The following is a 65,615-nucleotide window of genomic DNA, read 5'->3' on the forward strand; positions in this document are numbered from 1 at the left end:
TCCGGTTGGTCGCTGTTTGCAAGACAAAGTGGACTGCAGCCAGGAGATGTTTGTGTTTTTGAATTGATAAACAAAAATGATTTAGTTTTTAAAGTTCATGTTTTCAAAAGGGACAGTTAATGTTTCTGTTTTGGTAATGTTGTTTACACTTGAACTTATAAGTAACACTTTCCTTTCTTTCAAATGGGTGAACTTCTTATATTTTTATTATCAAATTTTAGAAACATTGAAATTGTTATTTTTGTTGGAAAATTCAATAAAATGTTGAGGGTGGAAATGGATCATCAAACTCTTAACCTCTCTTATCACTTGTAAAATAGAAAATAATATGATTAGTGTGTGATTAGTTTTGGTCTGTATATTCAATATTAGTAACAAGTTTATTTTTTACATAATGGTGTAGTTATCACAACAAATTATCTTCATACATTTGAATATGGTGGTTATCCTTACACAACTTTAAATTGATACTTCCTCTTATCTCAATTATAAATAAAAATAAATTTAAAAAATTGATGTATTTGATCTTAATTTTAAATCAAATATATCAATCTTTATTCATCAATATTTCTTTATTAACTATCATTGTTTTTAAGTAATTAATAACTCCATTGTTACCACTATTTATTAGAAAATGTATAATGGTAATTGGCCAATTGGTCTAAAAATGACGTGCTTAGAGAAAAATACCTTATAATGCAATTTTCCATGTACTTTACAATAAGTATAGATATCTATTTGTAATTATCAAATATGACATCTACCCATGTAAGGCTATGGTTTCTATACTGGTCAACAGTTTATAAACAAAAGTATTCAACCGAGCTATGTTTGGAATAGTGGTATGAGGTGGATTGAAATGATATAAGTTTTTGCCCCATTATTTGGAATGTTAAAAAAAGAATAGAATAAAATGGAGTCCAATATAAATGGCATTTCATCGTATTCTATCACTTATTTACATTTTGCTTTCCTTCAATTTAGAAGGAAATGAAATTTCCTTTAAGATATTTATTCTGATCTAAAATATTTAAATAATAGAGTGGATATTCATTTCATTTCGCTCAATTCTATTCCGCTCATTTTAAAATATCTAAACATAGCCTTATCTATATAGAAAGCCTAAAGAGCCTCATTTCAAAAAAAAAATTAAAAAAATCTAGGCCTTCACTTCTTTATCATTCATCGAATGCGTACTTTAGAAATATTTTTGTTTGAAATTATCAAGTCTTTTTTTATTTTCTCATTTTATTTAAATAAGTGATTTTTGCGTGAATTTAATTTTTTAAAATATTTTATTTATAATTTCATGTGAGCATGACATTGTGTTGTTCATTGTCTTAGTAACATTGCTTGTTTTCTCATTTTAGTGCGATATTCTCAAAATTAAATGAACTGACACCATTATTAGCATCATTTTAACTTGTAAAAAAATTATTAAACTTATGGTTAATTTCAACACATTAGTGTTAGAGAATAAATTTAAAGACTCAGTAATCTCAACAAAAAATTATTAGTTTATATGTCTTATTATTGTGTGTAAAATAGTATCAAAGAATATAGAACTTGACTAAGTTTAGTCATTTTACTTTTTTATCTTCGTAATTGTGTCTTGTTTTGTTATTAATGAATTACTACTTTTGTAAATTATATATATATATATATATGACAAAGATTAATCAACAGATCTCAAATTAATTAAAATTATTTATTATGCAGATCAACAATAATGGTTGAATAGTTATATTAACAACAGAAAAAATAACAAGAAATTATGAATAAATCGTTAGAGATCAAGTTAGAGAAGTATATGGTCACAGTTTTAGTGTAATTTTTATTACACCGATAATAGTTCTATTTGAATTCTTTGGCCATTCATGTGATTATTTTTTTTTTTTCTTTCTAAATTAACCATTTGGTGATCATGCAAAGAATTTAAATTCAAGAAATACATATAGCATGAAAAGGTTGAATGATTGAAATATTAAAATTAAGTTTGGTCATGCAATAATGTATAGTCTCAATTATTCGATTCACCAATTAATTGTAGTACGATCGCTAACAACTAATTGATTAAGAACATGCAAATGGTGGTCGATCCTAATATGTGATAGATCAATACAAAAATTTAACTAAACATAAAAAGTAATTAAAATAAAACTAGAATAAATAACTAAGACATTGTAAAAGGTAATTCAATTATAAGATTCATTAATGACTCTAAAAGAGAGTTGATTATTATTGTAAAGAAAATTAAATCAATAATAATGATATTCATCACATTAAAGAGAAGAATAAAAACTCATAAAAAGAATAATTTTTACTCAAATATTTAAGATACTTTTTTCCAACTTCAAACCTTCAAAATCTCTTTTTATTTTCTCTTCTTTCTAGTCTTGTGCGGCCTCCTTCCCCTCTTTTTGATTTTTTATTGCTGAATTGTTGCACTCATCCTATCTCCCCTGCCCTTCTAAAACTCTCTCTCTCTCTTGTCTGAACAACCAATGCTTTTAATTTAGACCAACTCAAATCTCCCTTCTTCACGTGACATTTGTTTTAATAATTTAACTAATTTACTTTTTTATTCTCAACAACTCATATTTATCTAATATAAAATACAGTAATATATAATATATATTATAGTATATTTAAATACATACTTCAATATATTATTTCTTAAATTCTTTTCATCTACTCTACATAATACAGAATAAATTAATTTAGAAATTTATATAATGTCATATAATTGCTTTAAAAATAATTGCTAAAAATTACACTAAATTGGAGTTTGTCAAGGGTACTGGTACCCAACAAAATTCCATGGATCTACTTTAATGAGTGGAGATGATGAAACACAGCATAAAAGGATATAAAGGGCTTGTTTATTACAATTTTTATAGAAATACTTTTTATTGTATTCTAATTTTTGTTATCACTTTTTCAAAAATAATTTTAAAAATAAAATTTCAAATAAAGAATTTGATTAAATTTATCATAAAAAACTATTTTAAATATTTCATTATTTACTATAACTTATTTTAAAAATTATATTATCTTTATTGAAAAAATTGTCTCATCAACTCTTTTATATATATATTTTACTTTACTACTCCGTTAATTAAGAATGAACGAGTAATATTTGTCCCCAATCTTAAATTTTTATTTGATCACTTTTTAAACTTTAAATGTTCTTGATATAAACCAACATAACAATTTATATATTAAATAAGACCATGTCTATTTTAAACGAGATTGGGTTGGTGAAAGACAATTAAAACAAAATTGATGATTATTTAATATTTATAATTTATGGAGAATTTTCTTTTTAAAGTAACAGATTTAATATTTTTTAATATATTTTAGTGTACTCAAATTCAAAACATTGCTCTACCATAAATTTTGCCATGAATATTTTATTTATAAAAGGTTCATTTCCAACATAATATAGCAACCAGGGGTGAGGAAGGAAAAACTTAATCCCAACACTAAACCATCTTTAAATTATGATTATATTAATTCTTTAACCTCTAATTCATTGCTAGATCTAAAAAAATATAATGTTTTACGGATTAGATGAGATAGAAAACATATATATATATTTTTTTATTGTTGGATAAGATTGAGTCCTATTCACCCCTACCATTTATTGTTATATTAAGTAATTTAATAAACAGATTTCATATAAGATCGAGTATCTTGATAATTTTCGTAAAAAATATAAACCATACACAATAAGTAGCAACTAAAAAGGATGAGTAATTAAATGGATATGAAATTGATAAAATTATATCTTATGTAGGCATAATACTTAAATATTTTATTTTTATTTTTTAACATTATTTATCTTTTAAAACGGTTACAAAATTATTATTTTTCTTTTTATAATATTGTTTACAAATCTACTTAGAATTATTATTAATAATTAAATTTTAATGTTGATGAAAGATAAAAAAGATAAATAATAAGATAGACGACGAGGATAAATATTGATATATTTTTTCTTTGAAATTATAGGAATCCTAACAAATAAAATTATTATTTTTTTATTAAAAAGTTATTAATAATAACCATAGATGGACTTGTCATTTAATATCTTTAAAAGATAAATGTGTAAAATATTAAAAGATAAATGAGTTAAAGTAAATAATAAGTTTTAAAAGATAAATAAATTTTTTTATCAAAATAAAACATAAATATAAATAATAACTAATAAAATATAAATATAACTAACTAACTAGATAAATTGACTTTTAATATTTCCTAAAATAAAGATAATAAAAAGATCAATTTTATGGTTGATATTCTATATTAGAGGATGAATGTATTATCCAATTGAGTAAACCATAAATAGAGATAATCGAAAGTTAGTAGGGCTAGGATGTATATAGAATTAGATCACTCAATCCTACCCAATTCAATTTTTAGACTATCACTATGAGCAATTTAATTTTTTAGTTATATATTATTTATTTAAATGTTATATTTTTTTATAGTTTTGCACAGTAAATGTATAAACTAAAAAATTGTATTTATGATAAATTTAGTTTAATTTTTTTGGATATTTTAAATACCAAATTTTTGAATTAAATACTATTCATTTGAGTTAAATATTATTTATGATTTTGATGTGACATACTATATGTGCATTTTTTTAATGTTATATGGTGTATTTTATGAGATAAATTATTTTTCTGAGTTCAATTGTGATTGTTGGGTTACTATTGTCGAAATGTATGTTTGAGTTTAGTATGTGACTGTGACATTTTGTTGTTATATAAATTAATGTGATCAAATGATATGCATCCAGTAAATTGCACTCTTTTTTACCAATTTTTTTAATTATTAAAATTGCACTCTTTTTTATTAGGTTCAACTATATAAGAGTCAAATCTTTAAGATAATTTTCAAACAAAAATACATTAATATTTGTAGACCTACGTCAATAATTTTTTTAAAAAAATTAGCCACCCCAATATTTTGGATTTTTTTAAATATATCCCTCATTTTTTTAAAACATACCAAATTTCCCCACTATGAAAAAATAATATCAGATTTTCCTACTTTTGCACTACTAGATGATCGCACTCCCGATCTGCGACATCGTGAAGACTTTTTTTTCTTCAATAGAAGGTCGCATCCCCATGATGCGACCATGTACTAGGGGTACAAATCTATTTTTTTTTCTCATTTTTACAATTATAAAATTGTTTATTTAATAAAATAAAAATAATTATAATTTTTTAAAAATAAAATATTATTAATAAAGAAAAACAAAAATGATAAAATTATATTAATAATAATAATAGTAATAATAATAAAGTAAATTGTATCAATAAAATAAAATTAATTAAATTGAACAAACAAAATACATTACATTAAAGAAAAAAATACATCAAATTCAAATTATTATTACTATTATTATTATTATTATTATTATTATTATTATTATAATTATTATCTTTAATAATTTTTATTTATCAGATCGAGAAAAAAAAAAGGAATTAGTTGTTATAATATAACACATCGTTTGTTTTATCACATCTATTTAACCATTTATTTTCTTCTTAATTTAATGTATTTTATTTTATTTTAATAATAGTATTTTGATTTTTTAATTAATAGTATTAAATTACAAAAAAATACATCAAACATTAAGTAAATGTGACCAAACAAAGAACGTGTTCATAATATATTACCGATAAAATAACAACTTATTTTCTTAACATCTCCCTCTTATTCTTACCCCGATCTAATAAACAAAAAAAAATCAAATAATAATAATAAAATATTATTCATGTAATTAAAAAATTAAAAATATAAAATTTTAATAATAAAATCAAATAAAATATTAAAGTTAACGCGTTTAGGTAGATGTGCGAAAATAAATAACATATGTTATATTATTTTGACAACTCAATCATATTTTGTAGTTAAATTAACACTTAATATTATTTTGTTAACAATTGAGTTATTGATTATTTAATAAATTAAAAACAATTAAAATATTTAAAAAAATCAAAATACTATTAATAAAATAAAATAAAACATATTATTTTGAAGAAAAAAACGGTTAAATAGATGTGGTAATACAAACTTATGTTATAATAACTTTCTCCTAATTTTTGTTTCTGGATGTAATAAATAAAAATTAATAAAAATAATAATAATAAAATTGGAATTTGATGTATTTTTTTCTCTCAATTTGTGGTATTTTTTTTTCAATTTGTGGTATTTTTTTCTTTAATTTAATGTATTTTGTTTGTTCAATTTAATTAAATTTATTTTATTAATATAATTTACTTTATTATAATTATTATTACTATTACTATTACTATTATTATTAATATGATTTTATTTAATTAATTAATAATATTTTGTTTTTTAAAATATTATAATTATTTTTTTTATTAAATAAATAATTTTGTAATTGTAAAAAATGAGAAGAAAAAAAATTGTAAGCTTAGTACATGGTCGCATCTTGGGGATGGGACCTTCTATTGAAATTAAAAAAGAAAAAAGTCTTAGATATCGTAGGGCCGGGAGTGTGATCGTGCAAAAAAGTAGGACAATTTGATATTATTTTTTTATAGTGTGACAATTTGGTATGTTTTAAAAAATAAGGGATATACTTAAAAAAAAAATCTCAATATTTTACTTTAAGATCCGCCAATTTACTAAAATTGTACGTGGATTGTGTGTAATGATGAAAAAGTAATGTATTTGAAAATTGTTGAATTTACTATTAGTTTTAGCTATATATTTGAAACTGGTTGAATTTATTTATTTGTTTGAAGATTGTTTGATTTATTTTTTGTGTAAGAAGTTGTTGGTTTTTAAAGAATTGAATTATATGGTTGAAATTTTATAGTTTTTGAGACATTCAAGTATTAAATATATTTTTATTAAATAAAAAATATATTACTATTTATGTATAACCCGTCAATCCAACCCAACTCAACCCAAACTCTTGATCAAACCGGTCCGGATTAAATAAAAAAAATACAAATTTAAAATTCAACTCGTTCTAAAGATAATCGATCCGTTTAGATGTTTGATGCATCCCAACTCGATTACGCTCGTGTTTAGTGAAAAACATACAAAAAGCAATGGCCAAATAATAAAGTTATTTCATTCGTCTTAGAAACAAACGTAAGTAGAACAGAAAGATTAAAAAAAAAAAAAAAACTAGATTTGAGTGTTAGATAATGTTATTATATATTAGTAGTTAGGGTATTTTAGATATTTATGTTCTTTTATATATATATATATACTCATTGTAACCCTATTAACAAAAGTTTGGTTCATTCTATGTTTATGAAATCTCTCTTCTTCCTCTTTTCATTGTTAACATGGTATCAAAGAGCTTTGTTGATTTTGGGATCTACTACAAAGAACAGAGAGATTATTTTGGTAGGAAAGGCAACCACCAAAAGAGAAAAGAGAAGAGTAACCCTGTTCCCGATTTTGTTAAATTAGTCTTACAAAAACATCGATTTCACATTCGTTAACCGTTGGATCAGACTGATTTTTGGACAGCAGATTCGTAATATTCAGGTCTTCGTCTTCAACGGCCGGATCGACGAAACGACGTTTGTAGGGTGAGAAATCGGACTCGCACAACACCAGATTATCCCTAATTTATTTTATCTCAGTGATTGTGTTTTTCGTATTTTCCTGTCATTATTTGTTATGGCTGGTGCTAAGGATGATCCTCTTCAAGCACATTGGAAAACACATTATCCGAAATTAAGGAGAGCACATAAGAAGAATTTTAGGGGGTTATCGTCTAATGTTGTTGCTTCTGCTCCTTCTCCCATTGGCTCTAGTCTGGTTTTGTATACTCATCTGAGACTGATTCCCAAATATCTGATATTGCAGAACAACTTCAAAAAAAAAAACTGCTTGTTTGTTGTGATCAGTATTAAGGAGTTGATTTTGGTTTGGTTCACATGCTTTCAATTGTTGTGGTTCTTTGCTGATTTGGTTGGTAATTTAATTGTTCGTCTCTCCTATCTCTTTGGTTGCTTTCTGTTGTGTTTTCGCTCTCTCTGTTGCTTCTTCTGTTTGATTGCTCCTCTCTCTAGTGATTTGCTTTGTTGCTTCTCTCCATATTGATTGTTCTATTTGTTTGCTCTTATCTCATGTGGTTCATCTATTTGGTTGCTTCTCTCTTTGTTTAGTTTGGTTTGGTGTAGTTTAGTTTGGTTTGATATGATTTAGTTTTGTTTGGTTCTATTTGGTTTGGTTTGTTTTGATTTGGTTTTGTGGTGCTACTTCTTTGGTTGTTCCTATCTGTTGATTTTGATATGGTTGTTGCTCCTTTTTTTGATTGCTCCTTTTTCGGTTTCATTTTTTGTTGGTTTGGTTCTTCTCTTGATTGTGACTATTTGATATGATTTCTTGTTGGTTTGGTTTCTCTCTTTATTGTGATTGTTTGGTATAGCTAATGATCCTCTCTTTGGCTTCTGCTTCTTCTTTCGTTGCTTCTCTCTTTGTTGGTTCTTCTCTTTGATTGTTGCTTCTTCTTTGGTGACATCCCTCTTGTCCCCCCGGCTGTCCAACCACCTCCTGCGATTGTTGATCCTCCTCGTTACCCGTCTCGTCAACTTTGTCTAAGCCCTCTTCCAATAAAGAGGCTATTCTTGATCCTCTTTGGCAGCAGGCTAAGGCAGAAGAACTATCTGCATTGCCCAAAACCAATACTTGGGAATTAATACCTCTTCCTCCTGGAAAACGTGCTATTGGGTCTCGTTGGGTATACAAGACCAAAACTCGTCATCATCTTCAGCATGGAACCATTACTCTACCGTTTGTCTCTTCTTCTTTACAGATTGTTGATTTGTTCACAAAGATGCATTCCATTAAATGTTTTCGTTTTTTAGTTGACAAACTCTCGATGCTCCATGTTAATGCATCGTGAGTTTGAGGGAAGATGTTAGATAATGTTATTATATATTAGTAGTAACGGTATTTTAGACATTTATGTTCTTTTATATATATACTCATTATAACCCTATTAACAAAAGTTTGGTTCATTCTATGATATGAAACCCTATAGTAGTTGTCTCTCTTCTTCCTCTTTTCATTGTTAACAACGAAAACGATAAAGTTACAAAGAAAAACAACTTAGGTTAATATCTGCTTTTGTATTATGAAAATAATGAAGTCTCTCACTTGATTAATTATTAATTATCATATGAATGCAAATTGACACTCTCGCTGAGAAGTTTTGTTAATTTTGTCACATGTTCATTCTTTTATATTCCAAAAATGATATTTATGCAACATTTTATGATTATGATGAATTTAGTTTAATTTTTTTATAATATGTGACATAATATGTGAATGTGACATAATATATGTGCATATTTTATGTATACGAACTAATGTGACCAAATGATATGTATCATATAAATTACCACATATATATCCTCATTAGATTGATATATATATATATATATATATATATATATATACACGAACTAAAAATCATTTTATTATTTTTTAATTATTAAAATTATATTTTTTTATTATATTCAATTTTTAGGATTAGAGTAAAATCTTTAAGACGACCTTGAACCAAATAAATCAATTTTTGTAAATCAGATTATAATTTAGATGTCTATTATTAAAAAAATCAGAGGAAATAATTTATAAAAAAATTACAAAAACAACTACTATATTTATAAAATAAATTAAAATTTTCAACATAAATTCTAATTAATTTTTAATTATTAAAAATGTCAATCAAAATTTGATTTACTACACTTCTTCAATTTATTTTTGTAAATTTACGACTTAAAATTTCTTATATACAATACAATATTATACTTTTTATTTATCTATTAAAATTTATGTGTAACGATGAAAATAATGTATTTGAAGATCATTGAATTTACTGTTGGCTTTACTTATGTATTTGAAGCTTATTGAATTTATTTATTTAAAGTTTGTTGAATTTATTTATTTTGTATGAGAGATTGTTGGCTTTTTTAAAGAATTGAATAATGTGATTGTAATTTTATAATTTTTGAGACATTCTACCATTAAATATATTTTCTTTTAATTAAATTGTTATTGTTGTTACTTATGTTTCTCTCTTAAAATAAAAAATAAGTTACTATTTATGTATAATCCGCAACCCAACTTGTTTTTGATCAGATCGAATCAGTTCGAATTAAATTAAAAAAATACGAATTTAAAACTCAACTCATCCAAAGATAAGATTCGGATATCAGATTTGATCAAAATCGGCCCAACCAAATCCACTTACACCTATAAAGCTGCTCATGAAAAGATATAAAAAGGCAACTAATTGCCAAATAAAAAAATTATTTCACTTTTCTTAGTAACAAGCATAATAGAAATACGAACAGAAGAGGAAAAACAAAACAAGAGCTGCGACAGCGATAAAGTAAACAACGAAGGAACAACTTGAAGAAGGAACAACGTGAGGTTAGTACTTGCTTTTGTCATATGTTTCATCTTTTCTTGCATACACATGTTCTATCATTTCTCCTTCTCATTCTATTATTATTACTACTACTATTATTTTTAGTTATTATTATTTTAGCATGTATAAAAGTGCACCATCACAATTTCACTCACACCGACCTAAAAGTTGAGATAGTAACAATTAAATCTATTCAAAACTAGTTCACGTTGCAAAGCCGATGGAGTATCCATAGTTTCTTGCACATAAGTGATTTCGATAACAAATTACGATTCCTCATATTATGTAATGTTCTGTTTGTAAAATTCTTTTTTTCTTTTTTTCCGGGATTCTCGTTGATTTGTTTTCTTTCGAGGTTCTCGTGGTTTGTTTATTTATTATTATTTTTAATGGATAAAAGTTTGGATAATTTAAGTCTAGAGACTTACCAGATCCGCATTAATTAATTAAAAAAATGTTTATTATTATCAGAAAAAATTGAGAAGAAACAGAATCCTACGTGGGATTATCTATCTCTTCTAAGTTCTAGCTAATAATCACACAGGTTATTTTTCATATTATGTTATTTTTCAAAATTTAATGGGACAAAAATTCTATTTTCATATTATTTTTCTCTCTAATTTTCGTAGTAAATAGCATAGCACGTCTCATTAGGAAAATATCACGCCGACTTAAAGGAAAGCACTGATATTTTACTCCAATGAAATCAACCCATCATAAACTCATGTACTTATACCCAATGTGACCCAATAATCATTTTTAAATGAGATTACTATTTGCACCTCCTTTTTCTTATAATTTTTTTTCCAAATTATGCTTCTCATATCTTGGAAGGGCTGGCCCAAAGACAAACCACTAAAAACATACTTGATTTAAGAAAGAAAGAAAACACCTTTAAACTAAATAGTTTAAGATATTACTGTCAATTATATTTTACAAAATTACTTATAGTTATAGTTATATTACTGTAAAGTATAAAGTTTGACTTCTTTTGTTCAAGATTAATTCAAATCAAGAATATGTCACTACTTTTTCAATTTAAAGGAAATACATTAAAACAAACACAAAAAAAGGAAATAAATTAAAAGAATTTTATTGTATATTTTAAAAATCATAAATAATATCTATATCATGCCTTATTTTAAAAATTAATTTTATTTATTCTTTAGGATCCAAAATTTTAATGTTATTATTTCACATTTAAATAGTCTCAATATTTTTTTACCAAGAAAATAATATTTTTAAAATTCATTTTAAATCTTTCAATTTTTGTGGGCCATCCTAATCTTAAGATACCTCAACCTTTTTTTTTTTTACAAATTTCCTTATTATCAATGTAATATTTAAATCAAAATAATTGATACATCACTTTTTAAAAATTTGAGAAAAGAAAGTGGTACCAATAACTTAGAGTATATTTTGATTTTTTTTATTTGAGTTACATTAAAATTATATTGACAAATTTAATTTTATCTTAAAAGTATTTTTGAGCAAAAGTATCATTCATAAAGTTTTTACATTTTTATTTTATTTTTCGTTTGTATGATTTGTTGTCAATTTATTTTTACACATACAATTTAAAAAAATATATATTACATATATATTTAAAAATACATTTAATTATACAATTTAAATAAATTTTACTTTATAAAATAAAGTTTTTTTTAAAATATCCAAATTTAATTTATATTTGAGAAAACTCATTTATAAATAAAAATAACATTTACAAAATAATATTTTTTATAAAATACATTTTTACAAACGATAATCCAACACATACTAACTATCTTACAACTTAGCACAACACTTAAATATTACTACTCGTCAAGAATATATTGATTAAGTTTTTTTTTTCTTAATAAAAAATATTGCTATACGATTGAACAGTAACTAACCATTTGAAATGCTTCTGTTCTACGTTTATTACTTTGTAGTTTCTACTTAATTTATCACTTCAAGCCTTCATTTAAAATTCTTATAATTAATAATTCTATTTTAAAATTCAACAATCTTCTCTCAAAATTTTCAATTAAAAAAAATTATAATATGACATATTTTAAATGGTATGCATATAATACAATGGTGTTAAATAATTAAATATCTATAAAATTATAATACAATATTTTAATTTCAAATTCAAAATAATTTTGTTTTTATAATTTAATTAATATGATATAAATAATCATTTCATCAATATATATGCTACATTATTTAAAATTAGTCAAACCACAAATTTTTAATTGAAAAAGAAACAAAGCTAAAATTAAATAAAACGTTCAAAACTAACGAAATTTAGAAAAATAAAAATTTAATGTATTTCTGTCACACAAAAATCTTTATTGTTTTATTCATTTATATGTTTTTCAAATAAAAATATAAAATACAATTTGAATTAATAAGATCTGACGAGAGCAACCCTTTCAACTCTATCTCTACCATAAATATTCAACACCTCGTGGCTTTGTTACCATAAATGTTCTTCTTATTCATGACGATGTTCATTGTCAGGGATAGCAGTCGTGGTACTAATCAGAATAGGGCCATAAAATATATAACTTTTTTATTATTATATTTTCGACAAAATAGCTTCTCTGTTTATAAATTTTAAAATATAATAAGATATAACAAAAATCAAACGCAACCAATTTTTTATTTTACATGCTTTAAAATCCTGTAAGTGTCAACAATTTAGTAAATAATATTTAAAAAATAATTTTTATTTTATGAAGCCCTTCTCTCCATCTATAACAAAATATTAGTAAAAATAATATTTAAAAAAATTGATTTTAGAGAGAGTAGATTTCTAGGTAAGAAATATAATTATTGAATAGGTGGTGTGTTTATAATGATTGATGTAAGAATAGATTGTACCAAGGTGAAAGATACTTAAGATACAAAAAGAGAGGAAACTAGTGGTGTGAATGTGAACATCCAAAAAGATCTATTGGGCAATAATAATCTTATAAAATGGTGCATGAGATTGTCTTGCATCACAATGAGTCAGAAATCAGAGATTTGAACATGATTGGGTCCATGTTTCATTTTGTCTTCTTCAATGGAGACTTCAACCAGCCCATACTCCAGAGTCATCTTAAAGGAACACTGGGTCCATAAATTATGTGGGTCAAAAGTCAAAATAGAGCACAAAGGTCCAAATTAATGACTAATAAGTCAAATTATAAGACTATAAATTTTTGGGAAGTGCAGTAAAAAAGTAGTTACAGTAGTTAAAAAATTGTTATTTTTATAATATTTACTTCTATATTTATTGATATTATAAAAGAGAAAAAATAAGTTAAATTTTTCAATGGTAAATTAATTAAGGTATTTTTTTATTTATAAAAATCATTAATTCATATTGAATTATACAAAAAAGTCTTATATTAAGGACCAAAAAAAAAAGAGTCCTATAATTAAAAACGAAGTGAGTAGAATATATTTAAGACTTAAGAGCATAATAACTTTGATTAATTCATGTAGCCAGTTCAGTTCTATTTAATTTAATGGAAAAACATTTAATTGTTATGTTATGTGTAACAACATCCATATCTCATAATTAATGAAATACGTTTTTGTTTTGACTAAGACGCTAAAAAGACTTTTAAATTTAAAGATCAACATAAACGTAAAAAACAACAATAGATTAATAATGCACTAAATCCACAAGAATTTTAACACAATATTTTCATCAAAAACCTTAAAACATTTGATATATAGGTAGATTCATCTATCTTATTTCTTCAGCATTTAAACTATTCATAATCAACTTAGGAGTAACAAAACCATACACAAAAAGTCAAATTGTATGTCATTTCTTTCAAAATCATTCTTTAATTTTCAAATATTGCTGCTATTTCAACTGAAAGCAACTATTCTTATTCATTTCTAGACACCCCTCATAAAAAAGGGTGTAAAGTCCTTGTAAAATTGCTTTTGCAACACCACATATGCACCACTCATTCTTCATTTGGTATATTCTCACAGAACAAAAAGCAAATGCTAGACATCTTTTTTGAAAATGAAAAGTACAGTTTATGGATGAATTTGAAAGTGTGAGGGGTTGGGGTCACCACTTAGATGATGATATTTGGCATCCCCAGGTTCTAACTTCACTATAACTACAAAATAATTAGTGATTGTATTTAATATATCGGTTAAGAGTCCCACTTTAAATAGAATATGATATAAAAATATATTTAGTTGAATTCAACTCAACTCAAAATTCTAAAAACAATTTTGATAAGTGAGATGGTAGATGATAAATTTTGATGTCAACTCATATTAAAGTTATTACTATTAATTGATAGGTGGCTTCTATTTTCTTCAATTGTTAGTTTTATCTATTAGAGTCGGTTAAATGAGCGGCCACCGTTGTAGCAAATGGTATTTTGTCTTATCCAAACACACATGCTAAGATGATTTTTAAAGGAGCCTCTTAGAGATTTAAAAATTTATAAAAAGTGACATCTCTAATCTTATAAATTAATTTTGTAAGAATAATTACGGTTAGTATCAGAGCTTAATAGTGCTGACATGGTGTACTGCTGTGATTTTGATAAAATTATTGAAGTTGAAATCTACTATTAAGGTTAAAACTAATTATGTTTGAATTAATTAAATTTTACTATTAAAAATGCTCTATATCAACAAATTACCAGTAAGCAGTTGCCTTTTGTTGAAGTAATTATAGGCTTGGATAGAGTTTATCAATAGAATTAACAAATGGTTCATGTTCTAGGAACAGGACCGACCTGCATTATAGGCCAAAAGTTTTGACAAATTTTGATTCATTATTAGTAGAAACTTTTACAGAAAAATACACAAAACATGGTGGCAATAAAATCTAGTGTTAGATTCTCTAGTTAGCAGAATGATATCTTCTAGGATGGTACCATTTGGCATGCAGGGAACTAGGATAGCAACAAGTCCTGATTTCAATATTAGGCCTAGTTTTAACTAGTCCTGGACGTGAGAAGGAGACATTCTTTGTAGGTTGAGTTAGGATCAACCCAAAATTTAAGATGATATCAAAGCCTATTCAATTTCTGTGGATCTCCTAGCTATCGAGCCATTCGGATTACACTTTAGATATTTACCTCTGAAGGTGAGGGGGAGGCATGGGAGACATCCCTCACCTTTAGACAAACCGATTTTGTAGGGTTGAGTTACTTCCAATCCAAAGTTACTCATATTAGAGTTACTAATTAATAGCTGCAAATGGAATACCTTAACCTTATTTGCTTCTTTGGTTTGTTATTTTCTCTTCTTTAAAATCAGCATGGGGGAAGACCTTTAAAATTCTAGAAATTAGGCCAATCACTTCCAATTAATTAGGATAAATTGACACAAACCAAATGAGATTCCATTCAATCACTTTGAAGTTAACCACAACACAAAATGTATCCCAACTGAATAAAGGTGTTGCTTTTTAAGCCGAATTAAGATTATACTTATATTTTTCTAATATGAAATCCAAGATTCTGTGCATGCTCCTTATGGTGAAAGATGCTACCTAAAGTATGATATGGATAGGTTGAAACTAACTTCCATTACAGCAAAAGACAAGTTTGATTGATTAATATGATCTAGAAATATTGTTGTGCTTTCAATTCAAAGGTCAGAAAACTATAAGAATTTTGAACCACTTAAGTTTTTTTAAAACTAACTAGCAATTTGGTCCACTGATACTGAAATTTTTTTTATTTTTAAACTAATATATATTTGAAATTCAAATACAAAGTAAGATTCAAAATAATAATAGAGTTCATTAAAAACATGAATTGTATATGCTGATAAAACAAGGCCATCTTCATAAAAGCCTTATTTAATTATTACCTCATCCTCACATGACCTCATGCAGCTATATATAAATTACATCATCCTTAGCATCCTGTTCTATAATTTTTCTATATAATTACTATAGGCTATAATTTTATATATGTAACTAAGAGCATCTGCATTGAGTCATCAAGAACATAAACATTTTTCCTGATTTTCTGCTGTGTCAAGGAAAAAGCAGGTAACTTATTTTTTTACACAAAAAAATATGTGTTCAAGGATTTACAAGGTGTCCAAAATTTTCATCATGTAGTTGTTTCACCTAACATATTATTATTGATAATACACAAGCCAAACTAGCACATGTTCTTTAGCATAATAATTGAGATTAACTTGAACTATCAAACAACTTTACCATGTGCTGCTCTTTTAACTAAGCAGTTAAATTCTGCAATGTTTGTCCCATGCATGCCAAACTTTTTCAGTTCCCTAAAAGATATAAATATATATTAACTTCATTTCATGTAGATGTGGCCTTGTTTGTCTTTATTATTATTGTTAGCTAAGGTTTTTCTTATCATATTATGCTGAAAAACTCCATAAGCTTACATTGAGTTAATTATAAGCTTAGATAAAGATGGATGGGAAAAACTCTCTTCAAATAACAAGAACTGCTTCTGGTGCTTATGATGATGATGGACGTGCCAAAAGAACTGGTAAATAAAAATTCTCTATAGTATCAACAGTAACCAATTTCATTTTCATATATAGATGTGAATTTGAATATTGAAAGTTTTAATATTCCTTGCAGGAAATTTAAAGACTGCTGTGGCACATATCATAACAGCTGTTATTGGTTCTGGTGTATTGTCATTGGCATGGAGTATTTCTCAATTAGGATGGATTGGAGGGCCAATTGCCTTGGTTTCTTGTGCAATAGTTACCTGTATTTCTTCATTCCTTTTGTCTGATTGTTACAGACATCCTGACTCTGTAACTGGGAAAAGAAACTACTCTTACATGGATGCTGTTAGAGTCAATCTTGGTAAAACAACACATATTTCAACTCTTCACTATGTTTAATACAATCACTCTATATATATGATTTGCATGAACTAACCATAACTGTTTTAATGATGGTTCAGGTCAGAAAAGGACTTTTATGGCTGGTTGCCTTCAATTTTTGACCTTGTATGGGACTAGTACTGCCTATGTAATTACCACAGCAACCAGTTTGAGGTACTTCTCCTTTTCAACTTCTCATGAAATGTGAATATCTCTTCTTTTTCTTTAATGTTATTAGAGAGGTTACCTTATTGTTTTTTGTTGAGTACGGCTCATAATTAGTGATAAGTGGAGAGGTCGCTCGAGACTGTCCTTTGCTTTTGGCCCAAACATTTGTTTTTTGTTGCGCTGTGATTGAGGGTTGTGGGGTCTTGCAGTATGATTCAGGGATAATCTTGTAAATTAAATTGTAATGTGTAAACACAAGTTGTAATTTGTAACCTTAAGCTTGAATCATAATAGATAGGTACTGCAGTTGGAGGCGTAGGCTATGATATCTAACTTTGTGATCAAATTTCTTGTGATCTGTTTTCTTTTGAATCAGTGCGACTGTTCTAGTACTTTGTATTTGCAACAAGCTAATGAAACATGTTAATTCTACTTATTAATACAGGGCTATTTTGAGATCAAATTGTTATCACAAAGAAGGACATGGTGCTCCTTGTACTTATGGGGGCAATACGTATATGATGCTGTTTGGACTTGTTCAGATTGTAATGTCATTCATACCAGATCTCCACAACATGACTTGGGTTTCAGTTGTTGCTGCTGTTATGTCCTTTACATATTCATTCATTGGATTAGGACTTGGCATGGCAACTTTCATAAGTAAGGCTCTTATTCACTCATTTTTTGTCAATTTAAAATATTAGTATTACCAAAATTCATATTATGCTACTATATTGGTTCATACTTAATAGGACTTTGGTTGCACTTGCAGAAAATGGAGCAATTATGGGAAGCGTGACAGGAGTACCAACTGCTAAAATTACTGATAAAATATGGTTAATCTTCCAGGCACTTGGTGATATTGCCTATTCATATCCATACTCAATGCTTTTTCTTGAAATACAGGTACCTTAAACATTTCATATTCAAATTATATGAATAAAGTATTGAAATTATATATTTTTATTTTATATCTAAAACAAAGTATTGAATTTTGTTAAATATAGGACACACTAGAGTCTCCTCCAGCAGAGAATCAAACCATGAAAAAGGCCTCAATGACTGCAATCTTCATTACAACATTCTTCTACCTATGTTGTGGATGTTTTGGATATGCAGCTTTTGGAAATGCTACACCAGGAAATCTCCTCACAGGGTTTGGTTTTTATGAGCCATTTTGGCTTATTGACATTGCCAATGTTTGCATTGTCATTCATTTGGTTGGAGGATATCAGGTACCAGTCTTCTTACCAATCAAATTTCACTTATTATTAATACATTTACTTTATCTATATGATTTGCTCATGTTACATTTTCTTAATCTATATATATGATTTTCTCAACAGTTATACAGTCAACCAATATATACCACAGCTGATAGATGGTTTACAAAAAATTTCCCTGACAGTGGCTTTGTAAATGACTTCCACAAAGTGAAACTTCCTCTATTACCTACTTTACACATCAACCTTTTCAGATTCTGTTTCAGAACAACCTATGTGATTTCAACCACAGGAGTAGCAATTCTATTTCCTTACTTCAACCAAGTTCTTGGAGTGTTAGGAGCTGTAAACTTCTGGCCACTAGCAATATATTTCCCAGTTGAGATGTACTTTGTACAGAAGAAAATTGGAGCATGGACTAGACAATGGATTGTTCTTAGAATATTTAGTTTTGCTTGCTTTCTTGTGACATTAGTAGGATTTGTTGGGTCATTAGAAGGAATCATACGTGAGAAACTTGGTTGAAAAGGTTCATGTAATTGTGTATCATCATGTAATACTCTATGCTTCTTTTTTCAGAGCTAAGAGTAAGAGTTAGATGGGGATTATGCTATTTCAGGGAGGCCTTGTACTAGCCATGTAATAATGTAACTTACACGTTGCTTCATCCTTAATTCCCTTCAAAGAAGTGAGTTCCAAACAATTTGTAATTTTTCTTTATCAATGGAATAGTATTTTATCCAAATTTGAATTGTTGATTTTTCCTATTTACCTTGGACTTGGATATGTGTGAAGCACAAACACCTAAACAACATGGACATGCCAACATTCTAATGTCACAAACTAAGATATAAATTAGGAATCAATGTATATATATATATATATGCGCATTTAAATTGAGCAAGATATGATAGTTTTTCACCTTGATTCATTCATCTACTACCAAAAAACTAAATATGATGTAATTAAATAAAAAAATTAACTTTCTTGTTGATCATCACTACTTTGACACATATTTCGTTTGCTTGTGTAAAGTGTCATATAAATTTTGTACGAGTGTTAAATACCAACACATATCAAACAAGGCTATAGATCTAATCTCAGATGTATTTGTGATTCATAGTTAAGGACAATTATATTCAAAGAACAAGTAGACATTAAATTTTGTCATAAATCAATATAAACTCTTTTTAAATTATTTTTCTCATTACTTTAACTTCATTGACGAGAGTTCATTTTCTAATAATTAAGAGATCTTCTCAATTATTTAATTTTGTTATATTCTACCATGTGACTTCTGACATGTGTCAGTAATTCAGATAGTCATGATAATATAGTATCTGGTGGAATAATTTATTTTTAAAAGTCTAACTAAATGAATGTTGCAAGAGTATTGATTGATTGATAATTCTTTATTTATTTTTTATAAAAAAATTAGCAAGTTAGTATTACCTCCTTAAATATACTCTTCATATCAATAAACAGACATTAATTAATGCATAATTATAATATTTGTAGAGATATGGAAATTTTAAAAAGTGAAAATGAAAATTATGTGCTTGCACTCAATGAGACACTAGAGTTGCGGATACCATAGGCAGAATCTATGTACACAAACCAACAAATGCATGCTGATTGTAAATTTGTCCTTGAATATTCTACTCTACGCTGACAACAACTTTTTGCTCTTATTTTGTCTTATAACTACTATGTTCTTTTCAAAAAATTTAAACTTGTTAAATAAATATTTGAAATGACAATTAATTTGACCAAATCACAACGAGACCTTAATTTTGTTAAAACTTTAAAAATAATTTTTGTCAAAATCACAGTTACACATGTTATAATTCTACCAAATTCTCTAAGTACAAACATTCATTTAATGAATTAGAAAAATAACCGTGAGGATGAAAATAATTTCCAACAACCATTTAATAAACTATCCAATTTCTTCAATAATCAAAATCCTTATAAGAAACAAAACAACTAGAAGATGGAATAGTTGTCATTGGTCAAACAAGATAGTCTAAAACTTGTTCTTTGACCTCAAAACTAATTCTAGTAGTATGCTATACTCATTGCCTTGATCCAAAATCTAACTTTTAGTTTTATTTCATAGGCAAAAGATTTATTTTACAAATAGAGAGAAGTTTTCTTCTCTATATATATCCACTTCAATGGCCTGTCAAAACATCAAACACTAAAAAGAACAACTAAGAGGAGAAACATATATAGAGTTCCATAAACAGAATGAAAATGTTTTCCTACAAAGCTTCTTTTCTTTTGTTGGTTATTCTTGTTTTAACAAGTTTTGTGTATTCTGAAGCACAACAATGTCGTCCAAGTGGTAGAATCAAAGGAAAGAAAGCTCCTCAAGGACAATGTAACAAAGAGAATGATTCTGATTGCTGCAAAAATGGAAAAATGTACACAACTTACGAATGTTCTCCATCAGTATCTAGTCATACCAAAGCATATCTCACTCTTAACAGTTTTCAAAAAGGTGGAGATGGAGGCGGTCCATCAGAATGTGACAACAAGTATCATTCAGACGACACTCCAGTGGTTGCACTTTCCACCGGATGGTTCAACAATAAGAGTAGATGCCTCAACAACATTACTATAACTGCTAATGGTAGAAGCGTGGTGGCCATGGTCGTTGATGAGTGTGACTCCACAATGGGATGTGATGAAGACCATGATTACCAACCTCCTTGTCAGAACAACATTGTTGATGCTTCTAAAGCAGTATGGAAAGCCTTAAATGTTCCTCATGAACAATGGGGTGGTCTTGACATTACATGGTCACAAAATGCTTGATATTATATTGTAGAACTTCAGTGTTTATATGTTTGTGTTTCTATCTTCTTATTAAGTGATGTTGTGAGCTTTTCTTTTCATCATACTTGTATTTTGTATATGTTGTGACTTGTGACCATTGTAGATTATGAAAATGCAATGCATATTTTATTTAAAAACTCTCACAAATCCTAAATTATATATATGCCTTTATTTCAACAAAATCACCTCAAAGTCATTGCATGTTTGGAGCATTCAATTTGGTATTGGTCATAGGGATAAGCAGTTTTTAGTTATCTTTTGAAACCGAATGTTTTTGTATTGTGAATAAAAACACCAAATCATGTGAAAATGTGGCACAATACACACAACTCTTGGGAATTTTTGTTCTGTCATTTTCTTTAAAAATAATTTTCTTATTCAAGAGCTTCCTCACTCCAAGATGATTGGCAGGGTAGTCTTCCAACAAGGATTATATATATGTTTTGTCCATTCATGATGCTTGTAATAATTCTGCTGTTAATGCATGTAATTCATTTTTCCACAATTTTTTCATTCAATTCTGCTTTATGGCGATAAAATTGAACACGAAATAACAAACATAAAAAATAAGTAATTTTCAACATTAATTTTGAAGAGTATTTCTTCTCTCACTTCTAAATATTTTTAAATACACAGAAATACACGTTTATATTGAATTATTCGAACGTGTAAAATATATTTTTGAATCAACCAATCTAAATAAAGTTTATGAATTTTTGAAAAGATTAGAAGTGCGAAAAGAAACTTTCTATCTTAAATATCGTTAGATAGTTAGTTCTTTATTTTTCACAATTTATCGGTTCACAAATATCGATAACCTCTTTAATTTTTAATTTACAAAATTCAATAATGCAATCTTTATTATACTTAATATGTTTTTAATATATTTAAATTTTAAAAAAAATCATTGTAAAATAATATATTTTTTACTTAATTTTTTTTTTTCATTAAGCAGCTGAATTAACTGAAATAAAAAAAAATAATATAAAGAGAATAATTTTCAATCCATATTGAACTTATGTCTAAAGTAAAACGAGATAAATGATAAGACAAAAAATATTAGCATTTTATTTAATATGATTTATAGAAAGAAAATGTTAATTTTTTGAAAATCAATTGTCATCAAAACAAAATAGGGTAAATCTTTAGATAATAAATGCATTTCTTTGACTAGTAAATCAAGAGCTAGTTTTCAACCTCAAGTGGCGAATCCAAGACCTAGTGTAAGAGGTGCAATTTTTTTAACTTTATTAATATATGCGATATCAAATTTCAGTGTAATAATTTCTTCTTATTAATGGTGGTATTTCAACACATGTAGATAAAGAAAAATATTAGTTAATTGTATTTTTAGAAGTGTTATCATGTAAAAGAATCACTTTATTTAAATCTATTTAGGGTTTTTAAGCAATCTTGTGCATTCAATAACTGCGTTTGCGTCATTGGATTAACATTTAGGTCATTTACGTCATCCTTCGACTTATTCTAGTCCACTTAGTGTTTTTAACAAATCTTGTACATCCAATACGCGCGTTTGTGTTATTGGATTAACATTTAAGTCATTTTCGTTCTCCTTATGCTTATTCTAGTCCATTTAAAGTTTTTAACCAATCTTGTGCATCCAATAAGTGTGTTTCTGCCATTGAATTAACATTTAGGCATTTTGTCCTCCCTAGATTTATTCTAATCCATTTAGGGTTTTTAACCAATCTTTTGTATCCAATAAGTGCATTTGTGTCATTGGATTAACATTTAGGTTATTTTCGTCATCCTTCGACTTATTCTAGTCCATTTAGGGTTTTTAATCAATGTTGTCCATCTAATACGTGCATTTGTGTCATTGGATTAACATTTAGGTTATTTTCGTCATCCTTCGACTTATTCTAGTCCATTTAGGGTTTTTACCCAATCTTGTGCATCTAATAAGTTCGTTTGTGCCGTTGGATTAACATTTAGGTCATTTTCCTCATCCTTCGAATTATTCTAGTGGTTTTTAACCAATCTTGTGGATCCAATAAGTGCGTTTGTGTAATTTGATTAACATTTAAGTCGTTTTCATCATCCCTAGGCTTATTCTAGTCCATTTAGGATTTTTAACCAATCTTGTGCGTCCAATAAATCTGTTTGTGTCATTGAAGTAACATTTAAGTCATTTTTGTCTTCCTTAGACTTACTCTATTCGATTTAGAATTTTTAATCAATTTTGTACATCCAATAAATGCGTTTGGATTATCATTTAGATAAAAAAAAATGGAATTGCTCAACATAATATTTCACGTTATCATGTAAAATGAGTTGAGATATATGAATTTTTAAAAATATTAAAAGTTATTCACCTATATATAATCTTTTTATTTATAACTATTTGTAATATTTTGTTCAAATTTTACTCATTTCATACTTTATGTTCGTTTCTTCTTCTTAAAAAATTATCTAAATGCTGAGTGGAATCATGTGCAGAGTATATATGAAGCCCTGAGCAGACAGAAACAAATTGATAAAGAGTCTCAACCAATGAGCATCTTACAAATTGGACATAATGATTATAACCAAAGATGCTTCTATATCATTCCACATACTTCCAGTAAACTCCTTATCTCTCTTGAATTGGCAATTGCTAGATTTTATAGGAGTGACAAAAATCTTGAATATTTCAAAAAATGTATTTTAATTCAAATAAATTGTATTTTAATTTAAATAAATTGTATTTTACTCATCTAGAGGATATATAGTTCAAATTTACTTAATTAAGCATTTGGATCATTATATTTCTTTCGGATTTTACGTTTTTCTTGTAATTCACGGTTATTTCAGATTTTACTTTAATCCCTCGTTATATATTAAATATTTTGATATGGCCCCTGTTGTTAAAAATGCAAGGTTGCCCAAGCTGAGAATTATTTTTTCTACTCAATCTAAATTTTGTTATATATATGAGATTAATTAATTATTTTCTTTTATGTTTTAACATATATTGATATCATTGAACTACTACGATATTTATAATTATAGATATTGAATAATACCGTCGTATGACTTTCAACTTCAGGAAATATTATTATCGATATTTGAATGTGTATTGTAATGTGTGTTCATTTGAAATGTTATGAGTTAGAACATATTTTGATTTATAATACTTTATGATTATATTTAAAATATTAAGATAATTTTTTAATTTAATCACACAAATATCATTTATTTATCGATCAATTTTAGCTAAAGTGTGGATAATGAGTATGGGTACAAACACTTAGATACTCAAAAGATAATGATACGAGTATTAAAGTTGATACCCAAGAGAGTAAGAACACGAATATGAGTATTTTTTTAAATGAAAAATCTGAAAACAAGTATTATAGTACCCTATCCATTGTCATCTCGTTTAAAAAAATATATATTTTGCTTAACAAACCAAATTATAGGGCCTTGGAATGTTGGCCTACTTAAATCAATATAAATGAATTATTATTATTATTATTATTATTATTATTATTATTATTATTATTATTATTATTATTATTATACAAACCAAATTATAGGGCCTTGGAATGTTGGCCTACTTAAATCAATATAAATGAATTATTATTATTATTATTATTATTATTATTATTATTATTATTATTATTATTATTATTATTATTATTATTATTATTATTATTATTATATTAGAATTTGTGTTTTGTGTTAAATCGTAAATTTATTAATATTTTATGTAATTTAAACGCAATGAGCTACATTAATTTTAAGAAAAATTTAAAGATCTTATAGTAAAATAATATTAAATTGTGTCATAATATTTTTTTTATGAAAAGATATCTTATAATGTTAGATTCTCAAAAAGTCATGTGTAACAAATTAAAATTCATTGAGATATTAACTTTTTGGTATATTTACAAAATCCAGAGCACTGACCAAGTGATTTAGACTTTCATTAAAAAATAGTTAACTTCTTATCATGCTTTGTAAAAGCTGATTTCAAACCTTAAAAATGGGCTTATGAAATGTAATAGGTCATCTTCAAGCCTAATATTTTAAAAGTAATTGAGACTCATATTGCAAAATGTAGTATCATCTAGACTATTTCAAATCTTAAGGATGTACAAATCTTAGTTCGGTCCATTATAACTTGTATTAGTCTATAAGATTTGAGTTGGGTCGGACCTTTACTCAAAAATAGAGATAAATAGACAACAAATTGTAGATCAAACTGAAATAGGGATTGGGTTGGAGTTGACTCTTGGGTTAGATGTCCCGTCTCAAAACTTAGAGGATACAATGTTATTTTTAACTCATTAATTTTATATTTTTAATCACAAATTCACACTAATTATCTATAAAAAAAAATTTATTACATTGATTTTTTTAGAGACGCACATTTATAATTTTATACATTAAAGTGTTCACTTTCTACCACTTCTTTTTTGCATTTTAAAAACTTGTGTTGTGTTCAAACTGGATTGAACCAATTATACTCAAAATTTATTCAATGTCATAATTTTGTTAGTTAGTATTTAATAGTAATAGTACATAAATGTTTATGTATTACATATATTAGATTAGCTTTTTTCCCAAAAAATATTTATTTATTATTATTTAGTGACTTATCTTGAGATCAATTCAATTTTGTATTTATATTGTAACATTTTTATTGTGCTCGTACCTCACTAGATTCACAGCCGAATTCGAATCTAAAATATTGGTTTGGTCTAATGTTAGAATTGGACAAAAGACATACACAACTTAACTCATTTTTTGGACGACCCTAACCCCTACCAATATCACAATATATATAGACACTATTTGGTAACGTCAATAAACTACCTCATAACTTATTAAACTAACTTACAAGCTTGTTAAATGAGATGTATTTTGTAAATTCATTTTTCTCACCAGCTTATAGCTTATTATGATAAGTTATTTCAGGTAGCGTTTAAATTTATAATTTATAGCTTTTTACATTTTCTTCCATTTATAATCTTATTATCTTGTTTTTTTATTTTTATTTTTTTTATTTTTTTATTTTTATGTAATATAAAACAACTACCTTATTCACTCACCACTAATGATCGAAATAGGCTAGGCCGAGCTAGGCTTTGCTAGGTTTGAGTCTGACATGTCAAAAAAGTCAAGACATAAGTTTGACATGTGACATATCATATACTTACTTTTTATGCCTCAATCTGGTCTTGATAGAACTTTGGTATGACCTATTAGTTTACTTAAAAGCCTATTCTATTTTAACATTTTTGAATAAGTAATCAAATATATCTTTAAATAGATTAACAAGTTAATATGTCAAGTTCTATTTTTATATTTAACATGACAATTTGAAGAATATAACTTTATACACATCTTACTTCAATTCTATTTTATAACAATACATTTAAATATGTCAAAAATTAAAGAAGGTTAATATGCGTAAATTACTAAAAGTTGAATATCTAACAAAAAGATTAAAATTTAATATAATAATTATATTAGTATAAAAAATATTATTTATATTTATTTAAATAAGTCTGCCTAATAGACTTAAATGACTTATTATGTGACCTATAGCATGACTTTTTTAACTAAAGAGAATATTTTAGAAGCATTGGTCTTGTTTGTTTAAAAGACCAATAATGTAAATTAAAAAAAATTAAGCCAACATCTATATCCTAACAAATAATGTAAATTAAGCGAGCTTTACATAAATATTATGTTTTTTTTTACTAACGGATTCACGTAGATTAAGTGAATTTTAGATAAATGCTCTTAGACAGTGACGGATTCATGTAGATGTAATTGGACTGCCCCTACTAGATTTCAATTGTTTGCATCAATATTGAATAATTATACTTTTGTTCTCATAAAAATTAAGAGTTGATCCACTAATAAGTGTTTTTTCTGAAAAAATTTAGAAAACAAAATCATATTGTACGTTTAAGCGGTATTAGTTTCATGATAAAAATTTGACATTATCATATTAATCATTAATACTGCTTTAATTATTAATATCCCCTTTCCTTTTTTTAAAAAGAAAAATCATACTATATAAATTCAATGATAAATTTATGTTAAAATTACCTTTGTATATCACAACTACAACGGTTGAAATGCGTGTTTTTATAATGAGGTTTAAGAAGAATTAAATGTGTAACTATGTAAATATTAATTGTTGAATTTTTTTGTTATATATATTATATAGATACATCTATTTTTTTGTTGTATTAAAAGATTTACTTAAAAAATTGAAAAAAAGAATATGAAACCATGTAGAAAAAAATTGTGATTTATAAATGTTAATATTTCTTCAATTTAAGAAATATAATTGTATAGTTTTTATAATCTCCAACTTTTTTTTTTATTTTTGATAATGTTTTTATAATTTTAACATATAAGTTTTTTTCTCCAAAATAAAATTTTTAGATTGGTCGCTACTACTAAATTATAAATTAAGGTTTTGCTCTATTTAAAAGGTGAGTATATGATCTCCTTTCGATAATTTTATTCAATATGAGTAAAAATAAAATTATTCAATCCGTAAAATTTAATTCAACCATAAACTCTAAAATTGATAATTATAAAAATATTTATCATATCAATCTAGTTCGAACTCGAAATTTCTCACATCTTCGTACTTAAAAAATATGAATATGCCACCAAGAATATTATAAGACCCTAACATTAGCCTATTTGACTAAAAATATGATTCAATAACGAAAAATATGAATCTGCCAAAAAATGGTAATAAACATATATTTTTTATTTGATGAGTAAAATGATAAGAAACATAAAAAATAACATATTTTTCTACGGTCTCAAATATAAAAAAATAACACCACATGTATATATGTTAAGTATAAAATAAGGTAGGATAAGCGAATTCACATGCCATTTTGCACTTATTTTTGATTCTGCCAAAACCCAGTTTCACAAAAAGCAATTTTTATAAAGTCCCAATTCTGATCCCCTTTTCTCCCTACAAGGAAATTATAAAACCCTATTCACCAATCGCATTTCATTTAAGAATGAATTAGATCATCAAAATCGAAGTCATCATCAATCACCATGAGTGGAGAATTTTCTTCAGGTGCATTGGACAGCACCCCATTTTTACATAACCAATATGCAGAATCAAGTGATGTGAAAAGAACAGGTTTTTGTTGTTTCTTCTCAATTCCCATCTCATATAAATCATCAGTTATTATATAGTTCTGTTTCTGGGTCTTGTGCATTATTAATTGTATTAGGATGAATTGAGAAATGAAAAAAGTGTGATGAATGAAAACAGGAACAGTATGGACAGCAGTGGCACACATAGTGACAGGAGTGATAGGGTCAGGTGTGTTGTCATTGGCATGGAGCATTGCACAAATTGGATGGATTGCAGGCCCATTGGCAATTCTTCTTTTTGCTTCTATCACTCTTCTCTCTGCTTTTCTTCTCAGTGATACCTATCGTTCTCCTCATCCTCAATTTGGTCCTCATAGAAGCTCTTCTTATCTTGATGCTGTTAATTTGCATAAGGGTTTGTTACTTTTTTCTTTCAATCATTTTTTTGCATATTTACTTTTCTTTTACATTAGATTTGCCATAACATACTTTATGTTTTAATATTTGTTACTGTTTAATCCTCGTAAATACTTTATGACACATTAATTTAAATCAATGATCGAGATCAATCAACATTAGATGAATTAATTATTGTAGGCAATGTCAGTCCTATTAATGTGTTTTTGAATCTAAATAAAAATTTGTGTAGCTTTTAGAAAATAAATTGTGATAGTGATAAAGTAAGCAAAAATGTGGGTATATATTGAGTTGGACCAATTAAAAAGTGATGGGAGAGAAGGCAATACTGAACGTGGCACGTGTGACGTGTGACATATCTTACGGTTGTTTCACGGCATCCGTTTCTGTTGCGTGAAGATCCTTTCTTTCCGTTTTAATGCTTCCACGTGTTCCTTAGCTTTCTCCCTAATAACATAAATCACACAATTTTTTGAAATAAAATAATAATTCAAACGATTAGGTGGCATCATTTGTTTGTTGTTTAGTTTGTAACTAAAATAATTCTCTTTACTATTTTTTATTATAAAGTTCTTAAGCTTAATTAAAATTGTTTTTCAAACTTAAATAATTGTGATATTCATTTTATGGGGAAAAATGGATTTAAAACTAAAAAAGAAGCTAAACATGCACCTAATCATATCTCTACGTGTGAATATTTTGTGAGATATATTAAGTAAAAGAATCATAATTTTTTCAGTTTAGTAGTGAGAAATATCATTAATATTAGAGTTTAATGGAAATAATGTGAGCTCTCTAAATTACTAATTTTAATATTAAGTTTACATTGAAAAAGCAATGATAGATAGTATATGAAAATGACACACACATAATATGAATATGTTTCTTGTATGTGCAAAACCATTATTACAGGAGCAGGAAATGGACGTTTCTGTGGTGTTTTTGTAAATATAAGTTTATATGGTTTTGGAATTGCCTACATTATTACTTCATCCATCAGCATAAGGTGTGTCCTTTTAGGTTTCTCTCTTCTTTTTTCATTTCCTTTACTTTCTTCTACTTTTCCTACTTGACAATGATTTACCAACTCATCAAACTCTTCTCAAAATCTCACTAAAATAAAGTTTAAATATGTTTTTGATCACGGTTGTTTTTGTTTTAACTCATGCAAAATTTGTTCATGTTGAAATTAGTCCATATAATGTGTGTTATATTCATTTTAGTCATTACATAACATGTATTGGTTCAGGATGATGGGACTAAAATCAAATACTCTACATATTATAGGACAAATTGCAACGTGAATAGATTTACAGTGACTAAAACAAAACATGACCAAAAGTAAAAGGTGATATATTTGTATGGAAAAAAAGAAGATATAATTGGATGTCTATGTGTGTTTGTGAATGCAGAGCAATCCAGGACTCAATCTGTTACCATGACAAAGGGAGTGAAGCAACATGTGGATTTACGGATACATATAACATGCTTATTTTTGGGGCTATCCAAGTTGTTCTCTCACAGATTCCCAATTTCCATAACATTGAATGGCTGTCTATTGTTGCTGCAATTATGTCATTTGCTTATGCTTTCATAGGCATGGCACTTGCCATCGTTAAAGTCAATGGTATTTTAGTTTCTCACTTTTCCTCGTGCACATTATTTGCATCAGAGCACATACTGATACGACACTGACATGTAGACATCAATACTGATTTAATAAAATGGAAGTAAACTTACTTGGTAATGATGTGCTCAGAAAATGGACGTTTTGAGGGTAGCATTGGAGGAGTCACAACTTCCACTGGAATGGAAAAACTATGGCTGGTTGCACAAGCACTTGGTGACATAGCCTTCTCCTATCCATTTGCAGTAATTCTTATAGAAATTCAGGTATGCATTATCCAATGATCTTATAGACTTTACCACAACTTGATTAAGTCTAATATAACTTATCTTCAATTCTTAAAGGACACATTGAAATCACCTCCGCCAGAAAACGTAACAATGAGGAGGGCCTCGACAATATCAGTCATCGTGACGACATTTTTCTACCTCTGTTGTGGCTGTGCTGGTTATGCAGCCTTTGGTAGTGATACACCAGGAAATCTTTTGACAGGGTTTGCAACTTATAAGCTTTATTGGCTTGTTGACTTTGCCAATGCTTGTATAGTTATTCACCTAGTTGGTGCATATCAGGTACATCATTATCATATTTATTTTAGAGTAAACCATCAAATATTACATTTTCCACTACTTGTGTTAATGTGCTATCATATGCAGGTGTATAGCCAGCCACTTTATGCAAATGTGGAAAATTGGTTACGTTTTAAATTCCCAGACAGTGGATTTGTGAATTACTCATACAACTTAAAACTCCCATTGCTGCCAGATTTCCAACTAAATCCTCTAAGGCTTTGTTTCCGAACGCTATATGTTGGATCGACGATCGTGATTGCAATGCTGTTTCCATACTTCAACCAGATTTTGGGAGTTTTGGCTGGCATAATATTTTATCCATTAACCATATATTTCCCAGTGGAAATGTATTTGAGTCAAGGCAATATTGAAGCATGGACAACCAAGTGGATATTGCTAAGGACTTTTAGCATTGTTGGCTTTGTGGTGGGATTGTTCACTCTCATTGGTTCCATTCAAGGGATTGTATCTGCAGAACTTAAGTGATAATTGGATCCATTAAACATAGGACACTGCTTTATATTGGTTATCCCCTTTTTGATAGAAAACACGTTTGTCACATTTATGTAACATAGATCATGAGTTCAAGGTTTTGCGGTTCTACAACTGTAGGTGTGATTCAATTGCACATTTGTCTCTTGGAATCATTTTGAGAAACTAGCTAATTTCATCTGTAGTTACCAAGATGCAAATTGTTGTCTTGGATTCCCTACAGTTGAGATATCTTGTATTCATGCTGTTAGTGTATTGGTGATCGTTGGATTTCAATCGGATGGTTGACAAAATTTGCATTTTATTTTAAAATACAAAATATCGAATTTGAAATCTGAACTATCTGATCTTGATCGATGCTGATGATGTGAATTACGGATATCTGATGCTGAGAAGCTTGATACTAAGTTGAGTATGGCTGGTCCTTCAATAAACCTCAAAAGCTAAGGGTTTAGACCTCAATATCCTTTAATATTTTGACATCTCAATTGTTTGTTATTTAATTTTAATAAAAAAAATCCTAAATTTTAAACTATAGGATTGGCATGTACAAGAAAAAAACCCACATAAACCATAATAGTTTCTCGCTAAAATTATAAATTATATGGTCATAAGTTTTAGTTTAATCAATAAACTAGACGTTAATCCACGCATTGTGCGGATATATTTTAATTTATTTAATTTAAGTGAATTTTTTAAAAAATTAATATGAAGTTTTATGTCTCAATTGTCAAATGATTATTATAAAGTAATTATATAAATAATATATATTCAATTGTAGGCAAATAAGTAGATATTGGGTGGTAATATGGAATTAATGTTAAAAATGTTGGGCAAACATTATGAAATAATAATGTAACATTATGAAATAATAATGTGGAATTATTTTAGAAAATTTTGAATAGGACATTATAAAATAATATTTAAATAAGAGATATAGTATAAGATAGTGGATGATGTATAGAATTTGTGAAAAAACTATTTAGAAACTTAGTAGAAAAAACACTCTAGGAAGACATACACACATTGAATATTTAAAAATTAATGAATTGCATTTAATTAATAATTAATGAATTTCAACACTTGTAATATCTATTAATCATATGTAATTAATCATATAATCAAATTACGTCAATCAATTTTTTATCGTCAATTTTTGTGTTAAAATAACAACTCTACTTGATATTGTTATGTAATAAAAACATGGTGGATGAACCAATGGACAATAACCACAAGGATGTACATTATGTTAGTTACCATTTTATTTGATACTATTTTCTCAAAATGTCCAAATTTTTATTTAGATCAATTAATTTAAACATAGTTGTTTACTTTATCCGATTTCCATTATAAGAAGAAAAATAAATAAACATCAATACCAATGAACTAATTATTATTTTTATTTTTTAAATATTTTTATAAATAAACTCTTCATAAAAAGGTGTAAGACTTTTTAAAAGGTGTAATACATCTTAAAAATCACAATTTTTCTTATTAATAAAATTAAAAAAAATCGCTAATTTTTTTCAAATAATTAATATCAAAGATAGTATTAAGATTTGTATCATGATTTATTAATCCAAAGAAAATAGAAAGAGTAAAATCTATTTTCTTTGCACAATCATTCATAAATAAATCACAATCATGCGTACCTTATAGAATTCTACATATTTAGAAAGAGAGATGAATATTTTGTCACGTAGTAAAAATTTCAAATGCTAATTGATATTAATTAGGTGATATTTCATCACAAATCGACTGATAGAGGAAGAACACCAACTCTATTTTATTCAACTTAAAACTCTATTGCCAGTACACAAACCATCTATTTTATTCAACTTAAAATCCTATTGTCAGTATACAAACCAAGGCAATTTTTTAATTTATAAGCATTTAAGCATATAATTTTGTATTTATTACCATCAGAGTTGATATATGAGAACAAACCAGACTCTTATAATATATTAAATTTGAGTTTAAATATCTATAAAAAAATATTATTATTTAGTATATAAGACACTTCAAATATTCTGATTTAGTATATTAAATTTTAGTTTAAATATCTACCTTAATAGAGAAACTTCAACAAAAAAAATTCTTAAAATGTGGTGTTGTAGAAGTTTAGGGGGTGCCAACAATTTTTCTTTGGTCCAATAACAGTAAAAAAAACATTTGTTTGTTAAGTTTAAATAAATCTACTAAACCAGGTGTTGAAATTGATTTTGGCCTCTGATTTGGAAGCGCTATTAATAAAACCTTCCCTCGGACCTTCAAAGCCCGGTCGTAAAAACTTCTTCTCCCTCTTTGCAATTTTTCACATTTTCTTCTGATGAGATATATTTGTGAAAGCAAAAATGTGAAGTTAGATTAATCCAGACAAAAAAAAATTGTATAAGTAGAGGACATATAGAGGCGAAAACGTAAAGTTGATTAATGCAGACAAAAAAAATGTATTGAGTAATAATGTAGAATTAATGTGAAAAATATTATACAAATATTATGAAATAATAATGTGATGTTATGAAATAATAATATGAAATTAATTTAGAAATAATAATGTTATGAAATATTTAAAAAGATGATATAATATAAATGAGTGGATGGTGTATATAATTTGTGGAAAACTATTTAGAAATTGAGTAGAGGCTCTACGAATACGTACACATCAGCTTTTTTGATGAGGTGGAAAATGTTTGTATATGTAGAGGAAATAATCTGAGGTGGCAGTAAAGTCTGTTTTAAATATATATTAGAAATTGAGTAGAGGTTCTATGAAGACGTACACGTCAGTCTTTTTGATGAGGTGGAAAATGTTTGCATATGTGGAGGAAATAATCTGAGGTGGCGGTGTAGTCTGTTTTACATATATACTAGAATATAAGTCGCGCGTTGAGCATGATATATAGACTTTAACATATTAGTAGTATTGTGAATAAGATTTTAAAATTTCAAAAATAATATACTTTATTCATTTTGTTTGTATAGTATCTTTTTCAAGTAAATTTATTTGAGTAATTGTTATATATGAGTTGACAAACACATAATTGAGAATATGTAAAATATTTTGTAAAATGTAATTGCAACTAATTCATATATTTAGTGTTAAAAATCCATAGTGAATATCATCCTACAAACAAAATTCATAAATTATATTTAGTGTTAAAAATCTTAAAAGCATTTTAATAAATATTAATATATGTAATTATTTACCACAAAATCAGATTAGTGATACTCTTTTTTTGTGTTGTCAAATTAAAATTTATTGTCAAAATATTGTTAGAAAAATATAAAAATAATTTTGTCATTTGATATTCATTTCATTCTAACCCAGTCAAAGAAATGACAAATTTAAATTCCAATATTTTGAGTATGAGACTTCTTTAGAACATGACTTGAGAATTTTCACAAACAACTTACTAGAGGTAAAACAGATGTAGAAACTTAAAATTGATAGTGTTTTTAAAAAGTTTGACAACATAAAACATCTCTGTAAAAAAAACACATAATTTAATCTAAATATTAAACATTATTTTTTTATCTATAAATGGTAAATATTTTTCTCCTGAAGACAGAATAATAGCACTCATATAAAACTGAATATGAACAATTTTCTTTGTCTTTTGAGAAGCAAATATACTTTCATGGCATTGATGAGATCAAATATGTCTGCAAAAACAATATTCTAACTAAAACCAATACGTTTTTGAGAAAAATGAGCAAATATGTATAATATATTATAAAATACCACTTACTCAAAAGCTATTTGTGCAAAAAAAAAAAAAAGAATTTACCAACTACGTATAATAATGTTACAAAATATACTTACTCAAAAGCTATTTTTGCAAAAAAAAAAATAAAAAATTCAACTATATTTACTTCTTTGAAAATAATTGGATTGCAAAGAGATTTTCTTTTGAGTAAAGTCAGATTGTGAAAACTTACATACGCATAATATTTTCTTGTGGCACCGGTGAACATGCGATATATTAAAGTATATTAAAGTTAATAGCATAAGGTTGCGATATAAAGGTTAGTTACATAAGATGTGCTAAAATAATTACAAGAAAAAAAATATTAATCGTTTAAACAAATTCATAATTGGAGGAGCCACAATAGTACAAAGCAATAATAAGAGTTATTAAATAAAATATAATGACAAAATAAATATTGGAATGTAAATATTAGCGTTTCAGAGTTATGTTTTTAATAAAGCACTAATTGTAGAAATTGTTTGAAGAAGTAGAATATGAAACGTAAAAAAAACTTATATATTGATTGTACTTTAATTTGTAATTCATTACACATTAATAATTATACATAATATTAGATGCTAAATAATAATAATAAGAATAATAAAAGTAAAATGTGTGTCACGTGGTATGGTATTTTTGTTGAAGTGACAATATTTGAATAAAATGACAGATGATATTTATGTATAAGTTTATTTTAATAAATATAATAGATAATAGATAATAGATAATAATAATAATAATAATAATAATAATAATAATAATAATAATAATAATAATAATAATAATAATAATAACAATAATAATAATAATAATAGTAATAGTAAAATGTGTGTCAAAGCAAATTGAAAATTGAAGAGAAAACTCTCTATGAAGGCGTACACGTTAGCTTTTTGGCTGAGGTGACAAATGTTTGCATATGTGGAGGAAATAGAATGAGGTGGCAGCGAAGTTTGTTTTAAATATATACTAGATTATAGCCCAAGCGTTGTGCGGATATTAATTAATTAATTTTATAAATTTATAAGTAATATTTTATGTATTATAAATATAGTTATCTCATAATATTACTCTATTGATTTGTAATAATTGAGTATGATTAGGAAAATTAAAATGAGGAAAAATCATGTTTATCACAATCATCTAATTTAATTTTTAAAATATTTTGTAAAATTTGCATGATAACTTATTATAGAGGATGATCGTTTGTTTCTTTCTACTTTGATTGTCAATTTGTGTTTCAACATATAATGGTACTTGTTTTTATTTGATACAAAAAAAAAATACAAACCCAAAAATAAGATATAAAAAGTTAAAAATATGATTGACTATTTAATATTTTTTATTTTAAAGAATGTTAATGTTGAAATATATTGTAGCGTCGTTTAAATTTATTTATTTTATTAATATGATGTTTTAATTGCGAGCATGAGAAGTTGTTGTAAGAAAAAAAAATTTATTGAATATATTTCATTAAGAGTTTGAAATTTATTTTATTAAAGATTTAGATATACTTTAAATATAATTTAAGGTATTTAAAAGTTTTAACTAATCGCTTGTGCAATTGAATTGTAGTTATGTTGATATGCAATACTTAATTTTTCATTTATTTTTTAATATTCAAATTATCATTATAATAAGGAAAATTAAAATAAAAAGTACCATTCAATTACAAATATATAATTTAATTGATGAAAGTTTAGTGTTAACATATTTTTTTCAGAATACGTGTATAATAAACTTTTGTTCATTATATATTTTTTTTTTAATATATTCATATATATTATAATTTTAAATAAATTTGTGTATTTTAATAAATGGTAGTAACTTTTTTTTAATAATTTTTAATATATTTGTATTTTATAATTATTTTTAATAAATTTGTGTATTTTCTGTCAAATAGAATATATATTTTAATTTTATAAAATGATAATATTACTAATATTATATAATTATTTAATTTATTTATTCTCAAAATTAATTTGATATTTTTATTAAAAATATTGAAAATGAAAAAATTATTTGTAAAATTATACGAGTATAAAAAATTATTTGTAAAATTATTGGTTTCTTAAAATATGTTATTATGAGTAAAGTATTTATAGCTTACTTATATGGTAGATATTGAAATTTTGAGGTATAGAAATATATATAAAAATGAATTATATAGATTTTTATTATATATGAATATGAATCCATGTCCTTGAGTCATAGATGTATTTAAATGTATTGAGAAATAAATTGAAAGTAATTGATTGACATAAATTTAAATTAAATGAATTGATAACGTAAAATATTATAAATGCATTATAATGTTACTCATGTAATTGATTGATATAAATTGAAACTAATTATAAATGCATTATAATGTTATAAAAAAAATTCTAAAAAATATGGGACAATAAAATAGATTTGGGGTTTGTTTTATGTATTAAATTTGATAATAATGTAGGTATGATTTCACGATTTCACCATTTGTTTTATGTATTAAACTGGAATGACTTTGTCACTTTCTTTGGAGAGATAAGTTAATTATACAAATAATTATAATTAGCATGTTAAGATAATACAAATAATTTAATAAAGAACATTTATGACAATATTTATAAGTGATTTGGTGGTCTTTTCCATTGAGTTTAATGAGTAATTGAATTTTTAACTTATAAAATCATTACTAAGTGGAATAATATAATTGTTAATGAAAGGAGAATTGATAATCTAATATATTAATAAGTGTAATTGACAAGTGTAATTGATAGTGTAAAATATTACTCACAATAAAAATAAAAATAAAAATAAAAATAAAAATAAAAATAAAAGACATTATAAAAATATTATAGAAAAATATAATGATTTATTGAATTTTTAACGAATGAAATCATTGGAATAATTGTGTATGAACGTTTTTGAAGAGTTATAGCAGAGACGTCGAAAAAGATGATTTCGAATCGAGACTCGGCGAGACGAACGCCATTTTCTTTGGATCGAGTTGATTTTTATTGTATAACCATTACTATATTTAGATAATTATCATATTGAGATAATACAAAGAATTAAATAAATAACATTTATGACGATATTTATGAGTGATTAAGTGGTTTTTTTTCATTGAATTTAACGAAATTTTCAATATATAAAATCATTACCGACCCCTAAATGAAATAATTGTGCATAAAAGCAAGATTGATACTCGTGTAATGATAGGATAAAATATTATTTATAATAAAAAAGTGCATTATAGAAATATTATAGAAAAATGTAATAAGGATTTAATTAGTAATTGAATTTTCAAGGTATGAAATCATTGAATAATTGTGTATGAACGTGAAATAAAGATTGATAACGTAAAATATTACTCGTATAATTGATTGACATAAATTGAAAGTAATGAAAAATGACTAATAATATTATAAAATACTTTATAAAAAAATGCATATAACTTGATAATAATCAGTTCCAAATATCTTTCATGACCTTTTCATCAAATTCATGTTTTAATTGAAACAACAAATTAAGGAAATCAGAATTTATGAGTGAATGAATAGTTGAGAGGTTTATAAAATATAACATTGAATCATATCATATATAGCATATATAATATAAATATAATTCAAGAATGAAATCAACAATAATTAGAGGACTTTTTTAAAAAGAACATACATCAAACCCCGGTTATACGGTTCCAAATATTTTTTATAACTTTTTTTCCATCAAATTCTTGTTTTAGTTGAAACAACAAATTAAGGAAATCGGAATTTATGAGTGAATGAATAGTTGACAGGTTTATAAAAGATCAACATTGAACCATATAATAGTTGACAGAGTTGGTTGTGGTATCTATAGATTTTTAAAGATTTATTCCGCAATTTGCATGCTCTGCTCCAAACAAATGTCAATATTATTATATTGAACGTCTTGTTTCGAATTCGAACCGGTATCACTTGTGTGTATTAATTATGAAGGAAATTATCATTTTTTCTAAAATAAAAAAATTATATTATTTTAATACTAGGGAGGGGTTCTTTTCTCATGTTGATTTTTAAAAGAAAAAGAGTCTCTTTTGCAGTTTGTCTATAACGATGAAAATCTTATAAATCTTATAAGATGATCTAAGATTTTTTTTACTAATATTCCATAAATATAAGGATTTCAGTGGTGGATAATTCATAAGTATATATATAAACCCTCTTTGAATCTTGAGACATCTCCTGACTATGAAGATGTTAAACCCCAACTCATCTAAACCTTTATTATAAATGAATAAAAAAAAAAAAAAGATATAACTTGCTGCAATAACATCAAGTATTTCTAAAGAACGTTTAACACAATGTTCGTCATATGTGTATTAGGGACTCGAAGACATGAAATGCACATTTGATTTTTAAACTTAAGTGCTAAGTCGTTGTCGATCATATAATAAGGCTAAAATGCAGGTTTGACATTCTAAATGTTACAATCCAACTATTTTTACAAAAGATGATAAATTTAAGAGGTCAAAATAATTATTTTTAAAATAAAGGGGCAAAATTGTTTTTTAACCTATTAATAATAATAAATTCTAAATCTAAAAAAAAAATTCTGAACTTCGATATACATTTTATTCGGAGAGAAGTGAATAGGTAAGTTTACAACTTAGCTCTAAGATACAAGGTTCATGGTTAAACCTTTTTTTTTTTTTTGTCATTATCTTGCACGGATTGCCCAACTTATTATAAATGTAATGTATTGCAGTTGTCGTAAAAACAAAAGATTTCCAGTCCACAAATTGAATATTCGTTCAATTCAAACGTGTCTAGTTCCTAAACTATGAACACCAACAATTCTCTCATATACTTAACAATGCTGTCACTAGAAATAAATAACAAACTCAAACTGGTTCTTATCTCTCTAAAAAAAAAACATAAAATAGAAGGTGCCAGTTATATACTGTTAAAAAATTAGCCAGCTAATTATAAATTGGTCAAATACTATAGTTGTAGCCAAAAATGGTAGTGGCAAAACCAAGTAAATTATAGTGGTGATGAAATGTGGAATCCATAAGGCCATAACTAATAATTAGCTCAAGAAATACCAAAACCCCCCCGGCACGTGAAACAACATTGACATCTGCATAACCAACATATGCATTAAGCACACAAACTATGATGGGTAACACAGTCAACAAAGAGAGAGAGGGAGAAAGAAAAAGAAGTTGACCAAGCATCTTGTGGGTGAGCTACCTGCCTCTTTCACACGCTCAATGGCGTTGAATTTTTTAATAAAATCATGCACCTTTGATGCCTTGGGCCTTAACCATGTAACCATGCAATTCTAATTGGCACCCCTTATATATATAAACAATACTGAATTACAACCAAATAAAAAACAGAGAAGAAGGGAAAAAATATACAAAAAACCAACACAGAAATATTCCACGTCTTCCCTTTTTGCCTCAAAAGAATTGAAAGACTGGTAGAGAGAGTTCACAAGTTGTGGAAGAAAGACAAACAATTCTTATTCTTGATACTTCCCTCCATTATTCTAGTCCTTAAACCTGCCCTCAAACTTTTCATTTAGATTTAACAAATTGAAAAAAGAATAGAGAAATGGGTCGTATTCCATGCTGTGAGAAGGACAACGTGAAGAGAGGTCAGTGGACACCTGAGGAAGATAACAAACTCTCCTCTTACATTGCTCAACATGGCACTCGCAACTGGCGCCTCATTCCCAAGAATGCTGGTTAGTTCCTCTCCTTTCCCTTTCAAAAAATATATTATTTAAACCAATGTCAAAAAAATAATAAACTTTAATACTTGATTTTGCGTATGGAATAGGCCTTCAGAGATGTGGAAAGAGCTGCAGGCTAAGGTGGACTAATTACCTTCGTCCTGATCTTAAACATGGCCAATTCTCAGATGCAGAAGAGCAAACTATTGTTAAACTTCATTCAGTTTTCGGTAACAGGTACCACAAATGTTAACTATGCATTGAGGTTATGTTATGTGTAGCGTATGCAATTCTCTGTATCAAATTGCTAATGCTTGCTTAAATGGATGTTCAGATGGTCACTGATAGCAGCCCAGCTGCCGGGACGCACGGACAATGATGTCAAAAACCACTGGAACACCAAGCTGAAAAAGAAACTGTCAGGCATGGGTATAGACCCTGTCACCCACAAGCCATTCTCTCATTTAATGGCTGAAATTGCTACAACATTGGCACCCCCACAGGCAGCTCACCTAGCTGAAGCAGCCCTTGGCTGCTTCAAGGACGAAGTGCTCCACCTTCTCACCAGGAAGCCAATTAACTTCCAGGGCCAACATTCCAACGTAGGATTGGGAAATAACATCACAGATTACTTTAACTGTAAGCCAGAAGAAAAGGACGACAATGTTGAGAAGATTAAGCTTGACCTATCAAAGGCCATACAACAAGAACATGAAATGATGCCCTCAAATAAACCTTGGGACTCCACTGCTGCTACATCTGCAAGTTTTGCAATGCCATACAATGTTTTCCCTACCATGTCTGGGTTTCAATTCAGTCCATCATGTTTCGGCAATAAAGGGGATGCATCACCATGGAGCCAAAGCTTATGTACCGGAAGCACATGCACAGCCATGGACCAGCAAAGCCAGTTTCATGAAAAATTCGAAGAGGAAAATGGGGATGATTCTGAGGCTACAAAAGAACTTAGAAATCTATCCAATATATTCAACTCAGACTGTGTCGTGTGGGATTTACCAGCAGATGATTTAATCAATCCCATGGTATAAGAAATATTACAGAATAGAGGAAGCTTAGAAGCTCAACTTGTGAGAATGCATTAAGGAATAAATTTTTTACAAATATGATCAATGGTACAAAATGTAAATAAGAGCTATTTTTACAAATTATGAATACACAACAAGTGAAAAGCATTATTTGACCTAACCAATTTTCTCAGTACTCTCCTAATAATATCTTTGGATTATTAGATCAAGCAAAATATGATGATGAAGAGGATGTATCTGCCAGAATCTGTGAATATGGGTGATAAAATAAACATTAGGACAAATATAGAAGAAACGAACACAGAAGTAATAACTACTTTTTCTAAATCACTGCACAATATGTTTGTATTCCTTAGAAAGCTACCTCAAGTTGCTCTTCGGTGAATAGCTCTTTCTGACCATTCCATGTATCTGCATGGGTTCGCCGAAACTCTGCAACAGCTTTCGTAACAGTACATTTCACAGGGGATGGCTCACCACTAAAGCGAGCTAGTAGTGTAACATGCCCAGGCAACCAACTGAAAGTAGTTTATGCAGTCAAATAAAGGCAGAAAATATAATGTCAAAAAAATCAATGGATGCATAATCAATGCCTTCAGATATATCCAAAATAGAAACAAAATTATGCCTGTGATTCTTGTAATCTATAATAGAGCTCAACACCCAAAAGCCTATAGATTATTTTATTTTTTTGACTTAACACCCATGCTTGTGGATGTGATTTCAAGAAAATATTTTGGATTTCTCCCAACCAAGTTTACGGATCTTTTGTCAAAGTTAATTACCATCATTCCCTTAAATAGAAAAAGAACATTCGTATGTTAGATTATAGACTGAGCACTATCACTTAAATCATATATACTCCTAATGGTATAGAGGCGTCACATGATGTTTGACTTTGACATTTTTCCTTCAATACTCAGGGACGAACTTAAATTTTCAAGTGATGCATTAGTTGAAGATAGTAGTCAATCAATGGCAGTACGAACATGGCATATGTAGGGATTTCATAATAAATCAACAATAAAGAAGTTTATTTTTTAATATAATTGACCTATCGTCATACCATTTTTACTATCTCAAGTTGAGTTTACATAGCCATTACTAACATACCAAGACCAATACATAATCATTTCAATGGATATTACTGAACAAACCTGGGCATGTCATATGGGGATGATAATACAGAAGCTACCAAAGCTAGTACTGCACCATGAATCGATGCTACAGCTGAACCAGAGCTTGCATTTCTGCATTTGAAAATTTCTACACTTTATCAAGTGTGACATGTGCTATAGCTAGAAATTTGAGAGAGAGAGAAAGTTGACAAATAAATAATAATCGAACCCTATATAGTATACACAATGCTTTCATGCGTACTTATTGCATAATATATTTTTGTGACACGCTGGATGCCCCATGACTTCATTTCTTATTAATAGCAAATATTCTAGAGTTCAACAATTAAGCTTACATTCTACATGCAGACAAATCAAATTTCAGCTATAGCGTTAATAGCATTTTCATAAAGTTCCATATTATAACGATCGATACACCTTCACAAGACTATGGACAAGGGATAAAGGCAATAATACATTCAAAGAAATTAACCAGCATTTAGGCATTTTTTAGGTCCACAATTTTACAAAATAATAACAACTAAACTTTCCAGAAACTTGATGGAATCTTTAGTACAAATACAATATTACATTTCAATAAATTACCTCGATTTTCTTCTCTTTTGTATAATATTTCCCTCTACATAAGCTCTATCACGGAAATCTTTTGCTAGATCTTCATCTCCACCCTTCATAAAGCCTGCTAAAACTGCTGCAGCATGTTCTCTTACCTAGACCAATGATTAAGTCTTCCACAATGAGATTATTTAAATGCAGTAAATCAGAATCATATCAGATTAAATATAAATAGCAACCATCGACAATAGATGTCATCACAGAAAAGCAACACAGGAAAAGTCAGATGGTTCCCCTAAATTGTATGTTGATATAGATATAGATTTGTCGAAATGAGGAACAACCACCAGAATCTAAAATTTTCATGTAAACATACTTTTTTCCACAGGTACGTCAAACAAGCTCTCATTTGGTTTATGATCCTGCACCATTTACAACCTAGTTCTTCAAATTGGAAAGAGATGCCAGGCTAATAGACAAGTACGACCGATTCAGGTGAAACCTTTTCAACAAGCTTAGGATCATTTTCTATAAAGTACAGGTATCTCATCCTAAATTACCCAAACTAAAAAATATAGAAAGGGAGAAAAACAACATTCTGTGTTTCCATTTAAAGAGAAAGAGCTTGCCTCAACTTGGTTGTCTACTAGTAACTTCTCAACTACTCTCCAAATTTCTTGTTTCTTTGAACTTGAAAGAATGAAAGTGTGCCTGTTAAAGAAGGAACAGACCTTTATTTTCATCTGATTTATAACAGAAAAAAGTAGTAAGATAATTATTAGAAAATGATTATAAATGAAAAAACAATTTTTTAAGGTATGTTTGGATGGAGGTTTTTGCAGGGAAGGGCTTATTTTTCTTTTTTAGTTAAGAGAGCTATAAAATGTTTCAAAAAATGGAATGAAGTGTGATTGAAATGTTATATGATAATTTATTATGTTATTGTTTCATTTTTTTTTAAATCTCAAATTTGTCCCAAAATATAGATTCATCCCTCCCAAACCTACCCTAAGTATTATTTTCATACATTTCAAACCATGGATTTAAATCAGTTGACTTAAAAAGAAAATATTACCACATAAGCAAGATGTGTATAAGGACTCCAACCATTTAAAGTTTGATATGCCAAAACAATACAGTCACAAATCATCATACCTGTACATGAAAGTATGCAGATATGTCAATGTCGCAGACCTAGTTCGCCAGTTGGAATCATTGGCAGCAGAAAGTATCACATCTATGGCCTTCTGGAGGTGAGGTTCCCAAACAATCATCCATTTTAGTAATTCAAATGCTACCTTGGCTAAAGTTGACAAATCCTTATTTGATGTTTCCTTCAAAAGAAAACAAAATTATTCAGAAGTGTGGCAACCGATACACTTGAATGATGATAGAAAAAAGTAAATGAATATAACAATATTTCTAATTTTTTTAATACAACTTCTCCAAAGGTTATTAAAAGAACGATTCAAGATATCTCATCCTAGATTAACTCCTGGAAGATTATGAAAATCAGAATTCATTGTGTTTTTCCGAAACTCTGGTTAGACAAATGCTAGGAGAAGCAAACTGGATCTTAATACCAATAACATAATTAGGTGTCTAAACTTGAAGGCTTAAGACAGTACGAGAATCAAAATCATCCACAACAAACGATACAATTTTTCAAAAGGAAACACAATCAAGATGACATAATAAGGAAAGGAATCAGATCAGAGTTAAGAATACAGTCAAACAAGAAGTAAAGAAGTGAAAGTTCTTATGAATACAGTCAAATCTATAGCCCAAACCTTCAAGGAAATCACAGGATATAGAAGCCCCACAATCACATCCCGAAGATAAGAGGATCTCCCAGACTTCAATGACAAGATGATGAAGTAGAGTAGCTACATTTGTTTGGAACAATAAACAATTAGTAAAACAAAAGTAAATGATATAATAAGTCAAATCTGATCCCGAAAAACTATATATCTTCTATTAGTACCGTTTCCATCCATTTCATATCATCCTGTGAATCACCATCTAAATGCCCATTTTGAGAACTTGTCTCAATCGGATTCACAGCTTTATCTGATTGCGAAGCAATCTGAATGTTCACAACTGCTTCAGCTGCTCTATCTGTAAGAAACTGAACCCAGCTTTCGTCTTTCATCAAATTATCAACATTGTTGTTTCTTTCATCACACGCATTATCATGATGACTTGAATGATATAGCCGAATGTTAGAGCACAATACAGAAAGGGTAACCCCTAGAGCTTCCCTCACCTGTTGCGTAGACAAATTGAAATAGGTCAGTACCGCAAACAATTAAGAAAATGTCTACCCACTTATATATTCATGTTGCATAACAGGGAGGGACATCAGTTTCAATGCCAAACCACTTATTCCAATAAGTATCTCCACCTGGGCGTGAAGAGAGAGAAGAGAGACAGAGAGATCTTTTATGTTCACATAAAACCTGACCATGCATTAAAAAATATATTTATTCATTGTTTTAATAAAAAAAATTGCAGAGTTCCGTTTTCTCCTTGCAAGATGCAGCTTCCCAGATTATTTTTAAATTCAAAATCATATACGCATAATGTCATTTTGATAATTAACAATAATCCTACATAATTAATTGTTGAAGTTGTGAGATTTTAGAGAAAAGGAGGAGAGAAAATAATAAGGGTTTGAATATTATTGATAATAGCTTAATGCTGACTTGATTACAAAAGATTCAATAATAATCTCTATTTATAGAGAAACATAGACTCAATCCTAAATGAGGAATAAATCATAATAATAAAGAAAGATATTCTAAGATTCTCTATGATTATAAATTGATCATAGAAAATAACTCAAGATACTCTAATATAATATAAAAGATATTTTCTAATATTCTAACATTAATAATTCTATAAAAGATAAACCAGAGCACAGCTTTATATACAACATTTATATTATATTCTTCAGGAGACTTGCTTGTAAATGCCTAAACAACAATCAACCAAATCAAGTAATAGAATAAACCTTAAAAATATCAGCTATTCCTTCATCCCCTGTCCTAGAACAAACACTGAATAGAGATCCATCTTAAGAATGTAAACAGTTAACTAATGGCAAAATAGATCAGCTAAACCAAATTAATATCTTGAAACTGTTTCAGCCAATCCTGCCTGTCATACCATATAAGCTCAAACATAGCATGACAAATTAGTGTGAATGAGCTCTCAACAGCTGATGGTAGATATTTATCACTTGACATGTGAACTACTTTGAACCAAATATGGAGGCCAAGGATTCAGTTGACAATGTAAGTCTTCTAATTAGATGTTGCAAATTTATTTATTCTTGAGGCTAGTCTTTCACTCGTCAAGTTTGACATGGACGAGATTATTAACAAACAGTATAAAAGACTGAATTTCAAAAAACTGAACATCAAAATGTGACAATGTATATTTTAGACAAGCCTATTTAAGTCATTAGGAATTTGAACTATAATCAAATTGGCTGGCAACGGGGAGGGTGGAATATAATACATAAAGTCACAGAAGGAGAGTTTAAATACATGACTGATTAAATAAATAGTGTCAGAATATTAAAAAATATCTTATAAGATCTTTTATATTATATTAGAGTATCTTGAGTTATTTCTTAGGATCAATTTATAATCACAGAGATATCTTAGAATATCTCTCATTATTATTATGATTTATTCCTGATTTAGGATTGAGTCTATGTTTCTCTATAAATATAGATTAGTATTGAGTCTTTTGTAATAAAGTCAGCATTAAGCTATTATCAATAATATTCAAACCCTTATTATTTTCTCTCCTCATTTTCTCTAAAATCCCACAACTTCAACAAATAGAATCAGAGGAAATACTTACTTGGGCTGACGAGTGGCACATGTTACCAAGAACTTCCTTCAGAAGTGTATCATGGAGCTGTATTTCACCCACTGGCATTTTCTGTGGGGATATTTCTATAAGTGCAGCAGCCAGAAAAGCATATCGCTTGGCTGTTACAGTGGTAGCTACTGTTGGAGGTAAAGGAGTCATCAAGGAATCCAAAATTTTCTGTCTCAAAAGAGGAACTCTTGTTCCATACTTTCCTTTACCAGTAACTGCATATCTTATGCAAGAGGACCACTCAGGAACTGATTCAACAGATTGTGCTAAAATTATATTCTTCAACTGGAGCATCAGCCAGCTTTCCCATGCTTCTGATAGGCCGTCGATATCAGAATGTAACACACCTGCCAGTGCTTCCGCAGCTACACATTGTTTAGACCTCTCCTTGGCAACTGTAAACTCATCTACTGCACCTTTCAGAGCCAACACTACAGGCATGCCACATTCTTGTACTAGCCGCTTGAAAGTACGAGCAAAACTTGAGTAGAATGTATCACTTCCTAAAAAGGATATCCAACTTGGTGTACGTGGCCATGAAGCCGAAAATTCAAAAAGAAAACCGGTTATGGATGTGTCTGCTAAGCTTTGGATACTGGAATCTCCATGATTTCCTCTTGAAGCAGTTTCCTTATCTGTTATTATATGAACATGAGAAAGACTAGTGAGTGTATCATTGAAGAAACCATCTTCCTGAAAAGTTTGGGTTAAAGTTCCTTCAAGGGACGACTTCACATGGCCCTTCAAATCCTCAAGTACGTCAGACTTCTCACCAGGAGACAGCTTATAAGGTGATTCCTTTAACAATGTATTCAAAGCCGAAATAGCAAGTATCCTTGTCTGAGGAAGTTGACTTTTTAAATTCTTCAAGAAGTGTCCTAAATAAGAAACAACATGAATAGCATAAAGAAAATGCATAAAGAAAAGTGCAGTAATACTGACTTCGAATGTGCAAAAGGCAACCCAAACAAATAAAACAAAAAACAAAAGATCCAGAAGCAAACAAGAAGCTATACAAACCAGCAGCTTCGCTCAGGATTTTAGATGATGAATTTGGATGGTTCCGAGATGCCAAAGCCAGTAGGAGCAGAACTCTGTTAGCCATCAAATTATACCTGAAAAAAACAAAACTTTAAGGTCAACATTTTAGATGTGCAAGAATCACAAGTCTCAACAGAAAGCTGAAACTAGTTAACAAATTGTGAGGCAGCATGTAAAAACTGAAATAGATGAAAAGGAAGCAGCTGGGAGGCAGAAAACAAATATACAGAAGAGCAACTCATTAATCATGAAAGTCAAACAATTTTCTAACCAAATGAATCAACATTTACCGCCAATGCAAGCCAGTAGAACCAAAACTCATGGAACCAATCATAGAAACCAAATCGGAAAAACCCAGTCCACTAGTATGATTGTCTTTGTCTGATATCCTGAAAAAGCTTCTAGATACTCCAGAAAATTGGATGGTGTACATCATAAAAAGCTGTTGGAAGCATGGAAATATTAAACAATAAAAAACACATAATAAAATTGCAATAATCTGATGAAGGGAAGCTTACCTGATTAATCGCTTTCTGAGATTTCAAGGATTCGTGATGAGAACTTCAAAGAAGAAACAAGGAAAGTCTTATTCTCTGATGTTACACAAGGTACAACGATTTTTATCTAAAAGGCTAAACAAAGAAAATGAAATTACCTTGAAAGAATTGACAAGATAAATGAAGAGAATGACTTTTGATCCTAGAATTAAAGAAAACGTGTAAGAGAAATAAAAATATTAACTGTCCATAAAAAAATATTTAAGAACGTCATCCTTGATGATCACCGTTGTCAAATGCTTGAGAACTGTTTGTGAGCCAAGGACTGAACAAGAACCCAAGACTGCATACTCCTTGGCATTGGGGTCCTGCAAGTTATTGGTAAGAGTGATGACACATTTAGAAATCATAGATGGCCATCTCTTGATCAGCTTCACTAAAGCTTTCCCTGCAAGCCTGGATCATAAAAGAGTTTTAATCGGGCATAAAACAGCACAGTAGTTGTATTCACTAAAGCATATTTAATTATTGGATGAGACATTAGCTGATATCCAAACGGAAAGAGAATCAAGATAAACCATTTATAGACCATTTAATATATATTAAACTTAACTTCAATAACACGTGAAACCTCAAAGAAGCAAACACAGTTTGAAATTTACATTGATGCATCATGCATGATGCCATTGCTCACATTGAAACAATAATATGAGCTATTATTCTTTCTTTTTTGGAAGAACATAAGTTTCACTGGAGAAGGAAATAAACATGAGGAGGAATAGATATGATAAGAACAATCACCGTATGACGATTCTGACTGGTGGGGCTCCCAACTTTCAAGATATATTGGTTTCATTTTACTTAAAAAATTGGTGGTTGACTTAACAGGCAATGTAAGCAGTTCTACCTAAATATTAAAATATGAGGCGTCTATTATTGGACTATAACAATCAAAATTGTTAGCTATGAATTTCTCAATCACTTACAGGCGGACAGTTTCATAGCTATACAAAGAGAGACTCAATAAATCATCCATCAAAATAGTCACGTGTGCAGATGGACCGTAATTCCCACATGCACGATAAAGATGATAGGATGCTTGTGAAGACCTCCAGGTATTGTGCATGAATGCCTTGTCAATAAGAGCCCACCTAGGTCTGATATGGCAAAAACACTCAGTCTTGTCAAAAAGTTCTTTGCACACTGTTCTTGCGTTTAAGATTGAAGAGCAGTCAAACTATTAGTACCTTTTATTTCCTTTAGAATGAGATGACAGAATAAAATTAATTGGGGGTTCTATTAGGGCAGCAGATTCCAACTTCCAAGACGGCCTGTGACTAGACCACTCATCATATTCCAAACTTCCTGTGTAAGAAAAGGGAACAGATTTAGTTAAAATGTGCATACACAAACAGAATTTGGAGTAATATGCCAAAACTTATTTCGACGGAGAGCTGAATACCATAATTTCCCAAAGCGTCAATAATACGAATAATGAGTATCAACAGGATGCTGTCATCGGATTTTTTCTCGAGGACATATCTGTTAAACAGAGATTAAAGGGATTACAGGATTTATGGAAAAGGAAACCACTTGCAATAAGTTAAAGGAATGATGTCCAAAGTAGCAGTAAATGTGACCCTTACTTGCAGGCTGTATGTACAATCTCAGCAGCTTTTTCTCTCAGAGCAGTAGTTCCAACAGTACAGCCTGTTGCCCCAGCAATTAGAAATGTATGGTTTGGATCTTCAACCATTCCATTCCTAGAGGTTGGGACAAAATCTGGCAAGCAAGAGAGAAGTCCTTGCAGTGATGATTTAACACGTAAAAGAGTCACTTTCAAGTGCTCTTTCTCATCTCCTGCATGGAAAATTACATTCAATATAATAGTGTACCAGTTAGAAATGTATGTTTTGGATCTTCGGGGAACCCTATCATCCAAATATGTCTTATGATAAACAAATTATTGTATCAGAAAAATAGGAAAACTCCAAGAAATCAGAATAATCAGTATCAATATACAAAGCATAGAACTTATCAGAAAAAAAAAATACAAAACATAGATAATTTCAAGAGATATTCATAATTATTAATTAATACTAATCTTCGTTGTCAAAAATAAACCTTGCTAATGATGACAGGAAAACTAATTAACTACGAAATGCTTATCTGTTATACCTTGATCAGCATGAATTTTAGTTTGGCATATTTTCAACAGATCATCCAAAGCAGACTTAAAGTGATCATCTAAAAGATCATTTGCAAAATGAATTTCTTCATCAGAAGGAATATGCCACTTTGGGGTCAACCTTTCATCAGTGGAAAAATCTTTCGTGCTAATCCACTCTTCTAGAGCAACAGCATCAGGGTGACTGAGAACACACCTAGAAAACCACAATGTGTTTATGTCACCCAAGATATACAGCTACAAAATCAAGGGGAAAATACTAAATAAACGTAGCCAAATGAATGAACCCTTCTTTTACGTACTTATATTGGTCTATTGGATAATAATGAATCTGACTTCCAAGAAGGGACCGAAGAAGACGATCAGCAGCACCATTAATCTGTCATTGAAAGTAACAATCAAATAAAGACATAGAACCATTGGTCTACAACTCAGCACCAAATTCATGTTTATTAGAAAGAGAATTGTTTAAAGTTATGGGATTTTAGAAATAAAAAAAGAAAGAAATAATAAGAAATATAAGTATAGGGAAATATACTTGATATTGACTTGATACAAAAGGATAAACACTAATTCCTATTTACGGATAATATACTCAATCTTAACTAAATAGGGAAATTAGGAAACAAAGCATGACAATAAGCTATATGAAAACTAATCTTAAGAGATAATTTGATATACTCTAATATAATATAAAATATATTTTATAATATTCTAACACAACAGACGGTGGAGGCACATCAGGGCACATGGGACTGTTTCTGGGGTTGAAAATTTTGGGACTGCGTATATCAAGAGATTCTGCACACAACGGAAGTGGTAACAACAGAAAACTCGCAAAAAAAAGCGTCCGATAACAGCAGGTGGCAGCAAGCGACAATGACGGAGAATGGAAACACGTCGGAAACTATAATTATATTTCCAACCTTTTTGAGAACTCGGAAGCGGAATAATAGCAAGATAGATCAAAGAGAATCAAACCAGGCTTTAGATACCAGTGTTATTAATGGTGGATTATGGCAGTCTACCAAAAATCCACCATATGAACATGGCATTGGGGCTTATGGCAGAAGTATGGTGGATATAGTAGGTGCCGCAGCCTGTGTCAAGGCTGGCACAAAATACGCCATGCTATAACGCCATGGCGGAAATATTACAACACTACTAGAAACCATGTTGAATTTACTGAATTTTAGATGAAAAGAGGAGAAATAATAAGAAATATAATACAACTACAATGAAATATGATCGATATTGACTTGATACAAAAGGCTAAACACTAACATTTATTTTTAGGGATACATAGACTCAGTCTTAATAAAATAAAAATTAGAAAACTAATCATAACAATAATAAGTAATATGAAAACTAATCGTAAGAGATAACTTGAGATACTTTATTATATTATATTGTCAAATATTATAAGATATTTTATAATAATATTCTAACAAGAATATAATCATTTTATTTGAAGAAACAGATCAAGTGCATGGGGAAGAATAAGACCTTCCAAGATGGTGCGTCAAAAGCCAAGAAGATAACTTCTTTCAATTGATCCCTGTAGCGGAGGAGTGCTGGACCTCCATATGTAATGCCAACTGATAATATCTTTAGTTGATAGTCAATTGCAGCCTCAAGAGCAGGTGAAATTGTGGACCTAACCTGAAGTAGAGAAGTCTCAGCTTTCCAGAGAATCCAGAGGAACATTCAGTGAAAGAGTATCACAATTACAACTAACCAAAATCAGTTACCTTGGTTGAAGCAGAAGCATCAAAAATCCCACTTCCTCCAAATCCTGTACCTGGTGTTCCTTTCAAAGAGGACATTACAGACACTAATATTGGCTCAACAAGTTGACTAACTGCTTCTTCTGGGTTCGAGGGAACACATGCACAACATAGCAGTCCAACCTCTGCAATAGCACCAGGAAGAATATTTGTCCTCACAAACTTGGAAATTTTCTTCAAGGCCTGTTTGATATGTCAGTGAAGTGTAAGACAACATATTGGCTTCGAAAGAGCTGTATGTATCAAGCATTGTCAGGGATCCAACGATCCTATTGCTAGAAATAGAACTACTAGGGTGTATTACAAAAAAGGGGGAACATTGTAAATACTGATAGTTAGCCTTTTTTTTAGGAATTCATTTTGTTATTGTGTAAACTAGAGAGTACTCTAGTGAGACGGGATTAGAGTCCTCTGTGTATCTTTTTCTTTAGTTATCAATAAAACTATATGGGCAAATAAACTTTATTTCCATATCCTTGTTAGATAGGAATTGCAAATTCCTATCAAGTATTTTATGTGTAATTACCTGACTATATAGTGACTTTGAAAGCCTCCCAAGAAGAATTTCAAGAACACAGAAGTAGAATGGCAAATCATCAACTAGAAAAGTTCCTGACGCAGCTGATGAGTGCAGACCTTCATTTCTAATATACCAAAAACTAGTTATCCAGTTATAAATGCGTAACAACAAGCCTACATAAAACCCACTTAAACAAAATCATTTCCAAATAAAAAACATGCAAGAAAGGGGACTTTGAAACCATTACTTACAAGACACTGCTGGGTTCTAAGTGTAGAAGTAGGGAAAATAGACGGCATAAGAACTCATCCAGCCATTCAGAAAAGCGGATCATAGGCATAAATGACAAGTCATCAATTTTATCATCCAATAAAGCCAACTGCATTTACACGGTAGAGAGGTTTAGCTTTCTCGATATTAGTACAAGCAAGCTGTTTATAGAATATATAAAAAAGTTGAAACTCACATTTGAAAATATGGAACCAATTAATTGCATGGTAGCTAAAGTTTTTGGAGGGTCGTTAACATCCATGCCAAGTAATGCATTGGATAATGAAACCCCCAAAAGATCAATGAATGTTTCATCCCCACCACCAACATCCACTTGTTTCATGGAGGAAGCTGATACAGCTGTATAAAATAGTGAACGCCCAACAAATGCCACTGACATAACTGCAATTTTCAACTGGTGGGTGGCAGTCATCTGGCTAGGCAAAATGAATACGGTCAGAAAGACAAATTAATATAATATAGTATACTGTTTAAAGAGTGACAATAATATCCCATCCCTCAGTAGACATGTTACCAGGAAGAAAATATAATGTTTTGGACATGCCACTGACCACATATCAATGTTGTCAATTGCGGATTGCAGAAAATAGTTTGTTCAAATTCCACTATGCTAAAGTGCTATAGCGCTGCAATAGGAGCTATTTGACAACACTTTGTACTAGTTAGCTTATTGTAAAGCAATAGCGATTAGTTCAAATTCCGCTATGCTATAGCGCTAAAGCAGATATTTGACAACACTTCCACATGATAAAAATTCAAACAACACAACTAACCGTCTCAAGGGCCATTTGAAACCGCGACGCCACAAATGGTAGGACCAATGAGGGTTCCACATAAGACAATATAGAAGTTGCTGCAGCAACTGTCTTGGAGAGATGCTCATTCTTGCTGTATTGACCACGATCAATTAACTTAAGCACTGTATTGACAAAGAAAACCCTCTCTGATTCTCCAAGATGCTGTTCAGAGGGTCTACAATTATTTATGCTCCTGTAGAACAAACTTTTTCAATTCCATAAAACAGATGCAGGAAAGAAACAGAATATATGACAAATAATAATTGATCAGTACAACTGTTCATCTAAAATTGAACCCCCAAATAAAACAAAACCCGCTCCAGCAAGTAAGTCCATCGACCGCCATTTGAGGGATGATAATATCTATGAACAAAAGCCAGTAACAAAAAGGAAAGAATTGAATTGAAGAGAAGGCAAGCTTAATTAAGCTAAATACTGCAAGCGATGTGTAAGTAAACTAACTGTTCCAAAATGTTGACCAATTTCTCAAAGTGCTGTTTTGCGGAACTACCAGGTTTTAGCAAGTATACCTGCAATTGCAATTACAGAAGATCACTTGACTAAAAGTACGAAACCAGCAACATGGCTCAAACGTTAGAATCCTACAAAAGTAAGCAATAAAATATTTTCTTACAATTGACTTGGCTATAGCCTTTGCAGGGGTGGAAGTTCTACTGGAAAACAATAACCTTGTGTTTCTTGGGACATCCTGTGAAAATGGATATGATCCACTTCCATTTGCAACAGGAACCTGCAATTCATGAGTGCAAGCATGAAATGAAGGAAAAATCCAAAACTATATTATATATACACACACAGATATATATTGCTGGGTAAAAATTAGTTGTTAGTAGTCAGGGTTTCTGGACCTCCTTCTCAAACTCCTGCGGGTATCTCAGCTCAATTACTTGAGCTATGCCATGGGGACAAACTTTATCTATATTCTCGTATTAAATCCCTAAAGGACAGCTGTAATTCTCCATCTACTTATACTATATAGCATATATGCTATTAATGAAAAAATCAATAATATATATACGCACACACTATATATGCTATCCTCTTATTAGCTTCAATCAATAAAACTGTAAATGTCCATATACTATATTTGCTCTCCTCCTGTTAGCTTCAATCAGTCCCTGCAAGCCATCAACTGGATCGATCACTAATTGGCCTAATACAAGACTTTTCATTGAAAGCATATCAAAATTATCTTCCCAAGGCAGTGAATTCCAGCACCATTTGAAGCACATAATACTTATTAACTAAAGCTCGCTGAATTAGAAGAGCTGATCGGTTGTGCAAGTCAAGATTGGATGTCTATCAGTCAAAAGTTACTTCCTCAAAGCATGGTATTATTGTTCTTTGAGTTCTTAAATTTGGTGCTCTCTAAATTTGGGGTGTTGAGGTCGGATATTAATAAGGGCCATGCTGGTCTTGTAGTAAAATAATATCTGCTACTGTTCGTACAACATTGCTAGTTTCCCAGCTTACGGCACGGTGAAGCTTTCCGGGAGTCAAATTTTCTATTGGGGTGATCATGTTTCCAAAGAGAAAATAAATAAGATATGAATATGTGATCAATTAGTTGAAAATATCTATTATTTAGCGATACATTACCCTCTAAGATAAACATCATTCTTTTGATATTCGCTACTATGCACTTGTATATAATTAATTGTGTTTCACTAATCACTACAAAAACGTGTTAAAAACACATATTTTAAATATTCAAAAACTGAAATCTCAGTTGCACTAAGAAACAAGTTTGCAAATATTACTCCCTCCATTCCAAAGTAACCGTACTTTAAGGTTTCTATACAAATTTTAAGGTAAGCAATAAATTGTCTAATGGACATAATAGTTTTACTAAATTATTAATAAATGCATGCTTGATAATGTATCTGGTTAATGAAAAGTTGCAATAAAAACTACATGTCTCGTATATAATCAAATAAGGGCAAAATTGAAAAGATATAATTAATGATGCATTGGAATGACAAAGCAACACTTAATTTGCAGATTTTTACTTTTGCTAAAACGACTATAAATTTGGAACGGAGGAAGTATTTAAAAAAGGATAAAAAGCAGCACAATAAATTATCTTTAAATGAAGTGCCTATAAGACATATAGCATGTATCTACTTCTGATCACTTTCAATTAATCTGTAAATTAAAATGTGCATAAGACCTAACATTACCAGAAGAATTGATATGCTCACCTCAAACATATTTAGGTATTTAGCAAAAAGCAAAGGCAAGAATCCTTCCAAGTAAACATTGTGGTAATTTTTTACAACACGAGCTATGACATCTGCCCACTGGAGGTTCCAGAATTGGCAATTTGGTATAGATTCCCACAAGTCTATACACTCTGTTATCCAATCACTGCAATTTCCATTGTAAAACTTAATCCCAAAGGAAGTCAAATCAGATATAATACAAAATAAGTTTCGTAACAAATTTATGCTTCTTACAGTGTATAAAAGGCCTGATTGTCTCGATTTGTTGGGAGAAACAGTCTGGCAAACCCAGATCCTTCAAAGGATGAATTATGCCATGGGTTTTGCAATAAAGATCTACAAATTCATTCATTGATCCGAAGAAAAGTAATTAATAAATAAATAAATAAATAAAACAAAAGCAGAAAGTTGAAAATCGTAAAAGTCGTAATACAGGTCCAGCATTATTTCATTAAATGAAAAGATAGACAATTTCCTTTAGCTCAAAGTGTCAATAGAAAGTACAAAATTAATAAAAGCATAAGAAGAAAAACTGGTGATAATTCAAATTGAGCAGAAATGTTAAAGCACTCACTTAAACTCAGACCATATCTCAAAGGCAGAACCTGATGGGAAAAATCTTCGGCAGTACTGAACAAGTGAAGTTATAGTCAGAAAATGCTGATGCCTTATTCTCCAACCTTCTGGGCCTGTACTTCTGCAAAACAATAATATAACTCAGAATCACCAGCCTAAAAGTACAGAATCTAATATGAAGCACAGAATAAAATAGTTCAATATATGTTCAATTACATATTTTGCTTTTAGCAAGAGACGCTACAGTTTAAAGATAAATGAAAAAAAAATTTAAGAAAAGAACATGAAAATCAAAAGAAAAGGTTAAGTTTATAACAAAGATAACTATTGTGTTTAATATCTAATTAAAGTTTTAACTCATCAAGATTGCTTTTCTTTTTCCTTTGTTTTCATTGACAAGCCTAAGAAATCACAAACTCCAGAGCTAGGCATAACCAACTATAAACAACACAGAATAACTTTAAGTTTAAAACAAATTAAAGCTGCAGCATCGACAGTATAAAACTTACCTAGTAAAATGAGTGCTAATCAGTGTATCATACAGAGGCCTCCATTCAATAGTCAGCGCAATATTTTTCCTATACTTGTTGACTAGTCTGACTAATAAACGTCCCCATCTAATCTAATAAACAAAAAATGACACATTCATTTAAGAGCATGAAAAGACATATGAAAACAAGAAAACTCCACTTCTCATCCAAGACAAAATGCAGCACCTGGGCATAAAGCTTATTACGGGACATGTGAAATAGTTCAAGACCCATCAGAATAAGGGTGCGGACATCTTCCAAAGACACATCACTTTCCGCCTTTATGAAACTGCACAACACAAAGAAGTTAAATTTCATTCCATCAACCAACTCCATCCGGATACAACCACGACCCAAAAAAAAAAACATGTCATGTCCACTACTAATAATGCAATAAAAAGCCAGTGGATACTAAGATCATCTCCAATGGAGTGAAAATGAGTTCGTCATCCGGCGTGTAATTATTTAACTTCCAGTTTTTTGTGGTTTCAGCGTGTAATCACCGTACTGTCAGAAAAAACGGTGCTTCATAGCAGTTAGCTTTTATTTTTTTCTATCTACTTTCACAATTTAATAATAATATAATTATAACCGCTACCTTTTATTAATTTATTAATAATAATAAATTTTTTTTATTAATTTATAACCGTTATCTTTTTTTTAATTTATTAATAATAATAAAAATAATGTATAATAAAAATAATATATAGATGTTAACTTGTTTTTAAATTAATTTTTTATTTTCAATTAACTTTTTTATTTTAATTTTAAATTAAAATAATGTATAATAATATAATATGATTTTTTTAAAGTTTAACAGTAAAAAATGAATAAATTGATTTATGGTGATGTGACATAGTAGAACTTGAATCATGTTGAGTTCACGGTTGGAGCAGAATGAGTGAATTGCTTCAAGATAATGTGGCACAGTGGACCCATCTAAAGAACTCATATTGAGTTCACCAATTGGAGATGCTCTAATAAGAATTTCCCACTGAATAACGAACACTGAAACTAGTGATGACTTAAGAACTACCAAAAGAGTGAAACAAATAAAATTGTTATACATAATATATGATACGATGTTATTACAAACACAGTTAAGTGACCCTGACAACAGTCATAAGCATAATGTGTTTGAATTTGCTTATTTAAAGAAATTAATAGCTTTTCTTTGACAACTACTGGAGAGAAGTTTTGATAAACAAGGATTAACAAAGGCCATAAGTGAAATTGAAAATTGAGAGTTGAAAGTGGAACTAACAGGTCAAGGACAGAGATGTATTTGAGAGTTGAATAGACGGATTCAGGATCGTGGTGATTGAAGGAAGAGTTGACGGCGGCGATGATGCGGGCGGAAGAGTGTCTCTCTGTGGCGGTTTGAGCCGCCACAGGTGGCGGCAACCATGCATTGTAGAGATGCATTTCTTTTTATATGGAAGAAATGTGAGAAAATGAAAAACAGAAAGGATTTGGTAGTTATTTGTTGTACAACTGTGAATGTCAATTTATAATGTGTGGGTGAGGATTGAAGATTTAGAGGACTTTCTCAACAAGAAATAGAGTCGAAGAGAGTGTGAATGTGCGTGCCTACACTATGGTTAATTCTTGTGTTCAAACGAACCAAGTTAGTTTGTTAGCAAAAAAATAATGACTTACAATATATTGAGTCAGATCAAATATAATTTATATATAATCCAAAAGAATGAATAGATTCATACTTTATTAACTAATTCAAAAGTATGGTTATTTTTTATTTTTTTTTTAAATTATAGTTATATGAATTATAGGTCAACCTGCAAATATGCAAATTAAAACCACATAATAAACGGTTTAAGCGGTTTAACATACACAAACCAAAATATAAATAGGTCTGTATACCAACATTTGAAAATTTTGCATGCATCTTGCTTGAGGAAAAAGATATGATAACTTATGGAACAAGAAGATTGCAATAATGTTTTTCAAATTAAAAAACTATAATTTGACGGCTGCAAATTGCTAAATTACATGTTTCTACATTATTTTAATAGGAAATATATTTTATGTTAAAAGATTCTTCAGTTGAAAATCGTGCAATAAGTGATAAAAAAATCCTTTTATTTTGACTCAAATCGATGAGATTTTTTTTTTATATCGATAAATAAATTATCTTTTTTGGTGAACAGTGAAATATTATTTTATTTTCAAAATATAGAATGCACAAATAGTTGTTTATGAGATTTTTAAAACCTTAATTAAAGTTCGAACTATGTTTAAAATGAATTTTTTTTCTTCACGACTTGTAAAATAGGGGTTTTAGCTTAAAATATTCATATATAGTTATATTAACTTTATTAAGTTGCTCCACAAAATCTTAGTAAGAGATGTGGGACATTACCGAAAAATTGTTTTCATTACCAATTAGTAAAAGTTGTTGAGATGCAATAAACACAATGAAATTTTTTTTCCATTGTTATTTATTAAAATTACTTGATGATTTTATTCATTCAAAGATTAAGTATTTATATCAGCTAATAAAATTTATTGGTATATGGACTTTTTAGTTAATAGGTTAACTAATACAAAACAACCAAGTCCGAGAATTAAAATTAACTAATAACTAATAAAGATATTCTATGAGATATAAAATTAAGTAATGTTATCAGTCCCGTGTTGGAAAAACCTTAATAACGTTGTGCTCAACAATCCATGTCAATTACATGATGAATAGCCAAAGGCGGAAGCGTACCTGTGGGAATTGCCATTAATGAAATCCTGAGATGATGATGACAGAGCCAATGGGTTGGGTGATCTTCCTCAGCAAAACACCCTGAAGACCTTGCTCTCTTGATGGGGATAGAGAGAACCAGAGAATTTTCTCCTTTAGGGTTTTGAAACTGAATAGTCTTGTTGTGTTTGCCTTGGGGACCATTACCCCTATATATAACTATTATTAGTTATATCCCAAATTGCAGTATTTCCAATTCAGCCCCTCATTAAATTAGAAACTGCTTGGTATCTACACTATTAATTTTCATAACTATTATGCTCTTTAGCCATAAACTATTATATATTATTTGACCCCTAGTTTATTGGCTAATTATATAATGACCCTAACACACTTTATTAATTAATTACATATGTGACCCATAAATCTTACAATCTCCCACTGGTCACACATGTATCCTTAGGAGTGTGTTAGACTTTATGACGTCAAAAAATGTCATTATAATTACCTTGAGTATAATCCAAATTGTCCCGTCCATTAATCATATCAGCACATGGAACCAAAGAGGCTTTCGTCATAATAAGCATAACTAAACCCATCAATGATCACCCGTACTGACACAACTAAATGACATAGACCCATTATGAAAAGTGTAGCATGAAAATTACATGAAGTTGGTCAATGCATGTCAATTTTCAACTGGTCCTACTTTATCGAATGAGATCATACCATAACTTAAATGTACAAAGTAACCAAAAACTGAATACTTTAAACTTTATTTCTGATCAGAAAGTCCAAATACAATGTATTTGTACTTTACAATTAAACATAGAACATGAATTACATAATGGACGAAACTCCCACTAAAATCAAGATTCCTCAAACTGTAGCACACCCATGTGAGCAGTATGCTCATGAAAGACCTTGGGTGGTAGACCTTTAGTGAGTGGATCCGCAATCATGGAGTTTGTCCTTAAGTGTTCTATGGATATCTGTCCACTTTGTACCTTCTCTTTAACAACTAGGAACTTAATGTCAATGTGCTTTGACTTGGTTGAGCTCCTATTATTGTTAGAATACAGGACTGCTGATCTATTGTCACAATACAACTTGAGTGGTCTTTCAATCCCTTCAACTATTTGCAGCCCCGTGACAAAATTTCTCAGCCAAATGCCCTGGTCAGATGCCTCATGAATTGCTACGAATTCTGCTGCCATGGTTGATGAAGCAGTAAGACCTTGCTTGGCACTACGCCAAGAAACTGCTCCACCAGCTAACAGAAAGACATAGCCTGAAGTTGATCTTAAGCTGTCTTGGCATCCCGCAAAATCCGAGTCAGAGTACCCAGTGATCTCTAACTGGTCTGACCTCCTATATGTGAGCATGTAGTTTCTTGTTCTCTTCAAATATCTCATGACCCTCTTGGCTGCTTTCCAATGGTCAAGACCTGGATTGCTTAAATATCTGCCTAAAATCCCTACTATGAACGCTATGTCTGGACGCGTACATACTTGGGCATACATAAGACTCCCTACAGCTGAAGCATAAGGGATCTTTTGCATTTCTTGAATTTCCAAACTTCCCTTAGGGCACTGTTTGAGACTAAACTTGTCTCCCTTAGCAACTGGGGTGTCCCCTGGTTTGCAATCCTGTAACCCAAACCTTTTGAGAACCTTATCGATATAGCTCTTTTGTGACAATCCAAGAATACCTCGAGATCTGTCTCGGTGTATCTGAATTCCTAATACAAAAGAGGCGTCACCAAGATCTTTCATCTCAAAATGCTTTGATAGAAATTTCTTAGTTTCGTGCAACATGCCTATATCGTTAGTGGCAAGCAGTATGTCATCAACATACAAGACCAGGAAAATATGTCTGCTCCCACTGAACTTATGATACACACAATCATCAACTGTATTCATCTCAAAACCAAATGAGAGAATTACTTGATGAAATTTATGGTACCATTGACGAGAAGCTTGTTTTAGCCCATAAATGGATTTTCTTAGTTTGCACACCATATTCTTTGGGTCTCCCAACACAAAGTTTTCTGGCTGCACCATATAGATCGTCTCATCAATGTCGCCATTGAGAAAAGCTGTTTTTACATCCATTTGATGAAGCTCCAAATTAAAGTGAGCAACAAGAGCCATGATTATTCTTAAAGAGTCCTTCGATGAAACCGGAGAGAAAGTCTCTTTATAATCAATCCCTTCCTTTTGAGTATAACCCTTAGCTACAAGACGTGCCTTATATCTCTCCACATTACCATTGGAATCCCGCTTGGTTTTAAAAATCCATTTGCAACCAATGGGTTTCTTTCCTTCAGGTAATGGGATAAGTTCCCAAACTGAATTGTCTTGCATAGACTTGTACTCCTCATTCATTGCTTCGATCCACTTATCTGAACGAGAATCTTGCATGGCTTGATGAAAGTTGACTGGGTCGTCTTCCGTCATGCCAACATTTTCCTCTACCTCATTGATAAATACTACATAATCATCCGAAATAGCATTTTTCCTTTCTCTAGTGGATCTCCGCAATGGAGCTGGCTCTTGAGGCACTTGTTCTTGAGGATCTTGAATTTGATCTGGATTTTGTTCTTCCTGAACAACCAGATCATCTTGAGTTTGTTCAATAATGGGAAAGTCAATTGGTGGAAGAATCAGTTCTGGAATTGTTACCGATTCTTCCTCAAAGACAAAATCTTTAACCTTAATCTTCCCCCCAAACTCAATATCCTCAAAGAACGTTGCCGTTCCCGTCTCAAAAATTGTTCTCAAATTAGGATCATAAAATTTATAGCCCCTTGATTTTTCTGAGTACCCTATAAAATAGCTGCTAATTGTTCGGGGTTCAAATTTCTTTTCATTCGGCCTATAAGGCCTTGCCTCAGCTGGACATCCCCAAACATGAAGGTGCTTCAGACTAGGCTTACGCCCAATCCAAAGCTCATAAGGTGTTTTAGCCGCTGCCTTAGTTGGTACTCTATTAAGAATGTATGCTGCTGTTTTTAATGCCTCTCCCCAGAGTGACTCTGGCAAGGTGGAATGACAAATCATACTCCTTACCATATCCTTAAGAGTCCTGTTTCGTCTTTCAGCTACACCATTCATGCTGGGTGACCCCGGCATAGTGTATTGTGGGACGATTCCACATTCCTCTAGGTATTTGGCAAATGGTCCCGGACGTTGTTCACCTGAACCGTCATATCTGCCGTAGTATTCACCACCACGATCAGATTTGACCTTTTTAATTCTTTTATTAAGTTGATTCTCAACTTCTGCCTTAAAGGATTTGAACACGTCTATTGATTGGGACTTTTCGTGAATTAGGTAAAGGTAGGCATATCTAGAATAATCGTCTATGAATGATATAAAATATTGTTGACCATTCCAAGAAGGAGTTGGAAATGGCCCACAGATGTCCGTATGTATCAATTCTAAGACGTCTGTAGCTCTATATGCGCCTAATTTCTTATCTTTAGTCTGTTTTCCTTTAATGCATGCTACACAAACGTTAAAGTCTGTGAAGTCAATGGAATCTAAAATTCCATCTGACACAAGTCGTTCAACTCTATTTTTAGAGATGTGACCTAGACGCTTGTGCCAAAGCACCCCTGAATTGAAATTGTCAATTTTCCGCTTAGTACCACGTGATTCCACATTCAAGGTTTCATTATAGTTAGCCACAGTTTCCAACAAATAAAGATTATCATAACCAGAAAGTAAACCGGTTCCAACAACATTCGAATTTAAAGACAAAGTAAATTCTTTATTCCCGAATGAACAATAATATCCTGATTTGTCCAAATAAGAAATAGAGATCAAATTCCGTCTAAATGACGGTACAACAAAAGTGTCTTTTAAATCCAAATAATGACCGGAACTTAATAATAATCTAAATTTTCCTATGGCTTCAACTTCTACCTTCTTCCCATCTCCTACATAGATCCATCTTTCAGTATCACTAGGCTTTCGGAAGTTCAGGCAACCCTGCATTGAAACACTGATGTTAGTAGTTGCACCAGAGTCTAACCACCAAGTGTTTCTAGGTACTGAAGCTAAATTAACCTCAGAACAGACCAAAGACAGAATCATACCTTTCTTAACACGCCAAGCGTGATATTTGGCACAATCCTTCTTCACGTGTCCAGAACTCCTGCAGAAGAAGCAGTTGTTATCCTTAGTCTGCTTCTTTTGTTCTGGACCCTTAGCAGCAGCTTTGTTCTTGGGCTCCTCAATTCTTTTCCTTTTGCCCTTGTCTTTAGAGATGCTAGTAAAGTGAGCACTTTCAGTCCTATCTTGCTTCAGCCTGTCCTCTTCTTGCACACATAATGAAATGAGCTCATTAAGAGTCCATTTCTCCTTTTGACAATTATAAGTCACCTTAAACTGACTGAATTGCGAAGGAAGAGACAGCAATACTAAATGAATGAGTAAGTCATCTGACAACTCAAGCTTTAGACCTTTAAGCTTAGAAGCAATGTTGGACATCATCATAATGTGCTCTCTTATATTTCCCTTGCCTTGATACTTCATGGAAATTAAATTCTGAAGCAAAGAACTTGTTTCAGCCTTATCACTTTTTACAAAGCGTTTTTCCATCTCAACAA

The 65,615-nt window shown here is 29.5% G+C and overlaps 6 protein-coding genes across 10 annotated transcripts in view; 5 read left to right on the top strand and 1 right to left on the bottom strand.

Moving 5' to 3' along the window:
* LOC101500341 (B3 domain-containing transcription factor VRN1-like) overlaps nucleotides 1-120 on the top strand; it is a 1,532-nt gene extending 1,412 nt beyond the window's left edge. Inside the window, exon 3 of the mRNA XM_004500130.3 lies at nucleotides 1-120. This exon is cut by the window's left edge and continues 123 nt beyond it. Within this exon, the coding sequence (XP_004500187.2) occupies nucleotides 1-120 (120 nt within the window).
* A 10,181-nt stretch (nucleotides 121-10,301) lies between these two features.
* On the top strand, nucleotides 10,302-19,432 carry LOC101492771 (probable amino acid permease 7). Of its 5 annotated transcripts, none has more exons than XM_012715793.3 (8): nucleotides 10,302-10,455; nucleotides 16,863-16,947; nucleotides 17,043-17,276; nucleotides 17,377-17,470; nucleotides 17,910-18,124; nucleotides 18,237-18,370; nucleotides 18,472-18,699; nucleotides 18,811-19,432. In XM_012715793.3, exons 2-8 carry the CDS (start codon nucleotides 16,869-16,871, stop codon nucleotides 19,210-19,212), a joined length of 1,386 nt encoding a protein of 461 aa, XP_012571247.1. In that variant the 5' UTR covers nucleotides 10,302-10,455; nucleotides 16,863-16,868; the 3' UTR covers nucleotides 19,213-19,432. The 5 variants fall into 5 exon arrangements, with proteins under 5 accessions (XP_012571247.1, XP_004500168.1, XP_004500167.1 ...); XM_004500111.4 differs by having other exon boundaries at nucleotides 10,315-10,455; nucleotides 16,858-16,947; XM_004500110.4 differs by lacking the exon at nucleotides 10,302-10,455 and adding an exon at nucleotides 14,384-14,553.
* A 1,312-nt stretch (nucleotides 19,433-20,744) lies between these two features.
* On the top strand, nucleotides 20,745-21,587 carry LOC101500654 (kiwellin-1-like). The gene has a single exon (XM_004500131.3). The coding sequence runs from the start codon at nucleotides 20,938-20,940 to the stop codon at nucleotides 21,505-21,507; it is 570 nt and encodes a 189-aa protein (XP_004500188.1). The 5' UTR covers nucleotides 20,745-20,937; the 3' UTR covers nucleotides 21,508-21,587.
* Nucleotides 21,588-28,441: 6,854 nt separating this feature from the next.
* LOC101493528 (probable amino acid permease 7) lies at nucleotides 28,442-32,088 on the top strand. Its single transcript, XM_004500113.4, has 7 exons — nucleotides 28,442-28,666; nucleotides 28,802-29,038; nucleotides 29,953-30,046; nucleotides 30,453-30,667; nucleotides 30,800-30,933; nucleotides 31,012-31,239; nucleotides 31,324-32,088. The coding sequence occupies exons 1-7, from the start codon at nucleotides 28,579-28,581 to the stop codon at nucleotides 31,723-31,725; spliced, it is 1,398 nt and encodes a 465-aa protein (XP_004500170.1). The 5' UTR covers nucleotides 28,442-28,578; the 3' UTR covers nucleotides 31,726-32,088.
* Nucleotides 32,089-40,855: 8,767 nt separating this feature from the next.
* LOC101494483 (transcription factor MYB80) lies at nucleotides 40,856-42,327 on the top strand. The gene is made up of 3 exons (XM_004500116.4): nucleotides 40,856-41,198; nucleotides 41,294-41,423; nucleotides 41,521-42,327. The coding sequence occupies exons 1-3, from the start codon at nucleotides 41,066-41,068 to the stop codon at nucleotides 42,233-42,235; spliced, it is 978 nt and encodes a 325-aa protein (XP_004500173.1). The 5' UTR covers nucleotides 40,856-41,065; the 3' UTR covers nucleotides 42,236-42,327.
* Nucleotides 42,260-59,851, bottom strand: LOC113786739 (proteasome activator subunit 4-like). Its single transcript, XM_073369217.1, has 34 exons — nucleotides 59,555-59,851; nucleotides 58,477-58,579; nucleotides 58,270-58,382; nucleotides 57,759-57,881; nucleotides 57,419-57,520; nucleotides 57,164-57,329; nucleotides 55,576-55,692; nucleotides 55,404-55,471; nucleotides 54,918-55,134; nucleotides 54,320-54,556; nucleotides 54,105-54,232; nucleotides 53,860-53,977; nucleotides 53,298-53,516; nucleotides 53,053-53,208; nucleotides 51,849-51,925; nucleotides 51,537-51,742; nucleotides 51,005-51,218; nucleotides 50,821-50,900; nucleotides 50,606-50,723; nucleotides 50,345-50,515; nucleotides 49,646-49,814; nucleotides 49,517-49,560; nucleotides 49,380-49,422; nucleotides 49,152-49,303; nucleotides 48,841-48,935; nucleotides 47,800-48,698; nucleotides 45,911-46,192; nucleotides 45,717-45,812; nucleotides 45,082-45,260; nucleotides 44,556-44,637; nucleotides 43,957-44,081; nucleotides 43,390-43,482; nucleotides 42,597-42,750; nucleotides 42,260-42,479 (listed from the first exon to the last, which is right to left on the bottom strand). The coding sequence occupies exons 1-34, from the start codon at nucleotides 59,713-59,715 to the stop codon at nucleotides 42,438-42,440; spliced, it is 5,349 nt and encodes a 1,782-aa protein (XP_073225318.1). The 5' UTR covers nucleotides 59,716-59,851; the 3' UTR covers nucleotides 42,260-42,437.
* Nucleotides 59,852-65,615: the final 5,764 nt, after the last annotated feature.

This window comes from Cicer arietinum, chromosome 5 (assembly GCF_000331145.2).
Source record: "Cicer arietinum cultivar CDC Frontier isolate Library 1 chromosome 5, Cicar.CDCFrontier_v2.0, whole genome shotgun sequence".
In the NCBI taxonomy this organism is placed as follows: Eukaryota; Viridiplantae; Streptophyta; class Magnoliopsida; order Fabales; family Fabaceae; genus Cicer; species Cicer arietinum.

Excerpts from the sequence above, each read along its gene's own strand:
- LOC101492771 (XM_004500110.4), top strand. The coding sequence starts at position 14,488 with ATGGATGAATTTGAAAGTGTGAGGGGTTGGGGTCACCACTTAGATGAT. Across the intron at positions 16,948-17,042 it reads TGGACGTGCCAAAAGAACTG|GAAATTTAAAGACTGCTGTG; the intron begins GTAAATAAAAAT and ends TATTCCTTGCAG. Across the intron at positions 17,471-17,909 it reads ACCACAGCAACCAGTTTGAG|GGCTATTTTGAGATCAAATT; the intron begins GTACTTCTCCTT and ends TTATTAATACAG.
- LOC101500654 (XM_004500131.3), top strand. The coding sequence starts at position 20,938 with ATGAAAATGTTTTCCTACAAAGCTTCTTTTCTTTTGTTGGTTATTCTT.
- LOC101493528 (XM_004500113.4), top strand. The coding sequence starts at position 28,579 with ATGAGTGGAGAATTTTCTTCAGGTGCATTGGACAGCACCCCATTTTTA. Across the intron at positions 28,667-28,801 it reads AAGTGATGTGAAAAGAACAG|GAACAGTATGGACAGCAGTG; the intron begins GTTTTTGTTGTT and ends GAATGAAAACAG. Across the intron at positions 31,240-31,323 it reads ACCTAGTTGGTGCATATCAG|GTGTATAGCCAGCCACTTTA; the intron begins GTACATCATTAT and ends TATCATATGCAG.
- LOC101494483 (XM_004500116.4), top strand. The coding sequence starts at position 41,066 with ATGGGTCGTATTCCATGCTGTGAGAAGGACAACGTGAAGAGAGGTCAG. Across the intron at positions 41,199-41,293 it reads CCTCATTCCCAAGAATGCTG|GCCTTCAGAGATGTGGAAAG; the intron begins GTTAGTTCCTCT and ends CGTATGGAATAG. Across the intron at positions 41,424-41,520 it reads CATTCAGTTTTCGGTAACAG|ATGGTCACTGATAGCAGCCC; the intron begins GTACCACAAATG and ends ATGGATGTTCAG.
- LOC113786739 (XM_073369217.1), bottom strand. The coding sequence starts at position 59,715 with ATGCATCTCTACAATGCATGGTTGCCGCCACCTGTGGCGGCTCAAACC. Across the intron at positions 45,813-45,910 it reads ATATGAAATGGATGGAAACG|CTACTCTACTTCATCATCTT; the intron begins GTACTAATAGAA and ends AAACAAATGTAG. Across the intron at positions 42,751-43,389 it reads TCCCCATATGACATGCCCAG|TTGGTTGCCTGGGCATGTTA; the intron begins GTTTGTTCAGTA and ends AACTACTTTCAG.